The sequence below is a fragment of the Cibotium barometz genome, chromosome 9, assembly GCF_041138505.1.
Source record: "Cibotium barometz isolate CiBa-2024 chromosome 9, ASM4113850v1, whole genome shotgun sequence".
Taxonomy (NCBI): Eukaryota; Viridiplantae; Streptophyta; class Polypodiopsida; order Cyatheales; family Cibotiaceae; genus Cibotium; species Cibotium barometz.
In genome coordinates this window covers 59,631,971-59,704,059 of record NC_141054.1, presented here as the reverse complement: position 1 = coordinate 59,704,059, position 72,089 = coordinate 59,631,971, and the positions used below count along the sequence as shown (strand labels likewise).

Below are 72,089 nucleotides of genomic sequence, written 5' to 3'. Positions count from 1 at the left end.
GAAGGATGTGAGCATCCACATCCTCCGAGGATTTCCCGAAGAACTTGGGATACTTCACGGGGCGGCGGGGCTAGTCCCGTGGAAGCATGTTGTAGTTCAGAAGGCGGGGTTGTGGTGGTGGAGGTGGTGGTGGTGGTATGAACAATGGTGGGGGTGGTATGAACAATGGTGGGGGTGGGGTTATCGGTTCTCAGATTTTGGTTCTTTTGGTTTAGGTGCTAGGGGTTCTTCTTCGGGTTTGAGAAACAGGAATTCGCAAGCTTTGATCCACACTAATGTTGGATAAATGTAATCCCAACTCCTTAGTCCAATTTAATGTGTGGTGGCTATAGGGTAGTGGTCAGTGGTTGGTGTAAAGCCTACAAACGGTTGGTGCATATGGTTCATGCAACTCATGCAACTAAAAATAGCGTAGAAGGGTCTCTAAATAAGGTACAAGTCGTGATCAAGTGATTATGTAAGTTTGGTTCATGCCTAATCATAATTAGAGTCTTTTTGTGTTAATCTCAAAGCAATTTTCTGCATATACTAGTCTTTGTCCCTCATGTTCATGATGTTTTGTACAAGCTTTGATCTACCTTGAGTATGTTTTGATCAATATTCATAGTTGAATTATCATATCCAACATTTGGTATCAGAGCATGATCCAATTAGGTTTAGTTTATTAGCAAAAACCCTAATCTCTCTCTTAATCACCATAGCCTGTTTTTTCCCTGTTTGGACAACATGCTGTAGATTGCCTTCATGCTTGCATCTGGGGAGATTATACTTCAATATTTTGATATAGGCCTCTTGCTTTGATCCCACGCAAGCCCTAAAACGAAGCTCGAAGGCGGGTTTGGTCGCTTCTCACGAAATCATCGTCGCCATCAAAACAGCAGCGTTTTGCTAATCGCGCTCATTCGGTGCCGTCTCTATGAATTTGCCTAATTCCTCTTAGGTTCTTTAAGTCTATAATGTAAGGATTCAGCATACCAAATCTTGTAGTAATTGGTCCACATGAGCTGCTGTACGGAGCCTTTTTTCAGTCGCCTGTTTTCTACCTCTCTTGCTCCAACAACATGGTGCTTATTATTTTGATCTATATTGATGATATTATTATTATTTGGACTTAAATCATCTATATGAGCAAGTTATCAACATCAAGCATCATATTGCATCATCATGAGCTCCAAATTCCTCGACAAATTCAACGAAATTGGGTTTCATACTTGGCAAATCAAGGTGAAGGGTTACCTCCTCATGAAGAAAAATCTGTGGAGTACGGTCAAGCCACTTCCTGAAGATGAAGTAGGTATTTCTGCTGCAATTACAAGAGCCAACGGCTGCACTTCAAGCAAAAGATGAGCAAGCACTTGGTATTATCATTACTTCTTTAGAAGATGATTTTATTCATTATATTGATAATGTTGAGTCAGCTATGGAAGCTTGGGAATTACTAGAGCGTACTTTTGGTGCAAAGGCAAAGCATTCCAAGATCAGTTTGAAGATGCAACTCTTTGATCTAACCATGGAGAGTAATGAAAATTTAACAGCTTTGATTAACAGGTTGAAGAGCTTAATGATACAATTGGTTTATGTTAAGTCTCATGTTCCTGAAGAGGATGCTATTGCTATCTTACTTAAAAGCTTACCTTTAAGCTTTAGGCAAATTGTGACGGTACTTAAAGAGAAGGAGCCAGTCCCTTCCTTGGAAAGTATCATAAATTCTTTGCACGAAGAAGACAAGAAGATTACAAAGGATGTGATAGATCCTTATTCACATGCATATACTACTACTTCGACATCGGCAAAGAAGAAGTGTAGTATTTGTAGTCGTACAAATCATCTTACTAAGGATTGTTTCTCCAAACATCCTTGTGAGTATTGTGGAAAGACGAATCATCCATCCGCAAAGTGCTACCAACAAAGAGATCAAAAGCTAGCAAAGACACATGTGGTTGAAGAAGTCAACCAAGTGGAAGAAGAAAATCTTTGTTCTAGTCTTAGTATAAAAGATGTAGATGATGATTATGCTTTTTAAATTACGTCATGTATGTGGTTGAGTCAAGACTTATGCTGTTCCAACTTGACGAGTTGTAGAGGAGAGTACACCACCCTATGTTGTTAAGGGGGGACTCTTACTCATTGTGTCAAGGAGGTATGTTAGACTTGCTCATGTTCTTGTAAGAAGTTGGTCTTAAGGAGGGATTGTTGGATAAATGTAATCCCAACTCCTTAGTCCAATTTAATGCGTGGTGGCTAGACTAGTGGTCAGTGGTTTTGGTGTAAAGCTTACAAACGGTTGGTGCATATGGTTCATGCAACTAAAAATAGGGTAGAGGGGTCTCTAAATAGGGTACAAGTCGTGATTAAGTGATTATGTAAGTTTGGTTCATGCCTAATCATAATTAGAGTCTTTTTGTGTTAATCTCAAAGCAATTTTCTGCATATACTAGTTTTTGTCCCTCATGTTCATGATGTTTTGTACAAGCTTTGATCCACCTTGAGTATGCTTTGATCCACCTTGAGTATGTTTTGATCAATATTCATAGTTGAATTATCATATCCAACAGCTAAGTAGCGCAGTGTTGACATGAAGGATTGATTCGAACACAAGGGAAATTGATTCGAACACAAATACAATCAAGCAGCAAGCAAAAAAACACAAGAAAGAGGCAGCAAAACACATCATGATCACCAAAGTGTTGTCAGGGGGCTGATCATTGTCCCGAGCAACCTGTTGAGTGACTCTCGCTATGTGTGCAGCATACACCAGTCGGATACAGATCGGGCACAAGACAAACAGACACAACCTATCAACTACATGCGACTGTGTAATGAAACCCACTACTAAGACTGATCGACTTGTGTAGATGATCTCAATCATTTGCGTGAAAATACCAAAAGACTTAATAGATAGAATCGCTATAAATGATAATAAATGAGACAATTAAATAGAAAGACGGACTCACTTGAGATGCATAAAGATGATACAAGTGATACAAGAGTGATCTTCATTTATTTCAAAGAGACGAGAATATACAGAAACAACAACCTTATCAACAACAACCTTTACAATGTTTGTCTTACATCCTTTTATACTTCTTGCTCGCAGTCATAGTGCGGTACAGAGATACCACCTTGCTCTCAACACTGCAGATTTATAGAGTAATGACCTATTTTTAACTAGTGTTAATGTGCACCGTCTCTGACATTTGGCAGACTCGCTTCGGCTCAACGATTGGTTGTGGCTGTTCGTAGCTGTCCGGCCTGTGGCCAACACTGGCTTGATAAACTGGACCATGAGTCCAAGATTTATCCTTGACACAACAGGAGAGATAGCCCTTAAGGGGGGTTTGTTTGGAAGTAAGGCCATATCCCTAGTTGTATGTGTGTACCTCATCTAGCAGGTATTACCTCAAGGAAAAGCGAGAGAAGAAAAAGGAGAAGGCTCACATTGTCGAGACAGAGGAAAGCCACTTTGTGGAAACAGAGGTGGCATTGAAGACTTTGATGATTTGTATGTATTTAAACTCTTTTGTACACTCTCTTTTTGGATTATAAGCCTTTGTTTTTATCCATTTCCTTGATTATTGTAAGAGAAGAGTACACACACTCTATTGTTAGGGGGCTTTATCTCATTGTTTCAAGGAGGATAGCTGTAAGCTAAATCCATGTATTGAGTGTCTTTCACAAGTTTGGCTTAACAGGGGGTTTGTTGGCAATAAGCCAACAAACGGGGGGTTTGTTGGCTTATTGCCAACTTGTAGTCCCTAGCCTTTTTATAGGATATCTTTTAATATAAGATCAAAGTTTTAATCCACCACCAAATACCATAAGTAGTGATGTCATTCCAAAAATGTATCCAGTCACATTGAGTGTACTCATGGCTATATAAGCACTATGTATAAGATCATTTGAAACAATGCAATCAAGTCTCTTTTCATTATGAATGGCTCACTTTTCTTTCCCCCTTAAATTTTAACACGTGTGGGATTCAAAAATCACATTTCCTTGTATGAAGCTGCTACTAGTGCAGACTTGTCCTTGGCAATTATGCAAAGCTTGAACTACAATGCATTTCTCACAGGAAAACACTTGGGAAACTGGTCCGCTAAATACAGGGCATACGAGACAAGTTCTATAGTGGGAGGGTTGCCACATCCTTGGGTAAAAAGCTTGCTAATTTGGCTAATTCAATAATGGAAGAGGCAAGCATTAACTCTCCTGAGATGCAATGTGTTTATAGTGAAAAATGTCGTGTGCGACGTAAGCGGCAAGTGTGTTAAATACTCCTAGTGTTGTTCTTGAGAATGATAGCACAAGCGAGAGTGCATGACCGTAAGAGTGAATCAGTGGGTCTACATATGCCACAAAGATAATTTAGTATGGATATTGTGGAGGCAGATGTCAACAAGACCATGTGGGCTATTCGAAGAACTGAACTGCATAGCATGGTCACGTGTTTTGGATTATTGCCAGAGAGAAAAATAAGGTGCGGGAAATTGATCAATCCTTCTAGGAAGTTCGCATATGTGGGTGTTCCTACACCTGGTTTTTGGGGTCACCATTGCCCGTTGATACCCCGATGGTGTAGTTAAGACTTTTATATAGCTCTGCAACTCCACTAACACACACTCATGGGCTATGGATATGTTGAAGGTCTTGGGGCCACCTGGTCTGGCTCTTGGTGTTTGGCTAGTTGCCATTGGGACAAGCCTCACCATCATTGAGATTGAAGATCTTCATGCAAGTGGTCTTGTTTTGGAGAGAGGAAGCTCAATCTCCAATCAGTAGAGAGAGACCACCACACCACTCCAAGGAACTTAGTCCAGCGGTGTACATCCTAAATATAGAGACAGCAAGGTAATTTGATGGCGGAGGGAGAAGTTGACTAAGGAGCTCAATGAAAAAATTGAAAAGGGAAAAATTATCTCGGCTGAAGTGGTTCAGCCAGCAGCAGTAAGCAATTGTCTTGTGTAATGAATTACACATATTTTATGTTAACATGGAGGGGTCACGAACCAAGGATGTGAACTATTTGGTCAAGATTTCGGAGCTCCCTCTCGTTGCACTTGCGACGAGGACTTTCAAAAGTGGGAGAGCAAAAACCTTACTTATGTACCTTGTAAACACATGTACTTTGTGTTCCTACAAGTGCTCAATTTAGATGCACAAACTCATTCCTTCATGCATTAGGCTTCTTTGTCTAAGGTGGAACTATTCGAGGCCCTGTTAGGACGCAGGTCTCACACTGCACCTTGACATATGTATTGATGCTGGATGGGACGTCATAATCCTATGTGGAAAAGGATAATTAGGACAAATGAGTCCAACTTTGTGGTGTTGGACAGGAGTAAGTTTGGGATGTGGGCTATTTGTCCATTATTTGGTCCTTTGAAATTCTCATAGACTATTTATGCAAAGAGTGTATTGAGGTCGACGAATGTACCTTTTGAGGTGTTCCACAACAGTGAATTTTTAATTTTTGCAATGAATCTATGGCTAATATGGAGCTGTAAAAAATTACTTCTATGAGGACTCGAGAGGAGTATGAAGGCAACGAGAGTTTTATTATAGTGTTGGATGTAGGTTTGTTTGTTTGATGGTGTAGTGTTCCATTTTTGACATGCCACAGAGATATATTTCTAGGTTGAGAATGCCACAGAGATATATTTCTAGGTTGCATAGGTCAAGGGTGAGAATGAAGCTAAAGAGATGATATTTTTGGATGCTTGCTTGATGAGAAAGTTGAGCTCCCCTGGCTTCTTGTATTTAAATATATGTTTTGATATCATCATTGGCAAATTCATTTGCTAGATTTTTTGCACTCGCTCAAAGATGCTTCCTGCTCGGTTTTGGTTGCTCAGAGTGTGTTAATCCTCAGATACTAACAACAATGCTCCCTCCTACTATGACTCTGCTCCTACCCTTGATGACTAGTAGCTACCTGTAGAGATTTGATTACAAATCAAAGGGGAAATATATGAAATTACCATTACTCATGTACCTCTTCCTTTCCTTATCTCTTGAGCTCTTCACATGAACTGGTGATTTGTTACTACTATGAGAAGAATGGGAGGGAGCTTTGAGCTTAAGTTGCTTGCAAGAATTTTCTTCTATCTTCTTAGTTATCTACAACCATAGCAAAAAGATAAGAGTGCATACTAGTACTCCCCTACTAAAACATTGAAGGTTAGTCCATAGTATGTGAACCCGACTATATGAGCTGACCCTTTAACTATCTCACAACACTAGTAAACCAAAGTCGTTATTACATAGTTTGTAAAAATCTCTGGTAGCATATTGATCATAATCTCATTGACCATGCCAGTGACTAAGTGTGAAGCTATCATCCTAGTGTCTCATCCATATCCTTACTAGAGTTAATCTTGATATCCCAACACATGTACATTGACATGGGAGAGAAGAAAGGGAAAGAAGAGAGGGATCTAGAAGAGAGAGTAGGGAGAGTGTGCTAGAAGAGAGGGAGAGAAGAGACAGGGAAAGAGATGGTAGGAGAGAGAGAGAGAGAGAGAGAGAGAGGAGAGTGAAGAGAGAAGAGAGACAAGGGAGAGAGAGAAAGAGATGGGAGATAAGAGAGACAAGAGAGAGAGAGGAGAGTGAAGAGAGAAGAGAGACAAGGGAGAGAAGAGAGACAAGAGGAGAGTGAAGAGAGAAGAGAGACAAGCGAGAGAGAGAAAGAGATGGGAGATAAGAGAGGGAGAGAAGAGAGTGTGCTAGAAGAGAGAAAAGGGAGAGTGTGCTAGAAGAGAGGGAGATAAAAGAGAGCGAAAGAGATGGTAGGAGATAGAGAGAGAGAGAGAGGGAGGGAGAGATATAGAGATGGTAGATAAGAGAGGGAGAGATAAGAGAGGGAGAGAAGAGAGTGTGCTAGAAGAGAGAAAAGGGAGAGTGTGCTAGAAGAGATGGGAGATAAGAGAGGGAGAGAAGAGAGTGTGCTAGAAGAGAGAAAAGGGAGAGTGTGCTAGAAGAGAGGGAGATAAAAGAGAGCGAAAGAGAGTGTGCTAGAAGAGAGGGAGATAAAAGAGAGCGAAAGAGATGGTAGGAGATAGAGAGAGAGAGAGAGGGAGGGAGAGATATAGAGATGGTAGTAGATAGATAGATAGATAGATAGAGAGAGAGAGAGAGAGAGAGAGAGAGAGAGAGAGAGAGAGAGAGAGAGAGAGAGGTAGCCAAGAAAAGCTCCCTCCACCAAGCTCCCTCATTAACAACCCCCATTTGACAGGTCGACAAGGCTAAGGTAAGGGCTTGACTTGAACAAAGATGAAACACAATTCAGGTGGTACTATTAGCAGGCATAAGGCAAGACAAGGGTTTGCTCAAACGTATGGAATTGATTTTAAGGAACCCTTTTAGCCCCATTGCCAGGATGGCAATGGTAAGTGGTAAAGATGTGTGGTTGCATTGACTACATCAAGGGGTTGGATTCTTCATCACCAAATGGATGTGGAGAATGTGTTTTGAATGGTGACTTACAAGAAGAAGTGTATGTGGTGCAACCATGAGCACCCACAACATTAAGAGGTTGCATTTTTCATCACCAAATAGATGTGAAGAATGTTTTTTTTGAATCTTGACTTACATGAAGAAGTGTATATGGTGCAACTATTTTGCACCCACAACACCAAGATTAAGAATGTTTTTTTGAATGGTGACTTCCATGAAGAAGTGTATATAGTGTAACCATATACACTTGACCATGATCACCCACAACACCAAGATTGTGTGTACCTTCTTAAGAAAGCCTTATATGGTCTTAAAAAGGCACCACAAGCATGGATGGATAAGGTAAGAAAATATTTTACCCCTATTCATGGTTTGTGTAGGTGTAAGAAAGCTTTATGTGGTTTAAAAAATGCACCATGAGCATGGACAAATAAGTCAAGAAAATATTTTAATCTTATTTATTTTGAGATTGCCAATGTAGATCATTCCTATGTGATGAAGACAGGCTTTGGGATCACTATGATAGTGATCTATATGGACGATTTGATCATCTCATAGGTGATAACAACGATGGGGTTTCTTAAGCTTTTGATGATCGTATTTGAGATGAAATATTTGGGTGAGCTGAGATACTTTCTTGGCATAGAGGTTCGAAATGTATTTTCCTTATGTAGAGGTAGTATGGTTTAGACACGTTGTCCAAATATGGTATGATAGGATATAAGCTAATTAATACCCCTGGAGCAGAATGTAAAGCTCAAGATAGATGTAGGTGAGCTTCCTAAGAATCCTACAATGTACAAGAAGGCAACCTCATTTACAAGACCATAATGAGGACATGGTGATTGGGAGTTACTTCATGTAATTCATTTGTTTGATTTGGAGTGCACCCATTAATTACAAATTTCCTAAACAATCCTCACAAAACTCACTCAAAGAACTTATTATCCAACCTTACACATGCTTCCTCATCCTTGAAGCACCCACCTACTCCTTCCCTATATTAGCATGCACATAAGCCCTCCTTTTGCCTCCTTCCCATGCATAATCTCTACCTTGCCTCCTTCATATGCTGAGAGCACCTGAGAGAGAGAGAGAGAGAGAGAGAGAGAGAGAGAGAGAGAATCTCCTCCTTTCTACAACCCTATAGCTAACATGAGCCCAATGGACTTCCCACCAAAGAAAAAACCAATCTTGTGTATGCACCCCTCCCTACGCACAATATCAGTCTATGCACGCAATCGTCTACATGGGGACTATCATAATGAGGAGAGGTATTTTAAAGCCTTAACATCGATTTTGTGTGTGTGTGTGTGTGTGTGATTGAAGAGAAGAAGAAGAAGAAGAAGAAGAAGGTGGAGGATTTTAACATTGACAAGCTCAGCACTCCATGGCAAGATATGTGTGTATTTGTGTGCATGCCTGCGCGCGCGCGCATGTGTGTGTGTGTGTGAGAGAGAGAGAGAGAGAGAGAGAGAGAGAGAGAGAGAGAGGCACGTGGATTTGTTACCACACGAAGTGACGTAACATCCCACGTCCCACTAAGCCTTAAGAGACTTGTCAAGATGGGAGTTTGCTAAGCTATACAAGTAGTATGAAAAGGGTTCCAACTTAAAACCAATAGCGAGTGGGGAGAACGCAATTAATTTTTAGAAACTCTAGTAGAAGCTGGGTAGCTTATTTCACAATATTGAGCTCTCCATGTCGCGGCGGCTGATTATCTTGAGCACTTAATAAAAGTAAACTCGGACCAGAGATCAACTTGAACTAAAGATTTCGGGCACTAGCGTACCACTTCAGCCACAATGCACATTCAATCTGATCGAGCGTCGAGTAAACTCAGTCCAACATTAAACTTGGCCCAACATATCATTTTACGGGCGGCGAGCAAATCTTCTCTAAAATAGGCAGTATGTCAAGATTTTTTTTGTTTTTTGTAATTCTCTCTAATGCGGAAGGATTGGTGTGAGCTATTAAATGCAATGAGGTAAACGTGGACTACATTGTTGTGTGTTGGAGTATTTTTGCAAGAATTGTTGATACTTATGCTCAAAGTCTTCTTAGTGATGGTATGCATGAGATTCAACAATGATGTGTAAACATCATTTCGTAATTCCTTTGGAACCTGATTAAAACAGCCAAGTAAAACATTACTATATTCACCTCACTATAATGCATTAACAATATAAAAGTGTGGAGGTCAAATAAGGGTGCACACATCTACCTATGTCAGAAGCTTCTCCACCCATGCCTTCTTAGTATGAAACCAACATACTAAGACATGGCATTCAATTTGTTGTCTATGTCCATGTTCATCATCAAGAAGCCAACAATGAGGGTCATGGTTTACCACCTTAAATATTACATCTAGTTCTGGTTGTGACTTATCAAATTACGATAGCTGTGGGACGAACATTACTTATTCTCGAAAGAATCATTGTGAGTTTTAATTCCAAGGTAATGGTCTCTTGATTGGAACCTAGATCATTGGTGCACATCATGAACCATAGCAGTATGCCCATTCCAAGTTGGTTTGGTAAAAGAACTACATACAAAGGAAGACCAAACACGTTGTTCTTAAAAGTGCTATCTATGGCCCATGCATTGTTTTTAGAGAAACGTAAAGTCATTTGTAACATCCACTCATCTTGAATAATGAGGATGAAGGGCTTGTCTTTGTCATTCTTTACATTAGGGTTATATGGTTATCAATATAACACCTATGTGGAACATGTCATGTTAGCTAAGGGGAACTTTAAAACATTCTTGTGCTAAATATACCTTATTTTGTTTTTGTAATATTAAAGACTCCATGTACATTGGTATCCAATCATTATTCGAGAGTTTCCTTGCATAAACAAAGCATATGAATAAGTTGTTTGATTTCTCCACTTTATGTTCATAAAGATGATACCTTGATTGTATACTTGGTAAGACATCATAGATATTTCCTTTGGAATCATGAAGAACCTATAGATGGTGTGGTCAAGGAGCAAAGATCTCTCCATATGAAATCTCTCTTTAAATAGGGACATCTTTGCAACATGTCGACAAGTACCCACATCGCGAACAAATCTTCCATGCAATTTTCAATGAGCTTTGGATGAACGAGCAAGTGGTACAAATCACTACGATTCCTTGGTATATGTCCTTCATGAGAAGAGTGTAGAAAAATGAAGACATTATCGGTGCCAACCATATACTCCACTTTCACCTTGAATGGGTAACCACATTTCTTTGATGTTGTCAACCTCCTAAGTGAACCCACTTGTCTTGCTCTCCCACCTCTATGGCACATGTAGTCAACCAAAAAGTTGGACGAGCCATTATTTTTAGTTGAGTAGATCTTAACTAGTCTCACCTTATGTTCAAGCATTATCTCCATCAAATGTGACTCCACCTCGGTCTTATTCATGCTTATCACCTTTGCAGCCATCCTTTGTTTTTATCATTGTTTACTACTCTCTTGCAACCACATGCAACCACATGCATTGTTTACTACTCTCTTGCAAACAACCACATGCATTGATGAAATCTTTAATATAAGTAGTGGGTATCCCATGATTTGTAATATCAATAGACCACCTAGACTTGATTGTTTCAAGTGTTTCATTTACTCCTTGGTGATAACCCTCATCCTCTAAATAATGACAACCCTTGACAATGCTTTCCTACTCCTCTATGCATGCAATTGTTAACTTTGGTGTTTCCTTTAGATAAAGACAAAGGATACCATCGTCATTCTCTCCCAAGCAAAGCTGGTCTTTCATTCTTTGCCATTTCTTCAAATTAAACATCCCTCTTCTATCATAATCTTCAGATTCTCCAATGTCATTAATACATCCCCTTGTATTGCTCTCTTCACCAAGTTATAACTTTTTTGTCAAACGAGAAATATGTAGTAAATAAATAGGAAATCGGATTAAATGTGTCACCATCACTTTGATTATTAAACATTACTGTGCTTTGATTGGTATCATGAAAGAGTTCTTCCACATCTTGGTCATCACTCATGGTGGTATAGCTTGTTTCATTATTGGAGCCCTCTTTGAGCTCAAAAGCACTCGAGCCATCCTCAAGGCAATCTATGTTTCTAGAATAAAGATCACATGAACAAGAACTAGTTGATATATACATATTTCAAATCACAGAAGTATATGTTACTTTATATTGTAAGCTATCTATTGATTTGAGTATATAAACAAAGGTACGTTATATAAATTTAATCTACACACACACACATCCCTTGCATAATAATCTATAGAATGAATTGATACATGTGTTTATACAAATCATGCATGAGAGATGGAGTAGGTACCTCAAACTTAAAATGATCACAATCAAATATGTGTTCAATAGTTCGTCGAGAGAGAGAGAGAGAGAGAGAGAGAGAGAGAGAGAGAGAGCTTTTAAAATGGTAATAGCGATGGCTAAGAGTGATAGAGCGAGTAGATTTTAACGAAGACATAAAATGCTACGCTTGTGCGTCCCGAGTTTACTGTTTGGGCCTCATTGCATTTAATCGCTCCACATCATCTAACATCAATCCATGCAAAAAGAATTACAAAAATCTTAAAAGTCTTGACTTAGTGCCTAAGATTTGCTCGTCTCGTAAAATGATATGTTGGGCCGAGTTTACTCAGCGCTCGATCCGATTGACTATGTGTTGGTTGTGCCAGTGCCCGAAATCTTTGGCCGGAGTTTACTTTTACTACTCCCAAGACAATCAACTGGGATGGAGAGCTATTGTTTTTTTTTGTAATGCGAGATTTTTTATTTGTACCAACAAGCAGTGTCCTTACGGATGAGAGCTAGAAGTAAGACTCGATCACGAGACCCTACCCCAAACACACACACGCTTCACCAATTGCTCTATAGCACTGCTGGTTCGGAGAGCTATTGTTGATCCCCCGACAGTGCCTACGCACTAATGTGACGGAGATGATCGCCCACATGTTCTGCGGGTTGTTTTGTTTTGGCGGGGGTGTGTGTTCTCAGCAGGTAGCTCAAGGGCAAGTATGGAGCGCCTATGGAAGGATTATTATTTTGCAAATCCCTCCCTCCCAGTGGTCGGACAGCCGAAAGGCCAAAGTAAGTGGGCTTCACGTTCTCGCACAGAAGCTTCTGTTTAGATCGAGTCTCAGCCTTGTTGTATTCGCTGTTGTTGATCAAACAGCCAAACGCAAGGAAGCATATATGGTTGGGAAGGGGTCTCTTCGGCCACTGCTGTGCAAAAGACATGCTCAAGAGAAACCGTATCATCGCCTTACGCAGTTTCACGAGTGGAGGAGGACTCATCTTCCACCCGTTAGGTGGAGATGCAATGTCGGATGCAAAAAAATATGTCCCATTTTGCCTCCTCCATTCTAACCCATGGACTCGGCAATCTCCCTCGTCCATAGACATGATGTGTGAAGGCCATAAAAACAACATCAAATGTTGGTGTTGGTTAGGAGACAATTATCTTTGAGGATGTCTTCCTTCTTTTGAAGAAAGGATGCTGCCCCAGCCTTCACTTGAGAACCTCATATACATCATGCGCAAGTGCAAAAGAGAGAAAAACCTAGACTATGCTCTGCGCCTGCATGCCTACATGCTCAAAAGTGTGCTGGAAGCTCATAGATCACTCGGGAACTACCTAGTCTCCATGTTGGTGGATGTTGGAAGCATGTGCAATGCCCAGAAGGTTTTTGACAGGTTGGTGTCCAGGAATGAGTGTTCCTGGAATTCTCTCATCAATGGTTATATCAAGTGTGGGGAGTCAAGGCATGCCCTCACCCTGTTCCAGAAAACGCCAGAGGATTCTCTGCATCTGAGTGGGCATACTTTTGTCGCCTTATTGAAGGTGTGTGCAGAGCTGAAAGATGTGGAGAGAGGCAGTGAAATACATGCTCAGATTGCTAGAAAGGGCTTGTTGGAAAGAGATCTCTTCGTGGGCAGCACATTAGTCGATATGTATGCCAAATGTGGCTCACTTGCAAAAGCACAAGAAGTGTTTGACACGCTTCCAGTACGGGACGTAGTCACATGGACTGCACTTATTGCAGGATATGCACAACGCGAGCTTGGTGAGGAAGCACTGAACTGTTTTGAACAGATGCAACTTGAGGGTGTCTCTCCGAATGCTTTCACGTTTGCTTGCAGTTTGAAGGCCTGTGGCAGCATTGGAGCCACAGACAAGGGCAGTGAAATACATGCTGAGATTGCCAGAAGGGGGTTGCTTAAAACAAACCTTTTTGTTGGCAGTGCGCTGGTTGATATGTATGCCAAATGTGGCTTACTTGCAAAGGCACAGGAAGTGTTTGACATGCTTCCAGTTCGAGGTGTGGTCACATGGACCGCACTTATTGCAGGATATACACAACACAAGCTTGGTGAGGAAGCTCTAAACTGTTTTGAACAGATGCAACTTGAGGGTGTCTCTCCAAATTCTGTCACGTTTGCTTGCAGCTTGAAAGCTTGTGGCAGCAATGGGGCCACAAGCAAGGGCAGAGAAATACATGCTGAGATTGCCCGAATGGGGTTGTTGAAAGGAGACCTCGTTCTGGGCAATGCATTGGTCGATATGTATGCTAAATGTGGCATGCTAGCAAAAGCACAGGAAGTGTTTGATGAGCTTCCGGTTCATGATGTAGTCTCGTGGAATGCTCTGATTGCAGGATATGTGCAACATGAGTGTGGTGAGGAAGCACTGAACTGTTTTGAACAGATGCAACTTGAGGGTCTCTCTCCAAATACTATCACGTTTTCTTGCAGCCTGAAAGCCTGTGGCAGCACTGGAGCTACAGTCAAGGGCATCGAAATCCATGCTGAGATTTCCAGAAAGGGGTTGTCAAAACAGGACCTTGTTCTTGGCAATGCATTGGTTGATATGTATGCCAAATGTGGCTTGCTTGCAAAAGCACAGGATGTGTTTGACAAGCTTCCAGCTCGAGACACAGTCTCATGGAATTCACTAATTACAGGATATGCCCAGTTAGGAGAGATTGAAAATGTTCTCTCTATTTTTCATAGAATGAGACAAGAAGGCAGTATGCCAGATCCGGTCACTTTTGTGAGTGTTCTGAATGCTTGCAGTCATGCAGGTATGGTAGGTGAGGGCCATACATACTTTGAGGCCATGACCAAGGACTATGGCATCTTTCCGACTCTTGAGCACCACGTTTGCATGATTGATCTTCTTGGCCGTGCAGGCCAATTAGAGAACGCAGTAGGAATGACGAACAAAACACCGTTCCATCCCAATGTTGTGATGTGGCATACTGTGTTGGGTGCCTGTCGAAAGTGGGGCAATGTGGATCTTGGAAGACAGGCCTTCGACCAGGCGGTGGGATTGGATGTAAAGGAAGCCGCTGCTTACGTTTCTATGTGTAACATCTATGCAGAAGAGCGTGCAGGAGGGTGCAAAGAAGGTGGAAGCAAATGAGAGTGGAAAAACAAGCATGGAAGAAGGCAGGACACTGTTGGTGGACTGACACTGGTGGGACTGTGCGTTCATTTTTGGTATGGGAAAGCCTTCAGGATGTGCGCCTGCTTCGTTTTTTTCTTCATGTAATTAGTGAAGAGCTTATAATATTTAGCTCGTTAATTAAATAGAGTGGAAGTATCTTCATAAAACACTCCATTATTAATAAAGTCTTCGCTTTTAGGGATATAGTACTTTCTCCCCCCCATCAGAAGAATGTTTCTTATTCTGTGTTGTTTTTGCTACTCATTATCAACAGTGTTAATTTGCTCTTTCGCTAGTTATGTTCACCTCTGTGCTTTCGTCGTTTTGCTTCATGGTATTGTTTTCTTCTTTCTGACTTCATTGATATTGTAGTCAAAAGAGGATAACCAACCATGATCCCATGTGCCTCAGGCAAGAAGAGGTTAAGTCGTCTTTCGACCTTTGATATCATTTTCCTTTTGTCCTGCTTGTAGTAATAGGTAGGGTTCTTTAGGATCTTGGTATATTTTGTACAGGAGAGGTTCTCTCCTTTTGCAATCTCAATAATGAATGTTTTCCAAAACATGAGTTTAACTTTAAACCGAGCATGCATGAATCGAGCAGAGACAGAAACCGAGCATGCAAAGACCGAGCGGAGCAGTAAAAAAGAGCAACACGAAGAGAAGTGATAGAATTCAACCACTATAGAACCAAAATCACACCTCTTATCTACTCTAATTGTTTATTGAAAACTCTCAAACCTTACAACACCACGACTTGAAGCGATAAAAAAACACTCCATGCATGCTCAAATTTGATAATTAAACCATATGATAGAGATTAAAAGACCCGAGGTTATCAAATTTGAGAAACCAACTCATACAATACTCATAGTCTTAGCATAATAGTCATTGTCTTAACACAACACCAAAAGCTCAATACACTTCACACCCTCTCTTCTCCACACTCATCATCTACAAAACAACATCCCACTCTTCTCCCTTTATTGGTTTTTGGCTTGATTGTATCATAGGAGGCATCCTTGCTCATCTCCCTTGCAACTTCCTCCGCATAACATGGTAGTACACTACAATAAGAATTTTATAAACCGCATTTCATTAACATTTCAAAGCACATGGCAAAAACTCACACAAAAGTATATCATCCTAGAGTGCATATAATGTCCTAAATAAGTCAATAGTAGTAACCTTGACAAACTATGATAAAACATAAGTCAATAGTGGTAACCATACTAATCAAAAGGGCAGCCATATGCATCATCCACTGGCTCACTCTCTGAAATCTCCTCGTCTGAGCTGGACTGATCTCTAGTACCTGTGCAGAAGGTCCCTCTACCAAAGGTTGTAGAATGCGACCAACAATGTCAGGGTCACTATCAAAAGAATAACAGGGGCGGCCAGATGCGATGCATGCACGCATCAAAGGGGCTGTACCACTACCCATCTCCAAAGCCAATCCTTCGGGAGGACAAAGAGCCTCTAGAAAGCATCGCACAAATCCGACACTCCGCTGCACACTTGATCTCAAATGTGCCTCCTCGTCGCTAGCCTCCAATACCCTCGGCGTATCTGGCAAATAGTGACGAATGACATGCCGGGAGAACTGCACACCATGATCGTGTCGTAATGTGGCACTCTCCTGAAGACGTAAAGAGGCCATGTAGCCTCGACGTCGTAGCATGTACAAGTAGAAGGCATCTATTTGTCGCAATAATAACAAAAAATAGAGACATGTCACAAACTAATCAAGAACAACAAAGCACCAAGAAAACTAAGTGTACAATAACCATGTCAAATACCTCTACGGCAATATCCTCAATCGTAACCTCATCCATGAAGGCTAAGTCCTCAACTATGAATCTACGCACAATCTCCAGCTCACACCGCGGGGCATATTTCTCCACCCACGAGGGAGAGTCCCTTGACAGAAAGAAATACATTTTAAACATTGACAATTACCTAACAATCTTATTCACAAGTACCTACTCCCTTGTATGGACAAGAGTGGCACATATTCTTTTTGGGATGGTGGTCTAGGACGTGAGGATGGACCTAAATAATCATGGCAAGTATAATGAATGAACAACAAGCATAACATACAAAACAATTGACTTGCGTATATCCATAAAAAGAAGTATACCACTATGAAAGCTACCATGCATACCAACATCGAGTGGTGGTGAATTGTCATCAACAAAAATTTCATGATCTAAAACAAAACAAACAAAGAAACATAAATCTTTATTTTACAAGGAAGGTATATAAAGTATCCAACATAGCCTTCTCTAAGTTGCATGAGACATGAATATGCAAAGTGAAATAAGTAAAAGTCACATGTACTCTGTGTCTCACTAATGTGAGCTTGCTTGCCCTTTTGAGCTTGCTTGCCTCTTTGAGCATGCTCACCCCTTTGTGCTTCCTTGCCCCTTATTTGATCACCTTCAAAACCACTTCTTTGTTAGAAAAGTAAAGCTTAAGGAAAGAGAGGAGACAGTTGTGGAAGCCACTTTACTTTGACTCAGACAACCACCACTTGCACCCTTTCCCTTTGATTTTTGCCATTCCTCAAACTTAGCTTTCTCACTTGGCAATACATGGGGCGAGGGCATGTCAATCCACCAAGGGCATGTCTCAATCTCAAAAGGTGAGAGAGCAATCATATTCTCCCCATACATAGTGGACTCTTTGTTAGTGATATCCACCCATGTTTTACAAGCCTTGGGCAAATCAACAAGCAGCTTGAGGTCTCTCAAGTGCAAAAAATACCTGGAATATTCAAAGATAATTTATCCAAGCCAACACAAACTACACACTGCAATGTCAAACAAAAGGCATTAAAATAGAAAACCAACCGATAGAGCAACCGACAAGCGGCTGCATCAAGATGGGACTGAATAGGTTGACCCTCTTTTTTTTTGGACTTTTCTTTAGCACCAGTTTTCTTAATGTTGCCAAAAATATATTTTCTACCCTCATATCATATGGATGCAAAGTAAACATGAAGAGATGGCTCATCGGGCAAATTAATTGGATGCTTTGTGGTAGCTGCTATTCTTATCTCTTGCTCCAAAGAACGAAGTGCATTCTTTTCTATCATGTCCAGCAAACAGTTCCCTAGACAACCACCTACAATGATAGAAATAATGAAAGGCACGAAAACATGCAAAGCGAAGACAATTTTTTTCTATGAAGCATAGAGATAAAGCAAGAAAAGTGAAAAACTCTTACGCTCTGAACTTTGTGTTTGTTGATGGCATACCATGGGTATTGCGAACAGATATCTTGAACTCTCAAGCAATCTCAACCAAGTTATCTTTTTCTCCGCACTGTGAACGGAAGAGATTGCTATCAAAATAGGTCCCATCAAAGATTTTCTATGGAGAAATAGCAGATTGTCTAAAAGAGTCCTAGCTTGGTTGGCCTAGGATAAATTGTTAGTTCCTAAAGGGGAGGGGGGGTATTGGAATTCTACATATGCCTACACACTGTCTAGCAAGGAGTGCCTTATTACTTTCTAAATGCTTGCTTCAGATTGAATCGTGGACCATATGGTTAGAGAGCTAGTTGAATCATCTCAGGTGTATGCTAGGGGAAAATGGTTGGACTTGGGCTGGAAAGATAAACTGTTTTCTTATGCTCCTCTGAAAATATCAAACTCTGCATTCAGCAAGATGCTATGCAAAAGATGGAAGGATTGCTTGTGTTTGATGACATGGGAAGGGAGATGCAAAGCATTTGGAAACTCTATGCTCAGCTTGGGAATATGGTGGTCACATAAATTCAATCCCCCCGTGGGGTTACCTGACATTAATTCTGCTAAGAAGCTGAACAATAAAGGGTTAAGTTATTTGAATGATTGTTGGGATTCGATTGTGGTTGGTGGGTGGAAAGATTTGGATCATATAACTTGGGAGTTCCATTTATCTGGAAGAGAGAGAGATTTGGTGATTTAGGCTTTTGAGAAATTCAAAGGGGGTGGTGATTTAGGCTTTTGAGCAAATTCAAAGGGGGTGGTGTTTTACTGCTGTAGAAGAGACTCCCTAGATCAACGATTGGACTTGGATAAATGGTGTCAAGCTAGTAAATGGCAAAACCAAGGATCGCTACTCTGTGGTGAGAAGAGGTGAAGGCAATGTTGAATATTGCAATAAGATTCGGAGAGTGAGTTGGAGTTCTGATACTTGGAAGAAGAGATGGAACCAGTTGTGGGGAGAGTCGGATCCCAAGGAGGTTTTAGGTTTTTTTGTGGAGGACAGGCATGTAGGCCTTCCTATTGGCTCTAAATTACTTCAAAAAAATATCTCTAGTGCATGCTATCCCAGGTGCAGATCTGCCAATTGATGATGGTAAGCATGGCTTTTGGGAATGCCCAACTATCAGAGGTGCCTGGGTTAGGATTGCCAAATGGGTTGAACAATGTTTGGGAGTGCAAGCCTATTGGGGGGACTGGATTCTTGGCAAATGGTCTAACATAATCAGGGCATGTTGTTTGTGGGAAATTTGGAGCACTAGGAATGCTATTGTTTTTCAGAAGGTCTCCTTTGTTGGTACTGATGCAACATATGTTATGCATAGATGTGTGTGTATGTGTTGGTCTATATGTAATTTGAACAGGTTGAAAGGAGATGGACTCGATCTACTCCTATTGAATTTGCAAAGGACCATTACTTGATGTATGGCTTACTGTGGGTGGGACCTCAAGCATACTGGGGGGGATCCTAAACCTTGGCTTACCTTTTGCAGTAGATTGATCACACCTTTGTTGCGTTCATTGAGAACCCGGTGGGAAGACCCACAGTAAAAATTTGGTCAAAGAAAGGAGGTAGTCTGGAAAAACAAACCCCAAGGGGGTTGTACCATAGAAGCAATGATGGAGGCTTGTAAATCTAGCTTTTTGTTAGAGGAAGAAAGATGGTTTTTGCTTTGTAAACTCCTTAATGAATTCAAGAGAGAAAATTAGTGGTGTGCAGTGAGGCAGGTTATGATGTTTTTGCCTTAAAAGTTTTCAACACTTATATATAAATATATATTAAAATTTTTTTCATTTGCAAGCTTCCATTTAGTGGTCATCCTTCAAGTTTCAGGAATTTTGAGGGCTGGCATGGAAATAGAATCAAAACAAAGCTATCTCAGTGGGGTGCTACAAAACTGTCCGTGGAAATCTATTCAAAAGCTTGTACGTGTACGAAAAAAAAAAAGTTTGGCGAATGCGGAATTAGGCATGTCGTGAATGATACCAACCTGAAAAGAACGTCGTGTCGACGTTATGGGCCGCCGGAACGTTATATAGCGAGGCGTGACATTGTATTATGTAAAGCAGAGCGGCGCATGCCCACGCATAACAGACACAGCAACGCCGTTCCAACCCACATGCACGCGCGGCTAATATTGCGCCTTGCCCATCCTTCTCCATTTACACACCGCCCCCCCCCCCCCCCCCCCCTCCCCCCCTTGCCAACCTAGAAAAGAAACCTGTTGCTCCCATCCATGAAGCGACAACGCCATTTTAGCTAGGCTCTGCGCGAGAATGGACACGCACACTGTTCTCGACTGTGTTCTCTTCCAGCTCTCGCCTACTCGCACAAAGTTAGTACCCCATAAAAGTTTATCTGCAGCTAATTAGACTTCTGATTACATTGTATTAGGATTAACCTTTTTTTTTTTTTTTTGCATAGTGGGACTACTCTAGTGCCTTTGGTTTTGACTGATACAGCAGGATTAGCTACCTAACCTTATGACTGATATACTAGGATTAGCTACCTAACCCTATAGTGGTTTGACTGATGCAACGTATTTTTCAAGATGCTTTTATAGCTACCGAGGACTTCAGTTTGATTGATACAATACCTAATGCATGGTAACGTTTTCCTTTAGCCTTTCGTATGTAATCATTTCTTTTAGCATTTTGTCACATTGTAGGTGCGAGCTTTATGTCGTGGCTGGGAATGGGACGGAAAAGTTGGCATCAGGACTGTTGAAGCCATTTCTGTCCCATGTGCGGACCGTGCAGGAACAGTTCATAAAAGGTGGGTACTCCATCCGGCTGCAGCCACCGCCTCATTGCAAAAACATCCCATGGTTCACCAAGGGCACCATAGAAAGGTGAGCTCAACATGCATATGTCAAGGCATAAATGCATCCTGGTATCATGTTTAGATATGTTTCAATATGCATGTGCACGCATGTGTGTGTGTGTGAGAGAGAGACAGAGTGAGTGTGTGTGTGTGTGTGTGTGTGTAAGAGCATGCATGTGCACCATAAATATGCATGTATGGTGGTAACATGTAAAGACATTAACCTAAGTTTGTCAGGTTTGTGAAGTTTGTGATCAACCCTGAGGTGTTGGAACGATTCAGCATGGTTGAAATGGAGTTGGATCAACTCGAAGAAACAGTTAGAATGCAGACCCGTAATTCGTTACAAGTACGCGAGCTTTCTCCTCTTTTTACTTAACTGATGGGATTGCCTACTCTTCACATGAGGTAATTTTATTGATGTTGCCAATGTTTCTAGGTAGAGGATCCATCCACGTCCTATGTTCCTTCAGCTTCTTTTCTTGGTAGGTCTCAGTTCCCTTCTGTAACTTTTATTCTGAGAAGCTAGTGTAACGAACCGATCTCCCTAGATTGCATACTCGCTTGGTTTGAACATATGGATGATGTTGGTTGCAACTTTAATTTTTTGACCAGCACTTGCAGCTGGAGAGCTCTTTTTTAAAATCTAAATCATGTGTCAAAAGACCGGAATTGGAGGCTTTGGTGACATGGGCTGTGGTGAAAATACTACTAGTGGATGTGGGGTGATTGTATGGGATAAGTGAGTTGCAAGTTGAGGGGGGGCATCGTATAGAAAGCATGTGTGAGATATCCATACAGGAGGATTGGTGATAGGTGTGGTTGTCTTTTCCCCCTTAAGGAGTTATTAGGCCTCCGAGCTATCTGCACTCAAAAACAGACGAGATATATTGATATTGCAAGTATAGTCGTTGGTACAATAGGTAGAGTGGTTGGTACAGCAAGTACAATGATTGGCACAACAAGTACAATGGTTGATGCAATAGGTACAATAGCGGTACAATGAGTACAAGGATTGCTACAATAAGTACAATGGTTGGTACAACAGGTACAATGGTGGGTACAACATGTACAATGGTGGGTACAACAAGCATAGTGGTTGTTACAACAGGTGTTGCAGTAGTAGTACAAGTACAATGATTGGTACATCAAGTACAACAGTTAGTACAATAGTTACACCGGTGGTGGTGCAGCAGGTACAATGGCTGGTATAGCAAGTATAGTGGCAAGTACACTTGAAATAGCAAGAATATTGCCATAAAAAAGCTAGAGAGGGAGAGGTAGAGTATCCTTTTGTAGAGTAAAGTGAAGTACTGTAGAGACTCTCCATAAAGTGTTGCGGACAAGAATGTGGGAAATCAATATTGTAGAGACGTTGACAACAAGTACAGAGGCAAGTACACCTAAAATAGCAAGAATACTGCCATAGAAAAGAAAAGAGAGGTAGAGTATTCTTTTGTAGTTGAAAGTGAAGTAGTGTAGAGACTCTCCATAGAGTGTTAAGACAAGAATGCTAGAATGGCAAGTAAAAGCTATAATGACAAGTGGAGAGCTGACATAACAAGTGCCTTCAAGAAGTATAACCCCCATATCAGCATCAAAGAATATAAACATATAGAACCATAAATGTATCTATATGCCAAAAGCATACAAAAATCCATGCTCCCCCACTACAACATACTCTCCATAGAGTGTTAAGACAAGAATGCTAGAATGGCAAGTAAAAGCTATAATGACAAGTGGAGAGCTGACATAACAAGTGCCTTCAAGAAGTATAACCCCCATATCAGCATCAAAGAATATAAACATATAGAACCATAAATGTATCTATATGCCAAAAGCATACAAAAATCCATGCTCCCCCACTACAACATAAAATCCATAAGCATATGCCCAAACATTGAACATATGAAAGAGCATAGGAAAGAGATGGTCTCCTCAAAAACTTCATCTCTAAAAATATCTCAACTCGTAGACTTGTCAAAGGTCCTTTTGCAAGTCCCAACATTTGCCTAGCTTACAGATGTAATGACACGAAGGAGTGTTTTCCTTTGTATTCTGCTTTATTAGAAATGTATGTGAGCACCATCTAGAATCATGTTTTAAAGCTAGATCTCTCCCAATCCTCGGGAGCTTGCCATATATGCTTTCACTTGACACTTGAGCTCCAATGCCGATTTCTGTGTCCAGGAAACCATCTCGGGCGCTTGATCTATTGTATTGGATAATCCTCCCTCCCGAAGAGTACATTAATGCATATTCAGGAATCTCGGAATCCATTTGACCCCTTTTCACATTGGAAATGTCTAGGCTGGTGACATTCCCTTAGCTTCTTAAAATTTGTCTACAACTTTAGACTTGAAGCCATATATCCAAGATAGAATTATGTCTCATCAAGTGGGCGAGACGAGACAACCTCATATATCAAATATAACTGAAAGCATCCATGTCCCACATAAATGAGCGAGACTAAATTAGTCCCCATAATACCAATATCAAAATCATGTCCCAAATAAATGTCCCATAAGTTGAGATGTCATAATAAATGGGCGAGACTAATGAGTCTCCATAATACAAATATCCATATCATATTTCTCTATCCAGACTACTCCAAGTCGAATTCACCAACCCTGACAAGGAGAAGTTACTCATTCCCCGATCCCCAGTGTCACGTCAAACGCATGCTACTCTCTAATGGCTTCTATGCTTATAAATGTGAACACCAGGCCGAGAAATTGAAGACTGATTGACCCTGCACACGGATGTAGAATGTCGAGTGGATCTGAGGGCATACATGGAGTCCCTACTCTTGGCGTAGACATAGGTACCCTGTTAATGAGGCATCATGTCCACTCTACCACTTGCACTTCGTGTTGGTGCTCTGACCACATACCTTGGAGGAGAGGTGGACTCAAGGGTGTAAAATAAGGCCAGAATCACTACCAGACATAGATATTGTGGTGCTCCATAAACATTTTTGGTACACATAGTTGATAGACATTTCGGCCCACCAATAGTTTTACAGACATTTCGGCCTCCAACAGAAATCCATAGAAAAATCCTCAATGCATGAGTTGTCATTTTCTCCATGAATCCAATACATCCTAGCAAAGGGAGCCATGAATCCGTGTGATGATCATGTATACAATAGATAGCAGGCTTTTTAACCATGTCAGTTAAGGAGCGCCTTGCCAGGGCGTAGGAAGCATATACTCGACAAGCCAACAAATCCAGGCAAGATGTCAACTTTAAGGAAGGGGATTGGGTATATCTCCGCATCATGAAACAACAGCTAAAGCAAGCGGGCAAGCATGTCCCAAACTATCATTCTGAAGTTTCGGCCCATATCCAGCCATTTAAAAGTTAAGTAATATCTCTTTAAAGTTAAAGTTGCCAAAAAGTTGGACTATGCATAATGTCTTTCATGTTTCTTGGTTGAAACTTGAAGCCATATGTAGGTCCAGCATTGCAGGATATATCTGAAGAGCAACAACCGGATATGATAGACGAAGCTGAAGTCATAGATAGAGCCAGAGCAAATTCTCCTCCACAGATGGAAGCATGGATCCGGTCAAAGAATTCGATAGTTATATACGAAGTTTAAAGACCGCGGAACCCATGAAGCAGTTTAGCTGGATGAAGAGTTCTTTCAGGAGTACCCCTAGTTGTTGGTGGACTACTTGGAAGCTTTGACCTTGTCGCCAAGTTAACCGGGAGGAAATGTCATGTGCACCCTGCACTGGGGTACACAGGACACATTGGCATGATGATAGGACACATTGGCATGATCATCAGTGTGGCATTTATACAGAAGTAGAACCTTTTTTAGGAATATTTGTTGCCGTGATGCCATTGTGAGCCCTCAGTCCAAGGACGGTCAGACACGAGCTACGTAGGTCAGTCAAATGTCAGTCCTCTTAACCCACTTGGAGAAAGCATCATATAGAAGCATGTAGTTGTTAGCCTTAGCATTAGATGCATGTAGGCATATTTAGGTTCATTACACATAGAAGGGGCCAGCCCCAAGGCAGGCCAACTTGGGCTAGCCTTGCAAAAGGCATCCAAGCCTTAGCCAAGCTGTCGGCCAGCCCTTTGGTGGCTTATGTGGCTAGTCGGCTAGCTGCCAACCAGGCATACAGCCCGACCGGGAGTTGTGGGCAGCCGACAGGAGTGTACAGCAGCCGACTGGGCACCATGGCCAGTCATGAGAATATTCAACAGCTGACAGGGTATTTCAACGAGACGACTAGCATTAATCACGGTCGTGGACATCTTCTGCAGGCCGACTGCCCATTTGCAGCAGCCAATCGTAGCCAGGAGGACATATAAAAGCATGGCCTCTATCCCACATAAAATATTCAGGTATTCAGCAAAGTACAGAAAGTTTGTAGCATCCAGTCGATTCCAGGCTAAGCAAGGGAGCTCCTCTTCACATTCAGCCAGCATATGTGCAGTCGTACAGCTATCTGGGCTTGCATCAGTGGCCAGAAGAGTCTTCAGCAGAGCCTCGGACTAGGTGGATACTTAGCCGAGGTACGATCTTCCTCGTCCTTGGGTTGGGCATTCATATCACTTGTACTCAGCATTGTACAACATTCTCCAAAGAATAATGTAAGCAAATCTCTGGCTTGCAGGGAGGGCCCTTCAGTGGGGATTGGGACCCAATACTGTGTCATCTTCTACATTCTCATTCTCTTCTCTCTCTACTCTCTAAAGTTGATGCTAAAGATTCTCACCACATAAAGGTATAAAGAAGGCCCTGTTGTGCGTTATCATGATCCAGCTCAGTGCATGTAACACTAAAGGACTCTCTTGGTCTACTAAGTGCCTGTGGTTGTTGCTCAACATTTAAGGTACCCATTTGATTCTTTGCTTTAGCCTCTATAGAATCCTTCACTGGTGTATACCAGCTGCTTATCTTAGCAAACACAACATCCCTTCTCACTCGCATTCCACGCGTAGTAGGGTAGCATCTAAACCCTTTTTGCTCAAGGGAATAGCCAATGAATATACATTTTTTTGCCTTGGAATCCAACTTCTCTCCTCATCTGGTACATGTATATAAGTAATGCACCCAAACACTTTCAAGTGTGCCAAATTTGGTTTTCTTCTAGTAAACTTTTGTTTAGGCGTCATGCCATGAATTGTTGTAGTGGGCATTCTACTCATGATATAAACTGCAATTACTACTGCTTTAGCCCAAAAATAATGAGGCATCTCTTTCTTATTCATCAATGCACAGGTTACTTCTCCAATATGCTTGTTTTTTCCTTTTTGCAATCTATTTTGTTGCAGGGTGTATCTGCATGTAAAGTGTCTCTTTATTCTATGCTCTCTCATTGAATTCATTGGATAAATATTCTCCCTCACCAACTGATCTTAGGTATTTTATGTGCATGACTTTGCCTTTCTCTACCATAGCTTTGAAGCTCTAAAAGTGAGTAAACACTTCACTTTTTTTTTGCTATATACCCACACTTTTCTAGTGTTCATCGATGAAAGATACATAATAAGAGTATCCTTTGATTGATGCCATCTTTGTTGGTTCTTAAACATTAGAATGCACCACATTCAAAGATCTTTGAATTACATGCATATTGTGCAAAAATGCATGCTTAGACTATTTGCACAATTGGCATGCTTCACATACTCTGTGCAATCCATCCACTTTGAACTTTCGCAAACATGTACCAATCCTTTGGGTTTGCTTATTCTTTAGTCGCATTAAATATTGACATGTTCAATGCGTTTATTCCAAATATCAATGTCTGCAATCATATATATACCATGTGTAAACATTGTAGCCTTCACTTCAGGCATGCTTACATCCAATGTAAACATTCTACCAACTCTGTTTCCCTTTGCAACCAAGCGGTATCTTCCACATAACATCCATGAGGGTTAAAGCTTACTTGTAGATCCTTCTCAACAACAGAAATGAGGTTTTTTTTTATGTTCAACATTGGAAGCACATTAACAAGATACTTCATTTTGTCATCCTGCATAGACAAAGGGACTTTTCCAACATGCGCAATAGGGTGCATTGTATCATCACGTGTTTCTATGTAATCTTCCTTTTTCAAATCCCTTAATTCTTTGAGCCACTCACTATGGATGGTCATGTGGTTAGAGGCACCTAAATCAACATACCATGTATCTCCTAAATTCGGTGCATTTGCAGTCATAGAATTAAGTATGTGTTGCATCACAAAAAGTTGCTCACTTCTATCTTTACTTTGCTTACTTGAAAGTTGACAATGCATGATTCACTTGGTGCAACTTTCCAATTTTTATGTCATTCTGCTTTTTATAGCAGTCCTTTGTTGTATACCCTAGTTTGCCACAATAATAGCACTCCACGCTTTTTTCACTTTGATTTCTTTGGCATCCACCTCAGCCTCTCTGGCTCTTTCTGCATCTAGAGTGGTCTCTTCCACATGTTTGCAAATTGGAATCCTGTTGTTGGCCATGATTCTTGTTTCCATGTCGGTCTCTAGATAAAGATGTGCCTCTACGTCTACCAGTGTTTGTGTAGAAGGCCTACTCCTGCTTATTATTGGAGGATGATTTATTCTCAACATTCATCTCCTCACTAATTAGAAGGACTATAAGGTCCTGAAAGTTTGGGAAATTTTCACTAGTTCGGATAGATGTTTGAATCTGATCATAGTCTTTTCCAAGCCTATTCAAAGTGGTTGACAAGTTGTCAGCATCAACTAGTGCTCTAATAGAGGCGAGGGCATCTGCAAGCCCTTTAATATTCAATGAGTAATCATTGATACATAGCTTATTCCTTTGCATATTATGTAGCTCTTGCTTTAACTACATCTTCGTAGCGTTGGTACTTGTGCTATATAGCTTAACCAAGGTATCCCACGCATCTTTAGGTGTCATTGCATCATGTATATAATCAATAATAGAATCGAACATACTTAGTGTGCCAATACATAACCCTGTTGGCCGTCTCATGCCTTGCCTTAAAGGCATGTACCTATTGTGGAGTGGGATTTTCTTCCGGAAGCTTGGGCTCCTTCTTGGCACATGTAATAAACTCTCAATATCCTTTTTCCACGAGAGGAAGTTTGTCATCCTAAACTTTCATGCTTGGAAGTTCAAATGTTGGCATGTGTCACAAGACTTGGCAAATTGGATTGAATCTTTAAACATTTTTGGCCACCACAGGTAGTGCTAGAACAAGAGGACACCAAAAATGTGTCCAAGATAAGTGACCACCACCTGGTCGAGTGAGCATCTTCGACGAGATGTGGCACCTCGTGTGAGGACTGACACACCGCTGTAGGATACCATTGTGACCAGCCTTGTAGAGCTGATCGGCTACGAGTTGAAGGGCCGGCTTTTCACCAAAAGACGTTTGTCTTTGGTGCTTGTGCTAGTTGGAAATTGTCTTGTAGAGAGAGAAGCAAGAACATCCCCATACCAATCTAGGACAGCATCCACTTAAAAAAAAACGCTATTAGGGAGGTCATCATCAAACGTGTTGTAGGCTTGCCAATGTCGATGGGGAGAGATGGTCCACCATGATGTGATGTTTGCCAGGCAGTAGTAGAATTTCAAAATCAAATTTTTAGAGTAGAAGCAACCACCTCCAAACACGACCATCCACCTAAGGTTTGTTGAGAAGGTATTTGAGGGCATGGTGATGCGAGATGAGGATGAAGTGGTTGCCCAAAAGATAGTGACGGAACTTTTGGGAGGCGTGGACCATGGCCAGACCTTCCTGCTTCGTGGTGTTGTAGTTCTGTTCAACTGGAGTGAGGAGGCGACTAGCTAGTAGATAGACCAATCCATTTTGTACTCCAAATTCGGTTGGGTGAGGATTGCACCAACAACAATGAGACTTGCATCTGTGTGGATGTGAAAGATGATCAATTAGTTGGGTGGGATGAAGATGGGTGCTTCGGTGTGAGGCACTTTTTCAGGTAACTGAAGGCATGGGACGCTAGGTCGTCGGAAATTGAAAGATAGTGGAAGGTTTGACTAGGCAAGTCAAGGGAAGAGCTACATCAACATACATATCTATAAAGCGGCAATGATAGCCAGTGTGTCCGACAAAGACGTGGGTTCCTTTGGGGCTGATGGGAAGAGGTAATTGAAGGATGGCGACAATCTTATCAACTATAGGTGCCAAGCCTTCTGAAGAGATGATGTGATCTAGGAGTGTACCTTGGACCACAAAGAAATGACACTTAAAGGGATTGAGATGTAACTTGGAAGAGCGACACTTCAAGGGATTGAGACGTAACCGGAAAGAGCGACATTTTGCAAAAACTAAAGCTAACTGTGTAAGGTGTTCTAAAAAAGCTTCTATGCGGAAGACTAGTTGAGTGCTTGTAAAGTTAGAAAAATCATCAATGTGGAGGAAAATGAGAAGATAATCCTCAAGATATTGGTGACTATCCGTTGGAAGGTGGCAGGGGCATTGCATAGCCCAAAGGGCATCTTGTTGTAGATGTATGTACCCCATTGGATGACGAATGAGCGGTCCGCTGGATGGACGGCTACTTGGTTGTGTTATTTATCAATGCGTACATAGGGAAGCTAGCTAGCTATGTTGAATAGAGACATTATGGCATGTTTAGGACAGAGAAATTAATAGATAGAACTACACAACCGAGAAACAATAATACAAAAATGATATAAATGCTTGCTTAATTATCATTGAGGAACAATAATACAATATGATAGAAATACTTGCATAATTATCATTGAGAAGTGTGTCATCAAATCGGCAAGTACAAGATGTTAATCCACAACTCGTGTGATGCTCATTAGGTGTGAGTAGATTTCTCCATGCATCTTTTCTCCTAAATCAACTCCTTGATTTATGCCGAGATAGGTGCTCCTTTGACTTTTCCTTGTGGTTACTTTATGGTCTTATCTGCTTCTCTTTTTACAAGAGTGTAAGCACATGTCTTTATGCTTTTGTACTTGGATAACGCTTGTTCTCTAACACTCCCCTGGAGCATTATTCTAGTACACACTTCATTCGGATAAATCTATGCCTATGACATAGTTTCACTTAGAAGTTATATCTGGTTCTGTCCTTGTGGTAGACTAGATGGTAGTCAAGCCATCTTCTTTGTAGTAGACCTTTAAAAGGCCTATGAGTCTTCATACGCTGCAAAGCTTGCATCTTCTTTGTAGGTTTCTTTTTCTTCCTTTGTGATATTGGCTTGTGCTTTCTTGTGAAAGAAATCTTTCTCATTGTGGTTATTTTTACCACAATGCTTACAAGGATTTTTAGCATAACAATCTTTATCTGTGATTATTTCTACCACAAATTGAGCATCTTTTACCTTTGAAGTTTTTTTTGGTGTAGAAGGAGATGTCTCCTCTTGCTAAGCTTGATTTGTACTTCTTTTCTTCCTCTTTGAAGGATTTGATGACTCCTTCCAAGGTGAGACTTGGAAGATTCTTCAGTGTGGTGATGAGGTTGCAGTAGGGATCTTTTGGCATGGACTTGACTGCCATGGCTACATCTTCCTCCACATTAGCTTTAAGTGCTGCTAATTGGTTCATCAAGGACTTCATTTTATTCACACGAGTGTCAAAGCTCTCATGTGACTGCACCAGTAAACCATAGAACTCAATTTGCGAGGAAACTTATGAGTTCTTACCTTGAGCTTCGAAGAGCTTGTCCAGCTTTTTGTATGCCTCTTTGGAAGTTGGGAGACATGCAACATAATGTATAAAGTTGTTAGACGATCTGCGACATGATGTATAAAGTTGTCGGACAGGCCTAAGGCTATGAGGCCAAAGGCTCGTTGATCCCGGAGGAGCTTCTAGGCTCTCAGGGCTTCATCTTCTGCTTCAGGCATTTTATCCTCTCCCTCAATGAAAGGCCATAGGTCTTCTCTCATCAGACTATTTTAGTTTAGTTTGCCATCTGTGAAAGTTATCTCCATCGATTTTTTCAATGAATAGATGAGAGGCCATGATATGAGAAGGGGGTCTTAACTCTTATAATGTTTGAGCTAACATCTACCCTTCTACAGATAAATCAGGGTTTTCGAGAAATTAGGGTTTTCAAATTCGGGGGTTCATTTATCCTATAGGAGGCTATAGCAATATGTTAATGTCATGTATCTACCCTCAATTTTAAGAACTGATGAAAGATTTGGGATTAATGCTTTGATTAAGAAAGATTTTCAGAAAATGATGAAAGCCCCAAATATGTACCTTCTTGATGCTTTTGATGCAAGCTCTCTCCTTTTTTCGAGATGTGTGCAGCAGGAGTAGGTTTTTGACGTTGGCCAGCTGCAGTCAGGTTCCCTTTGGAGTCGATGCATTTAATTAAGGCTTAATAAGCCTTATAATGTTGGCCATCATTCCTCACCAGAAAAAAAATGTGCACAGCAGTTGACAGCATTAGTCGACAGTGGGGCGGTCAGAGTTGAGCTATGGACAGTCGGCAACAGGCGGACAATGTGTGACAGCGGGCGTCAAGCAGCAGAGGAGTTGGGGCAAAGCTGTGGTCAGATTCGCTAGCTCTGATACCATGTTATTTATAGTGTTGACATAGGGAAGCTAGCTAGCTATGGTATCTTGAATAGAAACATTATGGCATGTTTAGGAGAGAGAGAGAGAGAGAGTAATAGATAAAAAACAACACGACTGAAAAACAGTAATACAAAATGATAGAAATGCTTGCTTAATCATCATTGAGAAGTGTGCCATTAAATAGGCAAGTACAAGATGCTAATCCAACTCTTGTGAGGCTGATTAGGTGTGAGTAGATTCCTCCATGAATCTCTCCACCTTTTCCCCTAAATCAGCTCCTTGATTTATGCTGAGCTAGGTGCTCCTTTGACTTTTCCTTGTGGTTACTTTATGGTTTTATCTGCTTGTCTTTTTACAAGAGTGTGTGCACATGCCTTTATGCTTTGTTAGGTCTTTTGCCACTTGGCACCAATCAAGTAGTTCCAACTCATCACCATGGGGAACAAGGCCTTCTTCATACATGGGCCAAGACATGGTTGGCTGAGGGGTGGGAGACGATGTGGGAGATACCGTGGCACCATGGATCCCTTGGTCCAAGCCTTCTTCCAATTTCAGATCTTATGGACAGTGCTCTTGGGGAATCCACAAACGGTTAGAACCCGAATCACTTGCCACCTGTTCACACAGGCCACAAAACACGTAAGAATACAGGGCATTGTATGGTTCATGGGTAGGTGTCCCAGGCTCGTGAACTGGACGTTCATAGCAAGCAATCAAGTGAAACTAGTTCACACGAAAACAATTTCAAACATGCAAACATGTGTGCATTTGCACTTTGTTATGAAAAAATCTCTTGGTTATGAAACAAGTACAACACGGGCATTTCCGGGCACAAGTTTGGTACATCGGAAAGCGCGGAAGTACATACGTCACAATCGTGACATTCCCTCCCATTTAAAATAAAACCCATGTGTCAAATGATAGACATCCGTTTGTCAAAGAACTCCTGAAGAAGATTAGGGTACTGCTGCATGTCTTCATCTGTTTGCCAAGTGGAATCAGACTCATCCAAATCCATTCACTTCACAAGAAATTCTGTAGTCAACTTTCTTCTTGTTTCCTTCTGTCGTACGTCAAGAATTACTTTTGGAACAAGGATAATATGGTCATCTTTTCTGGTACATATGAAGATAAGTCTGGAACAGGCGAATCTCCTTGAACATACTGTTTGAGCCTAAGAAATGTGAAAAGTCGGATGAACCTTCCCCCATGAAGGTGGAAGTTCCAACTTGTAACTAACAACTGAATTTTTCTTAAGAATCTTGAAAGGCCCATAGAAGTGAGGTCGCAACTTTGGAAAAACTGACTTCATGGTTTTGTAGCGATGAGGTGCCACATACAACAAGACCAAATCTCCTTCTTGAAAATCTGCATGTCGACGATGCTTGTTGGCCTGTTTTTGATATTTTTGTTGCACATGGACCAATTTATCTCGAACTTGCACAAGCACATCTTGCATCTCCTGAACCAACTGATCTGCCAACGCCTTTTTGTGTTGTAAAACAAAGTTTGTAGGCACAAGAGGAGTATGCCCATATGCTGCTTGAAATGGAGTTAATCCAATTGCTGAATGATGGGAATTATTATAAGCAAATTCCACGAGTGGCAAATAATCTTCCCATGATGCCAAATGGGATTGAATGTAATGTCGAATCATTTCTTCCAAAATCTGATTGACTCTTTCAGTTTGTCCATCTGTTTGAGGATGATAGGCTGAACTGAACAACAAATTTGTGCCAAGAGATTTGAACAAAGACGTCCAAAAATGTCCAGTGAACTTTGGATTTCTGTCAGAGATGATGAGACAAAAGCCGATATGTCTTGTTGATACCACGATGAGCAGCATAAGGAACTTCATGATGCTCTTGAATGAGAATCTTCCGCAATGAAGCATTGTGAGGCACACAAATGCAATCAGAAAAGAACAGCAATTCATCTATGATGGTGTAGGTTGCAAACATGTTCATTTCTGTAGGACTGGATTAGAAGATTTGAGAGCACGGAACGCATCTCCAAAATCTCTATCAGTCAAATACTCATTTTTGAAACAAGCAGGGATTTCCATTTGCACATTTGTGATGGCAAAATTAGTGGCTCGAGGCATCCGGCTCAAAGCATCTGCAACCACATTCTGAAGACCAAGAATATACTGGATAGTCATGTGGAAATTAGCCAAGAATTCAACCCATCGGCCTTGTCGAGAGTTCATTACAGGCTGAGTGAAAATGTACGTCAGAGATTGATGATCTGTACGTACAACTGAATCTGCTCCAAGAAGATAATGTCTCCAAGTCTGATAAGCATGCACGATTGCCAAAAACTCCTTATCATACACAGGATACCTGCTTTGAATGGCTGAAAACTTCTTGCTGTCAAAAGCAATGACACGATCATTCTGCATCAAAACTCCACCAGAAGCACGATCTGAGGCATCTGTCATTACATCAAAGGGTTGGGTGGGATCTGCAATGGCCAAGACCGGGGTTGTCGTCAAGGCATGCTTGAGATCATTGAAGGATTGCTCAGCTTCAGAAGACCAGTGAAGTTAGTCTAGCTTTGTCAATTCTGTCAAAGGGGCAGCAATCTTTGAAAACCTATGCACCTTGTTGTGATAAAAGTTAGCAAGTCCCAAGAAAGATCGAACATTTGAAATGGTGAGAGGCAAAGGCCAATCCACAATCGCCTGAATCTTCTTAGGATCTACTTCAATCCCATTAGCAGAAATGATGTGACCAAGATATTCCACATGGTTCTTGAAAAATTTGCTCTTCTTCTTGTTCTTGAATTCATAATGGCCATATTTTGTCCGAAAGGCTATCTTGTATTCATCACCATTACGGATACGAATTTGATGATAGTCGGACTTCAAATCAATCTTGGAAAACACCTTTGCACCAAGCAGCTGGTCGAACAACTCATCGATGCGAGGCAAAGGGAATTTGTTCTTGATTGTCAGCTTGTTGAGAGCACGATAATCAATGCAAAGCCACATTGATCCATCCTTCTTTTTGACAAGCAAAACCGGGGCTCCGAAGGGACTTTTGTTGGGACGGATGTGACCTTTGTTCAGCAACTCTTGTAATTGCCTTTGTATCTCTTGAGATTCAGAGTAAGAAACACGGTATGGAGCTCGGGTTGGAGGAGGTTGACCTGGGATAAGATCAATCCGGTGATCCACAGGACGACGAGGAGGCAATGTCGTCGGAAGATCATTCGGGAACAAATCCTGAAAAGGCTTGAAGAAGGGTTGCTCCAAGTAAGGAGTTGTTGATGGGGACGAGGCTTGAGATTGCTCACTAGTTTTTGCTTCAATCTCCCGTAACATGACCAAGGCTGTTGTACAGTCACGTTTGCGGACGAGGCGCTTGACTTGTAGGGCAGAAACAACAGTGACGGGTTTGGCACTGCAAAGGCCACAAAGTTCCAGCTCTCGACCATCATGGTATAACTGGATTGAATGAGAACGAAAATTGATCACTGGATCATATCGATACAGCCAAGATTGTCCCAGTATCATGTCATAATGTAACAACGGCATCACTGAAAAATTAAGATGATCTTGGTAATCTTGAATTTGGAACTGAAGCTGTTGCACCTTTTTGTTACAATTAAGGAAGGAACCATTAGCAAGCTCTACTTGAAAAGCATCCACAAAATGTCGGGTCCGCAGGTGAAGCTTGTGAACCAAAGAAGTGCCCACAAAATTAGTGGAACAGCCACTGTCCACCAGCACATTGATGGGATGGTCGCCAATGAAACCCAGAAGACTAAGGACCTGCTTGGAAAGATTCACCGGAACAGGGTTGGTACTTTGGCCATTAAGCATCAGGGTATTGAAAACTTCAAAAACACGAACAGAGCAAGCTATTTGTTTGTCTTTGTCTTTCACAGGAGGCAGGTCATGATCAGCATGGTGGGTGGCAGTATTGTACTTATGGACTTCGTCTTGGATCGTGGGTTCAAGCCCGTCAATGAAGCTGTGAAGCTGGTTAGAGGGGCTGAGTGTCTCTATCTCGAGAGCCAGTTTTTGAAACTCTGAGATGTACGCGGCCACGGAGCCAGTTTGACTCAGGCGGTGGAGAGAAGACCTGGCATGAAAGTTCGCATTTGCAGGCTCAAAAGCCTTGCGAAGAGCACGCCGGAATTTATCCCACGTCGGAGTAGACTTGCCATCTGAAATCCTGCGTCGCCACCAAAGGAAGGCGGTATCTTTCAAGAGAATACTGGCCAATGCCACCTTTTTATTCTGGGGCAAATTGGTATTTGAGAAATAAACCTCCATCTTGTAGAGCTAGTGATCGATTAACCGCTTATCGCGGCGGCCATTGTAGGGCTCAGGTAACTTGATATCCATCTTTCTTGTCTGTGCTGTGGTCATTAATTTATACAAAAGTTTGAGTTCAACATTCTCTACCTCGGCGGTCGGATCGGGAGGAGTTGAGGGATCGTCCTGTTGGCCCACCGAGGATGATGATGATGTTGGTGAACGTGAACGACACGCTCGCTGTGACTTCCTGGATCCCTCGCGCTGGTGTTGGTGCCGTTGTTGCATGTCTTCCATTTGTGATCGCATTGATGCCATACCGTCGAAAAGGACCCTTTGCAAGTCCTCCATCTGTTGTTGAAGAGTGGTCATCTGCAAGGCCTCCATCGGAGGATCGGTTGGTGGCACGTTGTCGTGCGAAGTCGACATCTGGAGAACTCAGAGAGAGTATTGAGGTGAAGCAGGAAAGGTCCACCCGGGATGTAGGATGGGAGGAACAGCTGCTGGAGAGGCAGTAATGGGATCCTCCTACTCGAAGTCATCCTCCACTTCCTTGGGATTGTCCTCGGAGGTTACTTCGTCTGCTTCCACTTCCTCGTTTGGTTCCGCCAAAGGGCTGGGCACCGGAGATAATGAAGTATAATTGGGGACGAAGATCTCCCAATAGAATGTCACAGGAGCACGTGTGGAGAGGATATTGCGGAGGCCATCCACACTGCACTCTGGAAGAAAGTGTGCCAACTGAGGGTACCGTGTGACACGAAGTACTCGAAATGAGCAAGGTGCAGTGGCTCGCAGGTGAGGAAAATAGTCCAGATCGCCCAAGTGTCGGGTTCGGTTACATGCGGGCTGCTGACATGTATGCGGTACACCTGTGAGGCCGGGGCTACTGGGATAGGAGAGTCCGGGAGACTTGGAATCCACCCAGCATTGGCGGAAAGTGGCACCGGTTCCGAAGTGGGGGCACGAAGAGGGCTGTGTTCGGGAAGGAGAGCCTCGGGGATCTCGTCGATGTAACTCAGGTAGGGGATGTGCATGTAGGGCTCCTCTGGAAAATTGTCCATGAAGCATGCACGTGAATGGCAAGAGCGCACACACAGTGTGACGTGGGCAGAGCCGAGAGAGAGGATGAAGGCGAAAGTGTAGTCGGCGGCATCCTGACAGCCGCGCGGGGGGGGGGGGGGGGGGGGGGGGGGGGGGGGGCTTCACACTCGCGCACACTCTTTTTTTTTTTATTAGAGGCCCAAATACCACGTAGCGTGCCCTTTTTTTTTTTTTGTTTACCCTGTCCTGATCTTTGTGGCTTGAGCTTCCTAGCTCCATCTGAGCCAAAGGTCAGAGATGGGTAAGCATGTCGGTGATGCGTAGATCATGTAGATGATGAGGGAGCTCAACTGCGTGCCCCTGGATGGTGGCAGACACCAACATTGTGTCCCATTCCGTCCTCGGGACTGCACTCAAGGGAAAGGAGAAGATCATTGTGCTGCGTGGAGGGCCTGGAGTGATGAAACACCACACAAATCTGAATGGGAGCCACCGTCTCCTTGAAAATACCAATTCCTTCGATAGGGAGACATCGGAAGAAATTGTAGTCCACTGGCTACCCCAAAACCCTAGGGGGGGCAATTGGCGACTTTGGCAGGAGAGCCCTCACTAGGGAGGGAGCGATGGCCATCTCAAGTGGCTCCGAGAAGCGATGAATCAAGCGGTGGATTGAACTCGCTAGTTGCCTCCGCTCTTGGTGTGGCGCGGCTGAAGGGTGGCGGGAATGCTCAGGAGGTGGAGGGAGGGGGGAGAGTGGGACAGGGTCGGAGGAGCTGTTGTAGGGAGAGTCGGAGACGAAGTTCGGGGAGGGAAAGGGGGGGGGTCCATCGCCATTGGGTGGTTGCTGAGATAAATGCTCGAAACGGTTCTCTGATGAAAGTCTATCCTCCTATACTCTACTAGCCTGGTGTGCTTGGTTGTGCCGCTCAGCTTTGGAGGTCAGCTGCTGCTGGTGGCTCCGTCTTGGGCCAACGACGGTTTGCCACTCTCTGATATCAGTGTTTGCTGTGGCTGGATCCTGGTGCTTTGTTGCCTAAGGGCTAGCTTTCCTCCCACTCCCCTAAAGAGAATCTAAGCTGGGACCCGGGGCTACCGAGGGGGGGGGGGACCACTGGAGGGCGGTCTCCTGGACTGTCGACAAGGACACGCTCTAGCGAGATGCCCCATTTGCCTACATATGAAGCATTGGTCTGGGAGGCCAGAGTACTCTACTCTCTGCAGAATAGGGGCTCCCTGAAGGCAAGGAAGAGATATGGCGTGCAACACTGTCTCCAGAGAGGCTATGTATTGCTAGATATGAAAGGATGTAATCTCGGTCGCCCGATCAAGAACCGAAGTGGGGGTGGAGGGGAATTCCATCACTTTGCCGATAGCACCACCTATCACTGAGAGAAAAGGAAGGTGTTCCTTCCTAAGGCCTGGGAAGCATATTGTCACGGGAAAGCTTGAAACACTAGCCAAAGGGTTGGATGCTGGGTCGAAGTCGTGCCGCCACCTCGCAAAGAAGGCTTGGGCCGTATGTAGTGCGATGAGGCTCAGTTGCATGACTCTGTCCGGCGCCGCTGGCGAGTCAAACTCAACATGGTAGTAGCCATGCCCCAAAGGATGAATATCAATAATCTTTCTAGGTGCTGTCACCATTTGGCCACCTGAATGGTTCACTCTTGCTTTCACACTATGTACATATTGGATTGGTGTCCATGGCTTATGGAATGTGCCTATGCATGTGATTGACACGTGTCATGCTGTATAGTCGGATATGATATTCCGCTGGGACTTGACGTTATCATGCCCGGAATATCTGGAGGACTTGGCTTTCCGCTGGGACTTGTGCCTTTGTGTACATGCCTGGAAACGCCTAGAGGATTGGCTTTCCACTGGGTTTGGTATCGCATATACTTGCCTGGAAACGCCTGGTCTTATAGGTTTCATGAACGGAAATTGCTCATGCCAATACTGCATTGCATAGCATCTTTATGTGCTTGCCTGCAAATGAAATTGCATGCTGTTTTCATGCCTGCATGACGTATGTGTAGTTTCGAGCTAGGGGACGCCTGTCCGTGAACCGTGCGTGTGAAACTGTCTGCTAACATGGTTGTGTGGCATGTGAACAGGTGGTAAGTATTACCCAATCTAGGCTCAAATAGCCCTTAGGACTTAGCCAATATTTATAAGTGAGTGCGTTCCCACTTCATTAAAGTTTGGGCGCCCAAAAGTCACTATAAATTATGACCGCTTCCAAGTTCACACTCACTGAAGTCCCGAGGCGGACAAGACTCAATGTCCAGGACCTGATCCTCCTTTTTTACTTATAAATGGGCATCTCCCCATGTCCCTTGGACCCCAATTCACTTACTTATTAAGAGAAAATTCGTGTTTTCTCTTCATGAAGATTTTTGGAGGCTGAAAACTTTGTTTTTCTACCATTTCTCTCCATTTCCAAGCTCTCCATAGCCATACCCAACTTGCTAGGGTGTTTTCCAAGCTTCCAAGAGTGTTTCCAAGTGCTAATCACTCTCCTACTCACTCCCAATGACTGAAATTCAGCAAAACAGCTCTCATTTTTGCTGTAATTTCTGGTCTTTTTGCTGAAAACCCTAATTTCAGCCTTCCTTTCTCAAGTTGAACCATAGGGGAAGATTTCCCAGGGTTCCCTTCATCCTCTTGAAGACTTTTGTCGCGAAGGATTGCGGCAAATCGAAGATATCAACACTTCTAAAGCTTCCAACGCGAAGGCTGCCACTTGCAACAACTTCTATGAAGACTGGTAAGCTAATTGGACAATGTGTTGTCATTACTTATTCAGTAGAAGGGCAGGACTCCTTGTTTAGCTGCCCTGTGTAGTATTTCTCTTGTCCTATGTGCTCTTGAAGATGTTGCTACCTTGCTTGGTAGAACATAGAGCCAATGGTAGAGAATATGGGCACTGAAGTCAGGCCGGGCATCAAGGCAGCTCCTTGGTGATCTACATCGACATACCATTGTTTTCTAAATGATGAATTTCATATGCATTGGCATGGAGGATTTGGCAATGGATGCTCTTGAAGCTATGTATTGAATTTCTCCAATAGTAATACAATTTACTCAAGGGAGGGGTCGGCCGTTCCGGCTCATTGTGTCTCTTGTCAATTCAGCAATTTACTTCTTGTATATGAGCAAGTGTCCTTCAAGATTTCTGAGCTGTCCGCATGCCGGGCGGCTACCAACAATCTTGGATACCAAAGTGGAGGCCTCTAAGGATGTGACTGTGGAAGTGAGGAGCTGGAGGTCCGCTTCTTCTGGAAAGGAGAGGCAAGGAACGACAGCCTTGATCGGGGATAACGAAGCAACTGCCATGGAGTCCTCCTAGGGGTCGAAGATCAGAAGAGGCCAAAACTTGTCGGAAGGAAATGTTGGCGGAGGGGGGGAGAGGGGGCAACAGCTGGCAGGGAGTGGGGAAGGCACAGGGGCACCAGGTGTGATGGCAGGTAGGGGGAAGATACAACGAAGGTAGGTAAGGGAGAGGAAGGGGAAATGGCGGGCTGGGTGCAGGAGGGGGAGAGGTGCAATGGCATAGGGGGAGGAGACGGTGAAGGTAGGCAGGGGGGGAGGAAGGGGCAATGGGGGGATGGGCACAGGAGAGGGAGAGGCGCAATGGCACAAGGGGAGGGCGCGATGGTGACCGTGGGGGGCGCGATGGTGACCCGTGGGGGGCGGGGGGGTGGTTTGCTGGCTTAGCTCATGCTCGCAAGTTCTTGATAGTGGCCTCTATTGCCTATAGCTGCTTGCAAATCTAGTGGTAGAGGACAAGACCCATCCTTCTTTTGTATGAGGAGTATGGGGGAGGGAGCAAAATGGCCAGGAGCTTGGCTGAATTAAACCCTTCTCCAAATGTTCATTTACCTTCTTCATTATCTCCTCTTATTGCATGGCACTCACGTGGTAGACAGGTCTATTAGGTGGAGAACTTCCTGGGACCTAGTCAATATGATGATCCTCGGGCCTTTGAGGCGGTAGCTCCCTAAGCAAAGTGTCGGCAAAGCAATCTTTAAATTCAGCCTCTCTTGAGTGAGTATCCACATGCACATCGCTATGTTCAACAGTGTCACGACGAACAAAAACCAAGTATGATTTTTTCATCGCTCTATTAATTTGTATGTGAGATACAATGGGAATAGAGTCAATAACATGCATGTGGCCATTCGTCTTGTAGTCCTTGCAGGAATCAAGACGGTGGTGCCATGGCTTGCCAAGCAACACATCACATCCATTCAATGGTGCAATCAAAAAGTTCTCATGGTCCAAATATTCTTGAATATGCACATGGAGCTTGCCTATGATAGGTGTAACCTGCACCTCTTTGCCCACAGAGGCGCCTTCGGCCTGAATTTGGGGTCCCAAAGCCCCCCACATCAATGCCCAAAGCAGCGGCCATTTGCAGGGAGATGAAGTTATCCGTGGTACAATCATTAAACATAAAGAGAGTGGGCTGATCCTTGATTTGCCCTCAAGCTTTGCATACCACCCTTTCATTGCCTTCATGACTAGTATTCCCATGCACATTAGGAATTGCATGCACATTCACTTTGGGTTGCTTGTTGCTTTCATTCTTCTTCCGTTGAGGACATTCTCTAAACACATGGTCTTTGATCCCACATGCACAACACCCCTTTGCTTCGGTGTGAGTCCAAACTTGTGGCTTTTATTGGGGTTGTTTTTGGTAGAGGTATTCTCAACTTTTCCCTCATGTTTGAACTTTGGCAGTTCCAACCCTGTTTGATAAATGGGATGTAAGCCAGACTCAAACTTTCTTTTCTTCTCTTGATCACTAATATACATAAAAGGTGATACCTCCAAGAGAATCTTCCAAAACATTGACACATGCTTGTACCGATTCAAGCTCCTTTTGATCTATGTTGTCCCGCATCTTCTTCTTTTTTTTAGTGAAGATGTATTTTTATTAATAATAAGAAAAGAGTACATATAAACTGTGGGATAGTCTTCTCAAACAATCAAGAGAAGAACTACCCATAGAAACTGCTCAATCCAAAATCCTCTTAGTGAGTAGTTTCATTGTATCTGACTCCGGTCTGTTTATACTCACCAGACTAGCAATGTTAGCTTTCACTAACCAAATAACTTTCTTAGGATCTACACTTTGCATGCCATCATTAACAAAGACCAGAGTGTTCCTTGTAGACTATATCTCCCACACGAAAGTAAATCTTGCAAATCCAAAAAGGCTATTACTCCTCTCTGCTGGACCAATCTTTTTACCCAAAACCCAATGGGACCATGTACATTGCAGCCCAAGAATCCCCCCCCCCATTTAGAGAGCTGTGTCGAAAAGGATCTTAATGCCGGGCAATCCCAAAAGGCATGCTTGAAATCCTCGATGGCTGTTTTGCATCTTGGGCATATCCCTGAGGCTCCACAAAAAAGTCTAAGCATGTGTTGGCAGTTTGGATCCCCAAATTCTTCTGCATTTGGATTCTCAGCATTTGTCCGGCCAAGCTACCTTCCATATTGTATTGAAATGTTTAAAATCTCTCTGAATCAGCAATTTTTGAGTGACTTCAGTAGGAAACATTATGGTAAGGGTGAAATTTATTGTACTTTGTGAGATGATACCAACCAAGCACATGGACGATTCCAACTTTGTTGAATCATCATGGTTTTAATAACTTAAGTGTGGATCTATTGAAAGCTCTTAAAGAATGTCAATCATGTCCCTTGTCTTGTGTAGTCTCACATGCACGTTACATGTTTTATTTCTGTAGAAAAAAGTTGTGAAATATCCTTAGCGATGGATTTGAAACCAAGCGTTTTCAGATGCTACACATGGTGTTTCTACAACATTGGGCGTCACTATTTGTGTTGTTCAGATAAATCAGATCAATGGACCCAGATCAACTACTTTTAGACACTAACGAGGATCTTGCTGGCAGGAGGCAAAACTATGATATCTATACATTTGGAGAAACGTCTACAGGTATTGTAGGATACATAGTTCCATTTTTTTAAATAGTGAATTTTTGACCTTGCAATGAGCAGGAATTGACCCATGTCCTCACTACATAGTTCATTTCTTTAAATGGCATATTTATTTTAGATAAACAACACGGAAAACAAGGCTTGCCATTTATATTGTGATATTAACAAATTATTGTTATATGCTCATAATTGATGCAATGTTTCCCTACTGTTGCAAGTTTCAACACACACACGCGCGTGCGCACACACACACACACATTATACCATACATATCTACATACATTACAATACAATACAGTACATAAATACATACTTATACTATTCCATACCATACCATATCATACATACATGGGGTTGGATCAGACTTGAGTGAAAAAAACTCGCTTTAGTGTGATAGTCATGCAATCTGCTTCCTTATATATCTCTCTGTTCTTTAAACAGAATACTACAGATGGCATTGATATTGGAGTTGGAGAAAACTCAAAGTGGGCTATGCTTCTCTTCGTTTTACATCCGTGAGATTCATGACTGCAGGTATATATATCTACCTACATGTAAGGTCCTCTTTGTGGTGTGTTTGAAACGTGCAGGAAACAACTGTTAAGAGCCATAGATGCACGTCGTATGGTTCTACAAAAAGAGCAGGGCATGTCTTTTGCTTGTGCTGCAGCAGCCGGATTTAACACTCTGCATTTGATGGAGTTAATCATATTTTCTAATTGCTTTGGAGCTCCACGCCTGAGGTATATGTCAATACACATGTTATAATACATGATACCAAATTGGTATCCTTAGATGCATATGAAGTTAATATCCTAAAATAATGAGTGCTTTTCTGTTTGTTCTCAGAGTAGAAGCGTGTGTGTTTTCTGCAGGGATGCTTGCATGCGATTCATGGCATTGTGTAAGAGGAGGCAGGAAGCGGGTATTTGGATGGAAGAGATGGATTCTCTTTCTTTGAAAATTGATTCTGAGAACAGGTTTGATGGTGTGAAAATGATGACAAATGCTCTTGATGACTATTTAGGACAAAGGCAAACATCACTGAAATCTCCTGTGGTGGATATTGGATGGATAAAAGCTTCTGATGATCTGAAACAATGCAATGTTGAAGGACTTGGCATGAATATGAGCACTACTTGTATTGGAAGGTGGTATAAAGAGACAGTAGAAGTCAATTCGGCACAGTTGTCCGTCCGAGATGTGATTGACATATTTGAAAAGAAATGCCGGCAGGAATCCAGTGATGATAGGGACGATTCTGCAATGCAAGAGAATCCAACTCTACACAAGCTTGAGAAACCAAGGAAAACTGTTTTGGAGCAATGGAGGGTCAAGGACAAAGAGCAGCATACAGAAAAAAGGGATTTAACGTCTGGTGGAGAAACACGTGGCAGCTTGAAAACGTCAGTGATTGATATGCCACCATGTGGAGCAGGTGCTATTAGTTTAAGTTCATGTGCAGATGTGCAGGGTTGTGTAAGGAGAAGTTTGAGCATTCCTTTAAACTTAAGGACCATTCCTATGAACAATGTATCCATTACTGATGATTCGAGTGCAGGGTTCAAGTGTCAAAAAGCTGAGTGTTCTACCTTGGACTATGGTTTTCACAATGAGCAGAAATCACAGGAGGAGTTCAGACTCTCAAATAACAATATAGCTATTTCTTTGCATCATCTAATCGAAGAGGGGTCAATCCCAGGTTCAGAGGTGGACAATCAGGGTAAAGAAAATCATGCTTTGACCATCAATGATGTGATGAAGGTAGGCCCCTCGGTTGGCGGACCAGAACCACTTGACGTGCACACAATGTGCTCTCTAGGAAAACGGTGTGCTGGTATAGGTTTGAGTAGTACCATAGCTAATGCTGACATGCATCATCATCCTGTGAATACACAACCTTCCAAGCGTAATCAAAACCTGATTGTGTCTCAACCATCTGGGGAGCATGCGAAAGAGTTTTTGGATAAGTGCAATGTGAAAAGAGAAACAAAGATGAAGGATGATCCAAACTTAAAGTGGGCAGAAAAACAAGGAAAAATAAAAGCAATGATAAAGAAGAGAAAAGACATGGGAAGAAGTTCCAGATCTGAGAAGTTAAGCTTGTTGGCTGAAGCACACTCACAATCAGAGAAGTTACGAGCATATAAAGCAGACCCGCAGAAGAGTAAGAAGGCAAAGGTATAAGCTTCCTTGAGATGGTAGTGCTGATTTCTCTCTTCCAAATTTCTTCTCTCATCAAAAAACAAACTTCATGCTTTGGGTAACTGCATTTCCACAATCAAAGATGTACTTCAATGCAACTGCACTTCGTAACAATCTCTCTCTCTCTCTCTCTCTCTCTCTGTCTCTCTCTCTCTCTGTCTGTATATTGATGCACCCCCTGGGGATGTTTTTCATCATGGCCCCACATCCACTCCGACTGGGACTAAGTGAGAATATTTCCAGCAGAGTGGAAGACAGTAGACGTCTAAGGCCCTTTATTAGACAACTTCTCTCTCTAGTAGACGTTAATACAGCTTTCTTTCTTTCTCTCTCATGGAGTGAAGCTGCGCAACCAAACCCCCCCCCTTTCTGTTCGCGCTGCGCGCTGGTGGCCCTGGTTGCTGCTTTTTGCTGTGCTGCGCCTTTCTTGCCCTGCTTCCGCCTCCGCTTCTGCCTCCCAGTTTCCAGCGCACAGGCGCCCTTTGCTTCCGTGCTGTACAAAGGCGCGCTTCCCCTCCGCCTCCCTTGCTCTACGCGCCTGTTCGTACACTGCGAGTCCGCCCTGCGCCCCTGCTTCTGTGCTGTACACAAACGTGCTTCCCTCCGCCTCCGCTGCTCCGCTGCTCTGTGCTCGTTAGGCTGCGCCTGTTCGTACACTGCGTTTCCGCCCTTGGCCTTTTCCCACCCGCCCTTGCTCAGGCCCCCAAGGCAGCAACTAGGGGGAAATAGCACAATGAACCTACAGGAGCTGGAGGCATACATCAAGACATTGGAGGACAACACCAAGAAATTACTGGGCGAACAAAAGAAGGTGCTGGACAGGGTTCTGAACCAACATGAAAAACAGTTGGAAGGCCTCCGCAAGGAGATACAGGGAAAGAACAACAGGATTGAAGAACTGACAGCCCAAGTGAACCACCAGGAAGAGGTGATTCAGATGTTGAAAGAGACCCAGCTGCAACAAACAGGAATGCCAGAACCTGCCCCAATGATAGGGGAACTCCGGTCAGAAATGGAAGCCCTAAAGGCTACGGTCAAGGACCATACAGTGGAGGAAGGGGAACTGAATATTCAGGAGGGTTTAAGGACTGACTTGGAGCAGTTGAAAGCTGCGAGTGATAACCTGCAGGAAGGAACTGCAGACCACTAAGAAAGATTGGGTGAAGGTGGTGAAGAAGCACAAACCCCGGTAGAGCATCATACATGAGACTCTCGAGGAGGAGAAACGCAAGAAGGATAGGGCCCTCCATGTGCGAGTACGGGGGCTATAGGCGGGGGCTTCCCCAAAGGAGGATGCCATGACACTTTGCTAGATGCTAGGAGTGGACGGGATCGCCCCCCCCCCCCCCCCCCCCCCCCCCCCCCCCTTTGCAAACACATGGAGGGCAGGAAAGGATATGACACGAGAGCGACCTCTCATCATTAGATTCCCTGATGCCACCAGCAGATAGGCCTTCTTAGACAGGCGGGCTGCCCTCGAGGGCACACAGGTGTACATGGGAGATGATCTCACTCCAGCATAGGTGGCACACCGGCGTGAGGCGATGACCGTTCATGAGGCCCGCAAAGCAGGCAAGTGGGCTATCTACAGAGATGGTAGAGTCATTATCACTGAGCGCCGTCCCAAATAGGGACGCGGGGTCTATGAGACCAAACGCCTGGGGTTGGCAGTATGGAACTGCAATGGCATGCTGTGGTCGAAATCAGGAGACTTGAGCGAGATTCTCACAGGTAGGGATGTCATTTTTTGTACAGAGACTCATCAGAGCCTTGAGAGGGACTTACCATGCATAGCCGGGTATGAGTGGGAGTCAGCTTTTCGAGGCAAGACCCGCACATCAGGAGTATGTGGCTCTGGGGGGAATAGCTGTCCTTTTTAGATCCCATCTTCGACATATTCTCAGCATCGTCCAGGAGGACGAGTATGCACGATATCTTTGGGTGCGGCTACAGCTTAGTAGTGACAGAGTCATCGACATTGCTGTGTGTAATTTTGCACCACGCCACTCCCCTTACGGCGCACAGCATGGCCAGTCACCGTACTTACCATTATATGAGGATATCATGGAGTTCTCACAGTTGGGGGAAGTCCTCCGGCTCGGGGATTTCAACGCGAGGACGGGAAGTCAGCAGGTCCCACTACTCGATCTAGACGACCCTATCAGACTACAGGAGTTGGACATCACTGACACAGGGCTGCAGCGATCATCACAGGACAGTGAGGAGGTCATAGTGTCTCGGAGATATTTCTTAGAGCTGGGAGCTGCACATGGTCTCGTTATCTATAATGCGATGTCCCGATGGCCCTCCTCCGGCGCCCTCACCTCCTTCCCTTGCTCAGGAGGTACTAGCATTGTGGACTACCTTATGGGATCTCCGGCTTTGGCACACCTTATCCCCGACTTCTCCATTCTGCCACCTCCTTTTGAAGCTGACCATGCCTACCTCTCTCTCACTCTTACCTGCACACCACCCATCCCTCCACCCCTCACCCCCCCCCCCATCTCACATTACACTCAGGTCCTCTTTGATCACGAGCTTGACCCTGTTTACTCCAACCACATCTACCGCCAACTCCAAGATGTGGAACCTACAGTCCCCTTATCCACCCTCACAACACAACTCACCACCATACTCCACACATCCACGGTCCACCACAGCTTCTTTCATCTGCACGCGGCGGTCTACTGCGAAGCCACCTTGCGGTTCCATGCCCCAGAACTATTGGTATGATGACGAATGTCGGGCCACACGCTCCCGTCTTAAGCATGAGGTACGGATTGGGCAAATCACGAAGCGCCAAGCGCAATGGATTTCTCAACGGCTCTCCCAACGCAAGAAACGGAAGTTCTATGCTCGGAAAGAGGATGAGTTATACCGACTTTTCTTAGGGCCGAACTGCAAAGAGGCATGGAGGAAACTCCGAGAACATTGCCCTCCCACACCTATCACCTACCCAGACACATGGCACTCCTATGCACGCTTCCTCTATCATATCCCCCATCAGCCACCCCTACCCCTACCCCCACCACCAGACCCCCGCCCCACCACCTCCACCTTCTTCACAAACGGCATGGTCCTCAAGGCCATTCGTAGACTACGCAATGGGTGAGCCCAAGATCATGAGGGACTCACTGCCGAGTACATCTCGCATGCCCATGATACCCTAGCGCCCCTACTAGCCTACATGTTCAATAGAGCCCTTTGTGAAGGATTTCCACCCTCTTGGTCCACCAACACCATCACCCCCATCCTCAAAGCCGGAGATCCACTTGATCCTAATAACTACAGGACGATCATGATTGGCCACACATTGGCCAAACTCTACTTAGACAGAAGTTTGAGATGAAGGATCTGGGGGAGCTCAGATATTTCTTGGACATTGAGGTGATTAGGTCACCACATGGTATTGGATTACTGCAGAGACAGTATGGCTTGGACATGTTGTCCAAGTATGGTATGAAAGGCTGTAAGCCTATCTCAGTGCCATTGGATCAGAATGGCAAGTTGAGTGCAGATTCAGGAGAGATTTTGGAGGATCCTACTATGTATAGGCGCATATTAGGAAGCTTGATATACATGACAATCACTAGGCTAGATTTGAGCTATGCTGTTGGGTTGGTGAGTGAGTTTATGCAGGTTCCACGAAAACCGCATTTGGATGCATTGAGACGCATACTGAGGTATGTGAGGTCTACTTTGCATTGTGGCCTATTCTATGAGACTGGGACAGAGATATGTGTACATGGGTACACAGATGCTGATTGGGCTGGCAGTATCTTAGATAGAAGATCTACCAGTGGCTTCATGTTTTCTTTGGGGAGTGCTGCTGTGACTTGGAGCAGCAAGAAGCAGCCTACGGTTGCTCTATCCAGTACAGAGGCCGAGTACAGAGGAGCTGCTATGGCAGCATGTGAGGTAGCTTGGTTGAGAAAGCTACGTGCAGATTTGGGTCTATCAGTGGATAGACAAGTTGTCATTTTTTGTGACAACATTAGCAGTATACAGTTGGCCAAGAACCCAGTTTTTCATGCTCGCACGAAGCATATAGAGGTCCACTACCATTTTGTCAGAGAGAAGGTCTTGGCAGGAGACCTTGACCTTGTTTATGTCAGCACAGAGGATCAGGTAGCTGACATCTTCACCAAAGCATTGGGTACAGAGAAGCTTCGCAGATTCAGGGCTTCGCTTGGTGTACATGAGATGGAGTTGAGCTCGAGGGGAAGTGTTGAGATATCGAGCTCGTCTAGTGAGGCGGTGGACACTGATGACCCGCCTGGGGGATAGGCTCCACACTTACACCACTGGCATGGTTGGTGAGATCATGGGTGATATGCGGCTAGTGGGATGACAGGCTGTGTGACAGCCATTCTAGAGACTGGCATAGTTATAGCGCCAGCTCATTTAGTTGGGTTCACACTATAGAGAACCCGTGTATGTATTGGTTGAGTACCTTTCATATTGTGTGTACTCTTATCTTGTATATGATGTGTTGAGTGTTGAGTAAAGAAGAAGAAGATTTTCAGCCTCTCACCTTGTGTGTTCTCTATTAGGGTTTTGTGAGTGTGTGTGTGCTTGCAAGAGCTCAAGCTCTCTTCCCCCCTGCATCTTTTCAAGCAGGGGAGGGGGGGGTGGGGGAGGGGGGGAGGGGGGGACTCGATGGAACCACCAATCACCGGCAGAAGAGGAAGGCACTCCTTCCTAAGGCCTGGGAAACAAACTGACACTGGGAAGCTTGACACGCCACCAACGCAGGATCAAAGCCGTGTTGCCACCGTGCAAAGAAGGCCTGTGCCGTACGCAATGCAAGGGGGCTCAGCGTCATGACTTGGTCTGACGCCGTTGAGACGAGTCGAACACCACTTGGTAGTATCCATGCCCTAGAGGGTGAATATCTGTGATCTTTGCAGTCTCATCAATAAGCCTCGCTTGTAAAAGATCCCTGAGCTATCCGTGCGCAGGGGCAGCTACCAACAATTTTGCAAACAAGGGTGGAGGCCTCTAATGAGGCGACAGCCATGGCGAGAATCTGAAGATCCGCTTCGGAAAAAGCAATGAAAGCAACAACGGCCTTGGTTGGGGATGTTGGAGTGGAAGGAGTAGAGAGAGAGGTGGAGAAGGCAGTAGACGCGGAGAAGAAACGGAGGCACGTAGGGCAAGGCAAAAGGGGGCACAAAAAAATAGGAGGTGGGGGGGGGAGGGGGGTGGGGGGGGGTTTGAAACGCGAACAGGGGGGTGGGGGGCAGCTGTGCAAAGGAAAGAGGGGGGTTGCGCAAAGAGGGGGGAGCAGGGCGGAATGGGGGTGTAGGCGAACAACAGTAAGGGGGGGGAGGGAGCTCATTTGCCGCTCATGATAGGATCTTGCGAGATGCCTAGTGTACTATGAGATTCATAGTAGGTTTCATTGGCTCTTTAGGGAGGGATTTGTGAAAGAAAGAGCATCATAGGTTGCAGGCCCAAAGCACAAACTGTAGAAGGTTGGAAACGGTTGATTATTGTTGAAAATGAGCATGAGGGAAGCCCGTAGGTTCTTACAAGCATAAGAGATTGTTACTACAGCCAATGACCTCTAGCAGATACGCAAGAATGAGATGAAAAGTGAGGGGAAGGGTGAGAACCCTGTTATATCCCCCCAAAGAGCTGGTCGGCCAGCTGTAGCAGGCTGACAGCTGTCCAGTAGCATAAAATGCCTAAAAAATAGTAGCTAAATATGCCAATGCAGGGTCTCATAAAATGACCAGTACAAGCATGAAAAAAAGGTGATGTAGACCCTCTGGAGATCATATATTCCAACACCTCCTCTTCCAGTGCCAAAGGGCAGTCCAATATCAGCACGTTGAAGTAACACCTCCAAAGTAGCTCTTAGTGAAGAGATCAACCACATTGTCCTTGGTAGAACAGTAGGCCAGCTGAAGAAGTCCGAAGTGTGCAACCAGAGCCAAAACAATCTTGATGGTGGTATACCTGGCTATAGGAGCAAATGTCTCATCAAAGTCTTCACCTGCCTTCTAAGCAAATCACACGACAATGTAAAGGCCGTGGCACCAAAGACCAAGTGTGATTCCTCTCAATGGAGGACATCTCTGCTTCCATGGCTTGCCGTCATTGCGGCTGTGAAAGAGCCTCAAGTGGACTCTCTGGCTCATCGATCTCCTGGAGAGAACTCATGAGAGCATAATTCACTATGGAAGCCTGGGACGAACGGCGAGGTCCAAGGTGGTGGTAGAGATCTGGTTATGGAGCTGTGCATGAGTGAGACCAAAATCTCTAAAGAGTTGGTGAACCCACCGAGGTAGGCCAAGCTTCCTCTCAAAGCGTGAAGAAGAAGAAGCTGATCCAGCTGCAGTAGAGGACTCATCTGATGCTGCTAGGAGAGGTGATGAAGTAAGCACTCGTGGGGGTAATCCCAGAGTCAAAGCAGGACTCGTAGAGGGACTGGGATCTGCAGGAGCTGGTGCAACAAGAACTGGTGGCTGTAAAGTAGCAGCTGGCATGGAGTTGCAGTAGGAGGAGCTGGATGTGGAAGAGGTATAAGATCACTAACATCTGCTGGGAATGGATCATCCATAAAATCTGTAGATGTATCGGGTGGAGAGGATTCGATGCCAAACAAGCTCTCATCAAACCAAGCATCATGGAAAATGATGATGTCATTGACCTTTGGATCCCAGAAGCGGTATCCTTTGGATCTCAAACTATAGCTTGTGAAGATCATCCTCTTTGACTTCGGTGCGAGGGTGGTCCTCTTCTGATCTGGGACATGCACATAAGCAACACAACTAAAAATACGTAGATGAGAAGCAGAAGGCTTGTGTCCTGTAAAAGCCTCCTCCGGGGTCATCCCCTAAACCGCTTTTGTGAGAGAGTAGTTAATGAGATAAACTGAGGTAGTCATAACTTCACCCTAGAAAGCAGGAGGGAGACCTGCATGATGCAACAAAGAACAAGCCATCTCTTTTACGATCTGGTTCTTCCGTTCCACAACTTCATTGTGCTGAGGAGTGTAAGGAACTGTGGTCTATTGGTGAATGCTTTTCAATGCAAGAAAGTTATCAACAAACGGTATAAACGCGCCACCATTATCAGTCCAGAGAAAAGAAACTGTACTACGAGACTGATTTTCCACCACCATGATCCAAGTCCTGAAACTGGCAAAAGCATTTGACTTGCGAGCCAAAAAACATACCCAGACTTTGCGAGTGAAATCATCCACAAGAAGAAGAAAATATCGAGCCCCTCCAAGAGACTCAACCTCCAAGGGTCCAGCAAGATCTGCATGTATAAGCTCCAGTCTTAGGGTTTCTCGATGAGTGGCCTCCTCTGGAAACGCATCTCAATGATGCTTTCCCTTCATTCAGGATGAGCAAATGCGTGAAAGAGACCTGAGCTGAGGTAGTCTGCTCACAACCCTCTGAGAATGGAACTTCTGTAAGGCAACAATGGGTACATGACCGAAGTGAGAATGCCACATATAAGTATCTGCCTCAGAAACCAAAGCCATCAAGGGGGAGAAAAGCTGATGAATATGTGAGTCAGTGTGGGAAGATAAGTTGGTGATCTTGTAGAGACCCCCTTCACTTCAATGACCTCATCATCAAAGTACACACCAAGTCTCTTCTGAGAAGCTTTGTATACAGAAAACAGATTTTTGGAAATCCGTGGAACATGTAAAACATCATGTAAGGTGGCAGAGGAACCCAAAGAAACATTACCAACACCGGTGTCAGGAAGCAAAGAGTTGTCGCCGATACGAACTGAATAAGAGAGAGTCTGGTAGTCCTCCAAGATATGGTTTTGATTGGTCATGTGGGTAGAAGCACCACTATCACCAACCCATTCCACCGCTTTAGGTGTGTCACTGACCTCTTCTGGAGAAGTCATCGCTGTGATCACGAGGAGTGAATCCTGTGAAGAAGTAGATGAATCTGTGACTGCCATGTATGCAACTTTGGCAGATCCCTCCTCTCAAACTTTGTCCTTGCCCTTGTCTTTGGTGTTGTCCTTGTCAGATGCTTTGGAAGCATCCTGGGCTTTATACTTGACTGTGGCTGCTCGAGAGTCATCACAACAAGCAAAGTAGTGAGCCTCAGTATGACGTGTCCTGCCACAGTAATCACATTCATTGCTTTTGTCCTTGGACTCCTTTGAATCCTGTTTACCCTTGCCTTTGTCTTTGTTTTTGTTGTTGTTGTTGTTGGAGGTCCTTTTTTTGCCTTTGCCTCTGCCTTTGCCCTTGTCAGAGGCAACAAAAGTAGACTCTGACTTGCCTTTTCCGCGAAGCATGCACTTGTCGTGGAGATAACTCACGACTTCCTCAAAAGGGGGGAGAGGATCATGGAAATAAATATTATCCTTAAAAGAATCAAAGGAAGCAGACAATTTACCAAGATTGTTGATGGTGCTCCTGTACTCCTCAAGCTGCAACTTGATATGGGTGAACTCTCCAATCTTCTCAATCAAGTTATCCGACTCATTGATTGTAAGCTTGTCCAGATTTGACTCCAATTTGGCAATCTTCACTGTCGAAACTCTCCCATACCTCTGGATCTCTGTCCACATCTGATGAGCATTACTCTGGGTAGAGACAAATTGTGCCTACATAGATGGAGTCATGCAATGGATGTTGATAAGACGAGCCCGAGCATCTAATATGCTTCTCAAAGCAGGGTCCACCAAGTGAGGTGTGGAGATAGCCATCCACACACCGGCTCCTTCCAACAATAACTGAGTGTAGAAAGACCATGCATGATAGTTGGTTGTTGTAAGCTTCATGGAGTCATTGACTTGGGGAGGATTGTGGGATGGTATATGGGTAGGGGTGGGAGCAAGACCTAGATGAGAGAAACTCAAAGAAGAAAGATTGGGAAGAGGAATCACGTGGGGAGCGGGAGTAGGGGATCCATGCAATGAAGGAGCTGGAGTATCAACGGGAGGAGCAGCACTAGAGAAATCTCTTGAAGCCATGTCCTCTAACAAGAAACCTTCTCTGAAGAAAGAAGGCTGTAAAAAAAACAGCAAACAGCCTCCTCTCAACTTTCAAGCTGTGAACAACAAGAGGAGGGAAAGAAGAAAGGGAGGGAGAGAGGGTGGGGAAAGAGAAATAGAGAAAGCATCTCTCTCAGGCACCCTGTCCTCAGCACCTAGAAGAGAGCTTCAGCTTCCAACAACAAAAAACGCAGCAGTTCAGCATTACAGATGCAGAAAACGCAGCACAATGATGAAGCCTCTGCTCCCATCAGAAAATGCAGCAATTTCTTACCTGTAGATCAGTGTTTGGTTCTGATACTGTGAAAGAAAGAGCATCACACGTTGTAGGCCCAAAGCACAAACTGGAGAAGGCTGGAAACAGTTCATTATTGCTGAAAATGAGCACGAGGGAAGCCCGTAGGTGCTTACAAGCATAAGAGACTGTTGCTACAGCCAATGACTTCCAGCAGATATGCAAGAATGAGATGAAAAGTGAGGGGAAGGATGAGAACCCTTATATATTCCTTCAGAGAGCTGGTTGGCCAGCTATAGTAGGCCGACAGCTGTCCAGTAGCATAAAATGCTATAAAATGCCTAAAAAATGGTAGAAAAATCCCAAATAATATCTGCTAAATATGCCACATGTTAACGAAGTAGGCACCTCTATCGGTCCGGCCAAGGCCTTGAGCCTTCGATTTTTAATAAGTTGTCCGGCCCTAATAAGTGTAGTATGAACTTGTTACATTCACATTAGCTCATAAAAATTTATAAAATAAAATGGGCTTAGAAACATACCACCTACAAATATACTTAAAATATAAGGTGTTCATCCCAATAAAGTTCATGCACACCTGTGCATGGGGTGCGAGGTGTCCCTGGCACTGTGAACAACTTCAGGCAATAAACCCAGGCACATACAATGCTGAAAACAGGCTCACGCTTGTATGTGAGATGCCAAACAGTAATGCACCATACAAAATGCACTGTTGATTGGAAAATCCCCCATCTTTCAAGCTTGTATCAAAAGTTTTCTAAGGAATGGGGTGTCAAACTGGTGACAAACAGAGTCGGGAAGGCCAATCCCCTTCCAAATGGGCCTACAGATTCACCAGGTTGCAAGCCTTAGGCTAAAAATACATCCCCTTCTCATCACCTTCCAGTTTCACAGTCTACAATTACGTCTTGTATCCTGCTACATTGTACCTTAGCCTCCAGCACTTTACCTCACCATAGAGATCCTGCCTAGGGAGTGGAATGGGACATGGCTGTTGTACTTCAATTTCTGGAAATTAGTTTTGTATTTTCCATGTAGCTTTAGGGAAATTTGAGAGTCTTTTTCTTGTGTGTAAAGGTCATTTTTGTGCATGTAAAAGGGGGTTGCAGTATTCCTGTATTGATTTACTAATAGGCACAGTTATTGACGTGATCCGGATGTTTTTTTTGCTATAGCTGTTTTCAGTCTTTTCTTGGCACATTCGACTAAAATTTTGGCACTTTTTATCTCCAAAGGAGGAGGAATGGCAGTGGCTGGAGGAATTGAAAGCTCAGCAGCGGGAGAGCACACACAGCAGTCCCAGATTTTTTACCACACAATCTACATCCTTTTCACCACAATGGCGTATGACACAATTACCTCCTCCAAGGCCTATAAAGCTGTCTTCAACTTCAAGAAAAGTTGCAGCTCTTGACATGCGTGCCCTTGAGGAAACTTGTGCAGAACTTCCTTGCAAAAATGGTGTTGCAAGTGGGCTTCCACCAAATCCCTACAGATCATCTGTCTTTCAGAGATTTGAAAATCGACTTACTAAATCTGCATCATCCTCGAAAAAGATCAGAAGGGATGCAGAAAGAACTACCCACATCTGTGCGAGTACTGGATCTCAACATTCTCTTCAGACTGAGAGAATTAACGAAACTAGAACTCCTTTGTCTTCGAGGGGCCAGTCTCCTACCAAAGGTACTGGTGTGGTTGATAGGAAACTTTGTCATGTCAGCCGTGCATCCACAAAAAAGGATACACTTTGTGCCACAGGCAATAACAATGAAGGCTTGGGGGCAGGCAATGCTTGCAAAGATTTGTCTGGTCTTGTGAAGCCACAAAAAATGCTTAGAAATACTGCAGAAGATAAGCAAAATGCTTCAAGTGTTTCTGTGGGGAAGATTGGTGCTGGGTCTGGAGGAGGTCAGAATTCGAATTGTACAAACATTAATGATGAGGGTAGAAAACATAGAAGCCATATTGCTCCGTTATCCCCACCAATGATGCAGGATATTGATGTGGAGAAGACTAGGTTGGGAAAGAAAAGTCAGCCTGTGTTGGTAGAATGCGCTATTTCAGATCAAACAGGTCCAAAAGAACAAATAGTTCATTGGAATTGTATCACAGCTGACCCAGGAATGGTGGTTTTCCCTTCTATTTCAGCTCTGGAAACATCTAGTGTATCTTTCACCAATGACAGGTCTGGACAGACTTCATTTATAGGGGCAGCTCCAAGGCCATGCAGGACTGGCAGGCAGCCGGGAATGTCAAATGCAGAAATGATGCTTTTCCCTTCAACCTCTGATACTAAGCGAGATCTTCTGATTCTGCCTGGATTAGTGTCAACAGTCCACAATGCAACTGAAGAGAGTAACAAAACCCTTTATAGTTACCCACCATCTGCTCCTATTTCAGATAAACCCCTAGTATTTGGGCAAAACAATATTCATAATTCTCCAGATAGGGTTTCAGCTTTGCCAACTTCAGATGTAGATGAAGATAGGAGGAATATAAGTGAATATGGACCTAAAAGTGTGCAGTGTTATGGGAGAGAAAGACATAAATCTGGGAAATTATTCAATGTTAGAGCTTACTCCGATGACATGCACTGCTCTTCTGCAACACTAGCTGATTCGGGATGGGTCCAAGAACCCAACATGTAAGTGGTGCTTTTGTGTGATACGCTACTGCACATGTTTAGAATGTATATCCAATGATAATGCAAGAAATGCTATAGTCTAGTTAAATAGATGCCTAGAGAGAGAGAGAGAGAGAGAGAGAGAGAGAGAGAGTTATATCAAACGTCTACAAAAGGGAAAATTGGCCTATGAGACCGAAGTATTACAATGTTTCCATGATATATCGCATCCTCGATAGTACAAAAATGAAATGAACTGAATGTAAAAGGGTAACAGCTGGGTACAATGATAGAGCTAAGTGATAGATGAGGTAATGTACAGAGCTCCTTAGGGTACACCTCTCCCTGGTAGTGGTCTATGTAGAACATCAGCCATGGGGCAATCGAGGGCAGCTGCCAAGAGGCCGCCTAGGTCCACAGAGTCAGATGGATGAGTGAAAGAAGAAGGAAAGAAATAAAGAAAGTTCTATTAATGTCTACAAAAGACCAAAGGGTCTACGAGACCAAAAGTGTTCCAATGTGTCCATGAAGTGATAGAATCATGGAAACAACATGATAAAAAACCCAATTAGAGCTGAGAGAGAGGGAAAAAAAACAACAGCCCTGTAAGTGCCAGTGGTACAATGCTACAATGATACAATGTGAGGGGATCAAAGTGGGTCCTCAACATCTATGACTGTAGTTCAAGGGTCTATGAGACCAAAAAGTAGTACAATGTCGATCCATGAAAAAAAAAAACTGAAAATTGGAAAGAAAAACTAGCCGCCTGTGCTATGAACTTGTGCAAAAGGTGAGATATGTAGCCATGTGGCTGATATGAAAGCAACAATATACATGATGTTTCATGCCCTCGCTGCCTCTATGATGGCTCGTAGGGTAAAGATGTGGTCATGTGTGGAGTAGTTTCTCCTGAAGCTTTCCTATGCGAATGTTCTATGTCCAATTATCCCTACCTGGAAGCTCAGCTCACACTCCAGTAGTGCCCCATTACCCTTTCCACTGCTGTCCGGACTGCTCCAGTCCTCTTCGCTGCCCTTTCCTCCCATTCATGCTTTCCCCTCCGCCTTCCTCCTTGTTGCTGCCCTTTCCTCCATCTTGATCATGAATGGATTACTCTTAATTAGGGTTCACGTTGGCCTTTTTTTCTTCGATCAGCATCATATATACCTAGATGAATCCAAGAACATGCCCAAATTCACCTTATAAGAAAGTGCAATTTATATCCTCATGTTAGTCATCCACAAGACAATAAACCATCAACTCCATCATGCATAGTATGGACTAGATACTATGACATCCCCACTAACATCATCAGTGCCCAATAGTGGGTGTAGAACTTGGTATCAATGTATGCTCCCACACACATACCCCCACACGCGCACACACACACACACATAACAGCATACATTCATACAAAGGTCTGTGTACTGAGTTTCTGTCAGAGCTTCGAAGATACAGGGCAGACTCAATCATAATGAAGGGTAGCACTAGGGATCATAACAAATAGAAAGAATTATTACAACAAAAAGGTAGTTGATAGGGCATATGCACCACTAAAGATAGAAAGAATTAACACAATATTAACTGGCTACAACTTGGACGAAAACTTCACAATGTAAAATTTGCATGTCCGCTAATATAGCAAAAAGATCTACCTAGATGAATCCAAGAACGTGCCCAAATTCATCTTATAAGAAAGTGTAATTTATAACCTCATGGTAGTCATCCACGAGACAATAAACCATCAACTCCATCTTGCATGGACTAGATACTACGACATCCCCACTAACATCATCAACGTCCAATAGTGGGTGTAGAACTTGGTATCAATATATGCTCACACACACACACATACACACACACACACACATAAGAGCAGGTCTATGTATTGAGTTTCTATAAGAGCTCCGGAGATGCATGACAGACTTAGCCATAATGAAGCCTAGTACTAAGGATCATAACAACTAGAAAGAATTATCACAACAAAAAGGTAGTTGATAGGGCATATGCACTGCTAAAGATAGAAAGAATTAACACAATATCAATTGGTTGCAACTTGGACGAAAACTTCACAATGTGAAATTTGCATGTGTGAAATTTGCATGTTTGCTAATATAGCAAAAAGATATACCTAGATGAATCTAGGAACACCAAATTCACCTTATAAGAAAGTACCTCACGGTAGTCATCCACAAGACAATAAACCATTAACTCCATCATGCATAGTATGGACTAGATACTACGACATCCCCACTAACATTGTTAGCCGTCGAGGAAAGAACACCCATACCTCTATAGCTGACCCAAACAACACCAAGCCAACAAAAACACCAACAGTAACGATGAAGGGCACCATCCTTGATAAGGCAAGGAACCTGAATACAGTCCTCAATGTCCTCTTATCTCACTTTTTATAGGGAAAAGCAAGTGGTCTTTTGTCTTAATGGCAAGGTGTGGGCTCAATATTTTCATCTCAATGGAATAAAAAGGATCCATGACATCATCACAACGCAACTCACACACACCAAGGTGTCTCAAGTAATACATCTGTTGCAAACTTTGAAATAATCTCCCTTTCTCTTCCTTGGTTACAAGTTCATCTCCACACAAGCAATCCCAAAATCACACACAGAATTACCATCATAATCATAACACACACACTAGCAGAGAACAACCGAGCTCAAGATCAAGATGTAGAAATCAGCTCAACAACAATTGCATGGGCTATTGGAGCATACGCCCGAGAAACACTAACATCTCAGATACCGCTAGCTCGAGGCTAGTCACAAGCACCATAGCACGATCTGGAAGGCCACGACTCTTGGATCTTCAAGGTTTCAATCACAATTAGTATCTTGATGATGCTTGAGCTCTTTGTCACGCTATGTGCTTACACCATAGCTTCCAAGGCTCAGCCACATTAGCGCCCTCCATAACATCGTCAAGGGATGGCTACATAAGCCACCATAGCAGCAAATACTGTTGACGTGCAAGGTCTTCCCTCACACAAGCATCCTGAGCTGGCTTTAGCCCACCATACACTTCACCTATAGCTTGGTTCTCTACCACCAATCTCTCTCTCTCTCTCTCTCTCTCTCTCTCTCTCTTTGATGAAATCTGGGGACAAAATGGCAGTCTCCCCCCAAGATTGGCCAGAAGCTCGCTACTTCGGATCATATTGCTTATTTATAATTTCCAGTGCTAGGCAACCTAGAAGGCGATTGGATCTTCCTTCCTTTCTAATTCTGGGTTTCTGTCAGAGCAATCCCCTCCGGCTAGGCGAACTATCCAGTTTTGACAAGACGAGCTTGCGACCCTCTTATCCGAAATTGAGAAAGACTCTCCAAGACGAGACTCAATTGGAAAAATCTTTGGCTCTCACCCCTCCCGTATCTAGGTCTGTGATTGGGTACTAGCAGTGTTGCCTTCTGACTTTGTGCTCCCTTTTACTTGCGAGAGGATTCTTCCAAGTACTTTGACGCAAAGGAGGCAGCCTAGGGGAGTCCCTTCCCTTTGGGCCCAAGGAAGATTTTTTTGCTACTCTACACCAGGTACTTCGACTCTATCAAAGAAGAACGGAGCCGTTACCCTATTACTCTCGGGTTCCTAGGTTGTCCTCATGCTTATTGGCCATTTTTGGAGGCCATGGGGCAGCCTTTGGGCTGGTCCTGCAGGTGCCCACCATCCCCACTTTTCCCACTTTGGCTACCCAGGTAGTCACTGCCTTGGCTGATGCTGTTCCCAGCGTTATGGTGTTGGCTCGTGATAGTGAGTCCTTTGAGGATTTTGTGCTGCTTCCGGGACCTAAGGTCCCTTGAAGCAACGTATGGAGAGACGTCAAGTAGACTTGACCAATGCCACGTCTGTCACCAGATGAGGGCTAGGGGTTGTAGGAGGCGGCACAAGGCTCTTCTCAAGCGACAGCTAATGCTCCGCTTTGGCCAGCCTTTCGCTAGGAGTGGCGGGTTGTCTCTCATGGCCACCCTCTCGGTGGGAACAATGGGGCATAGGATGATGCCTCTCCCAAAGACAATGTACCATGTGATGATGTATTGGGTGAGAGTGATGAGTTTGCAGAGTCATCCTTGCAAAAGGATGTTGCATTAGGACAGAATGACTATGTTGAGTCCTCCTTACTTGGGATGGAGGATGCACTGGTATGGATGCACATGACACGTTGCCATCTTATGAGACCTTGCATGATGCCATCTTTTGAGGCCTTGCAGGATGTACAATAGGATATATGCCACGATGCCTTGCAAGGCACCCATGCATTGTGCACCTATGCAATGACTGTTCTGAGTCCAGGTCAGAGTGAACGTACTGACATTGGACTTTGCTCCAAAGATTACCCCCTTCTTCGGCATTATGGGAGGTGGGTTCCGACTCCGGCTAAGCAACGTATGGAGAGACGTCAAGTAGACTTGACCAGTGCTAGGTCTGTCACTAGAACAATCAATTTGCCCAAAAGGGCACGGCTCTGAATGGAGTCGATGATGCCCGGGCTCCCTTTGCGTCACGGCTGAATGATCACTCTCCAGACCACCTTGCCCTGGGCAGGCCTGTCGCTACCAACCCAGAAAAAGTTACGGATCAAACATTGAACCTGACCAATATAGGCCTGGGAGAAAGACCACTAGGAGGTGATGTACCACATGTTGGCGAGAAGAACTTGGTTCGCCACCACAACCCGGCTAGCTAAGGAAAGCTTGCCAGAGCTCTAGTATAGCAACTTCTTCCGAATGTTCAAAAGAAGAGGGGCTAGGTGCTGCTCGGGGGAGATATCAATGCCAAGCTGGCATCTGAGATAACAAATTGGAGTGCCCCTTGGGACCCACTGAAAAGCCTCAACTAGACACCAAGTTGGAGCGGGCGATGAGCCAACCCAAAAACCTCATGACTTGTGCCAATTGATCTACACCCCGGAAGCACGATAAAAGATCTCAATCGCCTCGGCGAATCCCCTTGTCCCCCAACAGGTATGCTGCCGTGTCATCGGCGAACTCTACATCAAGCAGCTCCTCTTGTGCGCACGGATGGGAAGATGCAGTCCTTGAAGCCCCGTCTCCTGGGCAGAGAGAATTTCTCATGGCCATGTGTGTGCCAGGTGGACTAGTGATGGTGTGGGTGGTCGGTGCTCCAAAAGCTTGCGCCAAGCCTCCTTACTATCCGCGCTCAAAGAAAGTTGGTAAAATTCTTTTTCATGTCAAACTAGAAAGGATCCCTTCTTACATTAGATAAGGCTTCATGCTTCCTGATTTGCCCTGTTCTTGTAGGCAGAACTTAGGGATCCAGCGCACAGAGTTGGTGATGGATGTTGTTGTGATACACATCATGTAGATCGTGGTGAAAGTGAACTTGTGTGTAGGGACGGGTGTGGTGGGGAAAGTGCCGGATATGTTATGGAGAGGTAGGTGTGATCGGTATGGAGTGGGAGGTCGGGGTGGTGAAGTCCTGAATGTCCTCCTTTTATATGAGAAGAAGAAGGGGAAGTGGAGTGCAGCCACAAATCTGCATGACATCACGAAGGATAAAAGTTGTGGATAGGTTTCATAACCCTAATGTCCATAAGCTTAATTGTTTTAAGTGATGAAAATAGCCTTTCATAAGGGGTGTTAACAAGGTAATTGAAGAACTCATGGGCATCATAAAGTTTGCGTATTGTGCACACACGGTGTCCTTCTACATTGACTAGGCATCACTTACTTCTGTGTCTGCACATCAAGATCTTCATCGACAAAAACTTTCACCACAAATGTCAAGCAAAATCTTTGTAGAACCTCCATCACAACCTTTGTAAAAACCCGTAACCACATGAGTATGCGAGCAATCTCCAAACTCACAAAATTTGTGACCAAGGAGGAGTACAACTCGCAAGTGTGGGCGTGTCCTGTCCCGAACAAAGTTCCAAAAGGATGGGTAAAAGTGGCCAAATGAGCACGCAAAAGTGTGAGTATGTAAGAGTGAAGAAAGAGCTCTTGGGAAAGCAATGGGCAAGAGCCACTGAGTCTGCCAACAAGCAAAAGGACCAAGCTAAAAGCCTCCGAGTCCAAGGTGGAGAACAAGCCAAAGAGTCGAACAAATGAAGGCCACCAAGGGTGCGAGTAAAGAAAGGGCAGAGCTTCTCACCCCTAGTTGTAACCCCACTCTCCCAGTGTGTAAAGAGTCAGGATAAAGCCAACATTGAAGCTCACAAAGCAACCTAGATGGACCACTCTAACTATATGAGTATAGAGTGTGGGTTAGGTCAATGCATGTTAGGCGTTAGACCCTCATCACATTGAGGGGAGGTGTTGAGAAATGCAATGTGTGAGGGGGCAACATGTGTAGAGCAAGGGGAGGAGCATGCACATTAGAAAAAGAAATAGGCTAAGGGTCCAATGTCAAAGCTTCATTTGTATGGTTATTTGGAAAAGGTGAAGTCAAAGGTCAAAAAGGTAGCACCCATGGAAAGTGAAAGGAAGCACATGTAGTGTGAGCATTTATTGACACATGGAAGGCATAAGGGGTGCACACAAAATATGAATTAGAGCCTATAAAATGATATACTTGGATCAAGCTAATGGGATGAGATTATGTTTTTTGCTTTGAGTCTATTGCCTTGATTAGTAGTCTTTAATAAAGTGTTAATTATTATGATTCTCCTGAACTATGAGTCTTATCACTTGCTATGAGCCACCCTAGATCCATGTCTTCTTACACTCTCTCGGGTCCCACTGGAGACTCATGAGAGGTCGGTCCTCCCAAATCCATAACTGCAAAGTCTCTCTCTCATCACTGTGGCAGATGGAGGATCGATGTGCATGAAAATCAATCACCCTCACCCTCTGCAAAGTGCATCCCTTGAATTCCTCTAAGGGAGTCTCTACTCTCTCCAATTTGCCATGATGCCCTATAGAAAAGGTAAGTAAGGTGGAGCTCTCATCCGCGCCATGAACTGTCAGGGGTATATCGTGCCTGCCACTACGGGGAGGAGTGTCCGGTATTGGGGCAGCCACTCTGAGGGGATGGCAGAGTCAGTGTTGAGTCTGAGTCTGTCCCTGTCGGGGATTCCAGTAAGACTCCTCTCTTGGGCCTCAGGGGGCAGCTGCCTGAATGTGAGCCAATCTCCAAATGACCTAGCGGGGCTCGTGCTCAAAGCTCCCCATGATACGTGCAAGCGAACCCCGAGCATGTGACGGCTAGGTAGTCGTACCATGGGATTCTAGATCAAAGGGTGTCGGAGACTATCAGAGCTAATTGTTGAAGGGCCCGCTTGAGATGATACTCGTGCTAAGGCCAAGGGTGTCTCCCAGGACCAGGGTGCGGGCAGAGATCCTAGTTAGGAGGAAGTCCTTGCAAGCAGAAGAAGACCTCGAACAATCAATTTGCCCAAAAGGGCACGGCTCTGAATGGAGTCGATGATGCCCGGGCTCCCTTTGCGTCACGGCTGAATGATCACTCTCCAGACCACCTTGCCCTGGGCAGGCCTGTCGCTACCAACCCAGAAAAAGTTACGGATCAAACATTGAACCTGACCAATATAGGCCTGGGAGAAAGACCACTAGGAGGTGATGTACCACATGTTGGCGAGAAGAACTTGGTTCGCCACCACAACCCGGCTAGCTAAGGAAAGCTTGCCAGAGCTCTAGTATAGCAACTTCTTCCGAATGTTCAAAAGAAGAGGGGCTAGGTGCTGCTCGGGGGAGATATCAATGCCAAGCTGGCATCTGAGATAACAAATTGGAGTGCCCCTTGGGACCCACTGAAAAGCCTCAACTAGACACCAAGTTGGAGCGGGCGATGAGCCAACCCAAAAACCTCATGACTTGTGCCAATTGATCTACACCCCGGAAGCACGATAAAAGATCTCAATCGCCTCGGCGAATCCCCTTGTCCCCCAACAGGTATGCTGCCGTGTCATCGGCGAACTCTACATCAAGCAGCTCCTCTTGTGCGCACGGATGGGAAGATGCAGTCCTTGAAGCCCCGTCTCCTGGGCAGAGAGAATTTCTCATGGCCATGTGTGTGCCAGGTGGACTAGTGATGGTGTGGGTGGTCGGTGCTCCAAAAGCTTGCGCCAAGCCTCCTTACTATCCGCGCTCAAAGAAAGTTGGTAAAATTCTTTTTCATGTCAAACTAGAAAGGATCCCTTCTTACATTAGATAAGGCTTCATGCTTCCTGATTTGCCCAGTCTCTTGTTCTTGTAGGCAGAACTTAGGGATCCAGCGCACAGAGTTGGTGATGGATGTTGTTGTGATACACATCATGTAGATCGTGGTGAAAGTGAACTTGTGTGTAGGGACGGGTGTGGTGGGGAAAGTGCCGGATATGTTATGGAGAGGTAGGTGTGATCGGTATGGAGTGGGAGGTCGGGGTGGTGAAGTCCTGGATGTGAGTTGCAAAAGCTGGGACACATGCACAGGCACCACACCATATGCTCACTGTTGAAAAAACAAGGTGTGCGTGGGGAAGATTTTTTGCTTGATGGTTGTGTGTAGAAGAGACATAATCCATGCCCTAATTTCTTTTGATTTGCAGCAATTCCTCTAAAAAGATCTGTCTTAGCAAAAGAAGTGTATTCTAAATCTCAATTCTGGAATTTTAAGGTTTCAGCAGTCAAAGGTAATATCATTCCAAATATAGTCTCATCTATCCTGCATCATGAATTGTTCTAAAGGTGCATTGATCCTTACCTATACAGCTACTCGCTCCTTTTTTCCCCTTGCATCTTTCCGAAGGAAATCTGTTGAAGGAAAGCCACAATGATGGCGGCAAGGCTTTGCTGGAGACTGTCAATGTCTCTTCCTCACCCACAGCCTATGAAGGTGAAATAATCCTAGGCATGTAAGATCTTATTAGTTAGGCAGGACATGGTGCTGCGCATACATCTACTAATTGTTTATTATTGTTTGATGTAGGGTTGACGTGGCATAGAACCACCCATTGATATACAAAGGCTTGAACCAAGGCAAAAACTTGAGATGGAGGGTTTGGGTGGAAGGGTCACCACATCATCAATACCACCTGCTTAAATGGTTTCTCTAAAAGTGGCCATTGTGGTGGACCCTTTCCTAAGCGGCTTTTATTTTTTATTCTTATTTTTGTTTTTTTTGGGGGGGAGTTTTTTTTTTAATAGTTGAATTTGGGCTAGAGCCCTAACCTCCGAGACAAAAGCCTATGTACCTATTCCAACCAATGCTTTGAGAGAAGGTTCTCTTGTTCCATGAAGTTTGGCATGCAAATATCAACTAGTACCTATCTCTTCTTGATTACAAATCATCCAATCTCTCCATATAAGCGTAGGTGCAAGAAATTTGAGGCTTGTGTATAAACGTTTTCGTCCTCAAAAAAAATACGCTTGTGGCTTGTGTATAAATTTGAGGCTTGTGTATAAACGTTTTCGTCCTCAAAAAAAATACGCTTTCAAAATTCAACATATCAATAAATGTAAAATAAAAACTCAATTTTAAAAACCATTATACTTATGTAAATGACCAAGAAACAAATAAAGAAACGTTGAACTTTGAAGCTTGAATGTGGACATAGAAACTTTGAAGCATGAATTTCTAATGTGAGTTCATTCACTTAGATTTTTGAGGGGGCATTATAGAGAATTTTGAAAATTAGGGAGGAGTGTGAAAATTATATACATATGGGAGCGGGTAAATTTTATTGAGAGTTAGAACAAAAAGAAGAGAGCAGGAAAAGGGAGAAAAGAAAGAAGAATACGATGAGAATAGTAAGAAAGGAAAGGAGACAAAAGAAAGGAAAGCAGAACAAACAAAGGAAGAGAAAATGAACAAGAGAAATAAGTGAGAAGGGACGAGACGGGCTATAAAACGAGCTTCAAGGGGGTTGCATATGAGGAGTTGAAATGGGTTGAAAAGAGCCAAAAACACCGCAAAAACTACAAGCATGATATATATATATATATATATATATATATATATATATATATATATTAACGTCTACAAGAGGCCAAAGTGGCCTATGAGACTAAAGTACTGATACATCCAAAACTCAAGGAAACTAAATGTCCTGAGTAGAAAATGAAAAGCATAAACTGAAAAACAACTAGCTATAACATGAGGAAAAGAGGAACTAGTGGCATGATACAACTGCTAGAAAAAGGCATATCGGATAAAAGTGTGAAACTAGAAAAATGGAAGGCTATGGGAAGCAGTTGAGATAGACTCATCCCATAACGTCTCGCATAGGTCGATCTAGCATAGGCAAGCTGAAACGTCGAGGTCGTGCCGCACGATGTCGTGCCAATATCGTTTGTATCCTTTGATAATGTCTCGGATAGGGCTACAGCTCAGTGGGTCGTGGACGTCGTGCTCTACATAGCTCTCTAGCTCTTTCCAGGGCGACTCCTCGAGGTGGCTGTGTACGCCCAATCGACTCGTGGTCAATGGTGCGTGGGGTCACTATTGCTTTGAAGAAGTCGGTAAGGGTGTGTTGGCTTGTGTCTCGGACATGTCCCCCTCCTCTAGAGCGTAGGATGTGGTCTCGGTGTCTGTGCAGCTCGAGGAGAAAAATCCCAAGGCAACGTTGGTCTGAGTAGTCCATCACTCTGGATGATGGCCCAAATCCATCTCGGAAGAGGCAATGAAAGTGCCCTCGGATCTCGTAGTACATTGGGCATTGTAGCAGCATTTGCACATGTTGAGAGAGATATGTAGTAGCATTTGCACATGGTGGAATGGACCGAAAGAAGACACAAAGCATCCCCAAAGTCATACTAGAAAGCATTAAAAGAAACCCCATGATCACTAGACTTTATTTGAGATGAAAGAATCCATCTTTTATCAAAGACCAATAAAAGTGCATACATAGAAATGAAAATATGTTGGGAAGAGCACACAGAACTTGTCTCTATAGCATCTAAATCACTGAAAACATCCAGTACCAGAGGACACCCAGTAGCCCTGCAACTATCCTCTTACTCTTTGTTGATACAATCGAACAACTAACCCTTCTTAGTCTGAATCAATTGACCCACCAAGATGTCCTCCTAGGTTAGATCTGACTCTTAACAACCTTGATCTCCAATCCGAACACCTCAGCTGACCACCTTTGATCATCTGTTGACCTAAACTGACCCCAACTAACTCTTGTTAAAAGACATGTTATGAGCTTAGTGATTGAATGAATCAAGCAATAGAAATGATCATCACATAGACAAACTCACACCACTAGAGCAACACATGCCACCACTTAGATAATAATGAGATGTAACCACCAATGAGCAATAGAGTATACTTAAGGTCACCACGAGTATGAAATAAACACAAGCTGATGGAAAATGCAAAGAGGAGAGTATTTCCACAAAGGACCACTTACTAAGCAAGTTACACTCTCCACTTAGTTCTCTACTTAGCCTTAAAGTGTGAATAGTAGACCTTGTTTATATAGGCTCATGAGAAGGAGGTGCCTAGGGCCCATGAATCTCTCCACCTCCCTTAGATTTATCACCAGACTTACTTAAAAGGTGATGCCTCACTTCACATGGTGATGACAAAATTACTTCCCTCTCACACATGAAGTGCCTAGAGCCACCATGATACTCACAAAGTAGAACCACCACTAAGAGATCATCACATGGCCACATAGATGAAGTCACATAAGCTCACAAGGATAAAACTCACACAAGTCCTTATACCAATCTCAAAGAAATGGAAAGCCCTTTATATCACTAGGGCATTATAAGGGGTATTAGATAATATCATGATTATTAGAAGGGTTTTAACCACTATGGTTTAAAGTTAGAATTTCTTATTTGAATTTAAAAAACCCGGTTTCCTCCATAGAAAAGAGGAAAATCTCCTTGATTTCTGCACCAAAACTTCAAGCTGTCCTGCACCTTCCTCAAAATTGGCACCACCGAATGGAAGAGTATCGCCTTGATTGTAGTGGAACGGTGCTCTGTCTTCGTTGATGTTGCAGAAGCTTGCTGTGAGCGTGGAGCTCAAGGCTGAACTAGCTCACACAGAGCTCGTTGAAATTACTGCAGACCTGCTGGCCACGGACTTGGCTCACGCAGCAAAGGAGCGGATGCGATTTCGATGTTGTTGGCCACCACCCAGGCTATGGCCTAATTTTCTCACCTCTGGTTATGGTTTCCTTCATTGAGCTTAGTAGTAGAGCACACAATAAGCTCTCTGTTGAGCTTATTCAGCACAACTTGAAGGCGTGTTAGCTGCACGTACCTCTTCCATGCAAGAGCTTAGCTGCGCCAAAAGAACTGAGCAATGTTACCTCTGTAGATCTGTGTAATTTGCAGCCATGAATCAGCTTATTCTGAGCTGAATATTGAGCTGTGCTCACTAGTGAGAGCTTGCAGCTCAACTTAGAAAGCTACTCACTGTTGCCCACACATAGGCCACAATGCAAGAGTTATTTTTTTCTTACTCTCTCTTGCCTCTTACTCCTCTCTCTCTCTCACTCAGAAATGAGGATGGAAAGACTCTCTCTTTCTTATTCTTTCACTCAAAAATTGCAAAAATGAAAGTCTCTCTTTTACATACATATGAATGCCTCACACATGAGACTCTCTTTCTCATAATTAATTTTAATGATTCTCACACAAGGTGAACGAAGAAGGCTCTCAATCTCTCAATATGCCACTCATTAAAAAAATGAGAATTCCATCACAAATATTTGCTAAATGTACTCACAAAGAACTATTCCCCTCCGTCAAACTAATGTGTGCCACCCACACCAATGTATTGAGAAGAAAGTACAAAGAGTGTTGCACAAAGCAAGGTTCACATAGAAGCTCACAAAGAGATTTGGATGTTGGCTCTCTTAATGCTCCAAAAATGCCACTCAATGCACACTCTTAATAATGAGGAGAGGCTTGTGAACAAATCATACATACACCCACAATCACAAAGATGTATCCTACCAACACATGAAGGATTACACTCCCATGGAAACGAGCTCTGATACCATGTTAAAAGACATGGTGTGAGCTTAATGATTGAATGAGTCAAGCAATGGAAATGTAGACAAACTCACACCACTAGAGCAGCACATGCCACCACTTAGATAATAATGAGATGTAACCGTGAGCACTAGAGTGTACTCATCAAGGTCACCAACCGTGAGCACTAGAGTGTACCACGAACATCACATAAACAGAAGCTAATGGAAAATGCAAAGAGGAGAGTATTTCCACAAAGGACCACTTAGATAATAATGAGATGTAACCGTGAGCACTAGAGTGTACCACAAACATCACATAAACAGAACACCACTTAGATAATAATGAGATGTAACCGTGAGCACTAGAGTGTACCACGAACATCACATAAACAGAAGCTAATGGAAAATGCAAAGAGGAGAGTATTTCCACAAAGGACCACTTAGTATATTGATCACTAAGAAAGTACACAAAGCATGGGCATTACACTCTCCACTTAGCTCTCTACTTAGCCTTAAAGTGTGAGTGGTAGACCCTGTTTATATAGGCTCAAGAGAAGGAGGTGCCTAGGGCCCATGAATCTCTCCACCTCCCTTAGATTTCTCAGCAGACTCACCTAAAAGGTGATGCCTCAATCATAGGAAAGTATCTACTAGACCTACATTGAGTTACTCTAGTAAATGAGCCTTCTAACCTTAGAACAAGACACTCTAAGATATCCCTAAGGATATCACACTAAGAATGAATGCTAGATCACATATTTTCTAACAACTCTCAATTGATCTACTGCTACTTGTTATCTAATTCAGCTAACTGCTTTTGCTGGTCTGTCAGGTTCTTGTTCTCTAGACTCACAAATTTCCCTCCAGGACTAACAATCCTCAAATCTCTTGCTCGAGAACTTGACTACTATCAAAACTGATTGTCCAATTGACTATCTGATTCAGTTTTGACTGAGCTGACTTATCTGATTTAGATCTTTCTATTTTTGTGTCCTCTGACACTCATAGACCTTCAAACTTCCTATATCCCACAAAGATTCAACACTACAACCTCTTTCTCAATTTAGTTGACCTTCAGGTAATCTCACTACCTGATTCTTGTCTGGTTCAGCTTATTGAGCTGACTCAGATCTTTCCACATCTGTGTCCTCTGAGGTTTACAAACCCCACCTTAGACCCCACGAAGATTCACCACTACAACCCTTGATTTGACCTCAAATGAATCTACTAGATATCTTTCAGCCCACAAAACTATCTGACTAATTCTAACAAACATCTAGCTGTCAGATCTAGCGCTAATTGACCCCCTCTCAACTCAAAAAAACTAATTCCAGCCTTCTACGCCTTTAGTTGGTCCCTCTGATACTCAGATGGCTTTGTCTGACACTGTTGAGTCTTAGTCAACACTGATCGAGTTAGCCCTAACTCAACAAACTTTAGATCTTCACTCAGAATTGATTTTTTTCTCAACAATCTTAGTCAAAACAACATATCCAGCCCAACGAAAACACAAAATCACAAAACTTTATCACCCATTTACAATAGACTCAAAGCCCAACACACTGTCTTCTGCATATAGATAAAACCAAACCAGTCTCAACAACCCTGAGACCCTGGGATCAAACAAGAGAAGGAAACATGAAAATTGAGGGATCCTCCACAGCTTCAACCCTCCTAGATGAATTTTGCAACCACCTCTGCAGATATTGTTTTTCAATCACAAATCAACAGTTGAGCAAAGTCCTGGGTAGCACCAAGTTCCAACAGAGATGCACTCTACAACCTTCAGTTGATCCTATGTCTCACATGCACTCCCTCTGCTCTGGTCTAGCCCTCACCTTCTCACACTACTTTGAGTTCTTCCATCACAAGCTTTTTCCTCATCACTGGATGTCTGCACCACTGCGTAGTTTTCATTGCATTCTCCTCTCTCACACTAGGTCTTTCTTTTGCGATCTCCAGCAAAAAGACTTCTTTATATAAACAAAAAAGACCTTTTCTACCTTCCTTCATGAAAAGAAGATCGTGAAAAGAAGATCGCTGCCCAATTTCCCAATTTCCTAGAATTTGCCGTTTCTTTCTTTTTTCATCGCCTACGTTCTTCTGGATCACTCCCCATGCATTCACGAATAGCGTCCCCTTTTTAGCAGGTGTATGGCCTATCCACATGTCCTAGTTGTTTGATTTCAAACTATGGCGATCACCTTGGCCATTCTAAACTATCATATGTACATTCTGACTACCTATATTCATCATGTTTGCATAGGGCACAAAAAACCCCTCACAACGTGTTTCATGGGTTGGAAAGTTACAAATCATTTCTACTCAAA

At 43.6% G+C, this 72,089-nt stretch overlaps 1 protein-coding gene, 1 long non-coding RNA gene and 1 pseudogene across 5 annotated transcripts; 2 read left to right on the top strand and 1 right to left on the bottom strand.

Moving 5' to 3' along the window:
* Nucleotides 1-12,257: 12,257 nt before the first annotated feature.
* On the top strand, nucleotides 12,258-15,111 carry LOC147635778 (pentatricopeptide repeat-containing protein At3g09040, mitochondrial pseudogene; annotated as a pseudogene). The gene is made up of 2 exons (XR_015266708.1): nucleotides 12,258-12,543; nucleotides 12,629-15,111. The product of XR_015266708.1 is annotated as a pentatricopeptide repeat-containing protein At3g09040, mitochondrial pseudogene (transcript).
* Nucleotides 15,112-20,360: 5,249 nt separating this feature from the next.
* Nucleotides 20,361-66,105, top strand: LOC147635776 (uncharacterized). 3 transcript variants are annotated; one of them, XM_086803181.1, is made up of 12 exons: nucleotides 20,361-20,487; nucleotides 20,821-21,003; nucleotides 21,213-21,324; nucleotides 21,415-21,460; nucleotides 42,732-42,775; nucleotides 43,219-43,262; nucleotides 43,368-43,520; nucleotides 43,653-44,958; nucleotides 55,459-56,867; nucleotides 65,368-65,451; nucleotides 65,531-65,654; nucleotides 65,748-66,105. In XM_086803181.1, the coding sequence occupies exons 1-10, from the start codon at nucleotides 20,429-20,431 to the stop codon at nucleotides 65,411-65,413; spliced, it is 3,402 nt and encodes a 1,133-aa protein (XP_086659307.1). In that variant the 5' UTR covers nucleotides 20,361-20,428; the 3' UTR covers nucleotides 65,414-65,451; nucleotides 65,531-65,654; nucleotides 65,748-66,105. The 3 variants fall into 3 exon arrangements, with proteins under 3 accessions (XP_086659307.1, XP_086659306.1, XP_086659308.1); XM_086803180.1 differs by lacking the exon at nucleotides 20,361-20,487 and having other exon boundaries at nucleotides 20,503-21,003; XM_086803182.1 differs by lacking the exons at nucleotides 20,361-20,487; nucleotides 20,821-21,003; nucleotides 21,213-21,324 and having other exon boundaries at nucleotides 21,423-21,460; nucleotides 42,669-42,775.
* Nucleotides 29,629-31,796, bottom strand: LOC147635777 (uncharacterized). Its single transcript, XR_015266707.1, has 2 exons — nucleotides 31,176-31,796; nucleotides 29,629-30,652 (listed from the first exon to the last, which is right to left on the bottom strand). It is a non-coding gene; the product is annotated as an uncharacterized LOC147635777 (long non-coding RNA).
* Nucleotides 66,106-72,089: the final 5,984 nt, after the last annotated feature.

Bases quoted from the DNA above. Each gene is read 5' to 3' on its own strand.
- LOC147635776 (XM_086803180.1), top strand. From the start codon at position 20,756: ATGGTAACGTTTTCCTTTAGCCTTTCGTATGTAATCATTTCTTTTAGC. The intron at 21,461-42,731 runs GTAGGTCTCAGT...TCTTGCTGGCAG, and splicing joins TCCTTCAGCTTCTTTTCTTG to GAGGCAAAACTATGATATCT. The intron at 43,263-43,367 runs GTGGGCTATGCT...TGAAACGTGCAG, and splicing joins GGAGTTGGAGAAAACTCAAA to GAAACAACTGTTAAGAGCCA.